This window comes from Blennius ocellaris (genome assembly GCF_963422515.1).
Source record: "Blennius ocellaris genome assembly, chromosome: 10".
Taxonomy (NCBI): domain Eukaryota; kingdom Metazoa; phylum Chordata; class Actinopteri; order Blenniiformes; family Blenniidae; genus Blennius; species Blennius ocellaris.
This window is the reverse complement of record NC_137659.1, coordinates 19,856,902-19,928,990: the sequence shown is the minus strand read 5'-3', so window position 1 is coordinate 19,928,990 and position 72,089 is coordinate 19,856,902. Positions and strand designations below refer to the sequence as shown.

Here is a 72,089-nt window from a genome sequence, read left to right as displayed (position 1 = left end):
GTACTTGGAATATCTTAAATTCAATTATCAGAAGGAAAAAAACCAAGTACTGGATTTCCAAATGAATGTATTGACAATGGTAAAATAATTAAAAACAGGGAGGAAGTCGTGGCAGGCTTCAATGGATTCTTTGTGAATGTGGGGCCTAATCTGGTTGATGAGATATTTCCGCCACCAGGGGGCGATGTCTCACAATTCTTTGAAGAAAGAAATCCAGCAACTATTTTTTTGAGAAACACAGATAAAACCGAAGTACTTGATATTGTCAACAACTTTAAGAATAAAACATCAAGAGACTGTGATGATATTGATATGTTTTTAATTGAACAAGTAATTGTAGCTATCGTAGATCCCATAGTATATATCTCCAGCCTCTCTCTGAAACTGGGCTCCTTTCCCACAAAGATGAAAATAGCCAAAGTCGTTCCCATCTTTAAAGCTGGAGAACAGAATCATTACACACAGTGGAGGTTTAAACCTCCAACTCAAAAGAAGGTTTAAAATGTTTACATTAGAAAAGTACATAAATTAGGTGGACATGGGACAAATGTCTCATTTCCTCTTCAAGAGGTTGATTTGAATCGCCATACAGTCTGATTTTTTGCCATTTTGCATATATTTAAAAAAATATATATTTATTACATATATGTTGTTTTTTATTATTATTATTTTCAGACTAATGTACCTCAAATGATTAAGTTTTTCTCAATAAAGAGAAATGATCACATCTTGACCGAGTAAACAGCCGTTTCAAAGTTAGATGTGTAAAAGGGGAAGGCAAACATAAGTTAGCGTCTTCCATCTCCTTTTTTTTGAACATGCTGAGACTTTTAATTTTATTATTTTCTGCGAAAATATGTCTTGTTACTAATAATCATGTTCATGTAAAAAAATAAAATACATAAATAAAATAAATAAATAAACCTTCCATTGGCTTGATCAGTCCATACAGAGATTCATTTATCTAAAATGAACACTTGAAGGACAATAACGGCTGTTGTCATATTAATTTATATCAATTTGTTAACATATTAATTTACATTAATTTGAACAAATCTAACAAAGACATATTATAATGCTACATTTATGTGATGACCCAAGATGTATGTCATTTATGTCTATACGCCCATAAATGACCAGAAAGCTTTTATAACTAGCAATCAAAGCCATAGTGATATTGTTTATGGATTTTCTTCAAAGTCCATACAGTCAGGAAATGTTTAAATTGATAAACAGTGTTTCCTAAATCCTGATATTTTGTGTAGAGATTTGGGAACTGCAGAAAAGTTGGTAATGAGTAATTTTACTTGTTTTCATTAGTGTGTCTTCTTCCTCTTTTGGCCTTCTGCTGCAGGTTTTGATCCGTGTCCACGCCTGTGGAGTGAACCCTGTGGAGACCTACATCCGGACCGGGACGTTTGCAGTGAAGCCCCCCCTGCCCTTCATACTGGGCACTGATGTAGCTGGAGTGGTGGAGGCTGTTGGAGAAGGAGTCACTGCAGTCAAGGTCAGAGTGGCAGGACGGCCACAACCTTTCAAAGATTTACTCCATAAAGCTTTGAGAATATTATTTGAAAATACAGATTTTGTTTGAATTTTTATTTAATTTTTACTCCACACGGATTTTCAGAAGTTTCTTCGTCTGGGCTAAATGACAGGTTTTACTTCAGGGAGGATTGGGAAATCGTCTCTTCTGGTCATAAGGGCTGCAGAGTCCCGACCCAGGGAGAACATGCAGTAACACAGCGTGGCTTCCATGGTTAGGCTCCATCATCAAGGCGGCGACAGGAGAACAATCATCTTCATTTAGCATCTGGATCTTCAGCGGTTTAAAAAAAAAAACATTTTCTCACTGAAGGTGAACCTGACGCAGCAAAGTCATCGTTATGTGTGAGTTTCACCACATGCACTCTCGTGCTGTGCACGTGGAAACGTGAATATTTCCTCATGGCAGGGCTACCGAGTACCGCACTCATATAGTACTCATATAGTACTCATATACTACTCATATAGTACTCATGTTGGAAAAAGGGTGGAAATGTACCTAAGATAGTTTCAAAAGGAGGAATAGCCAACAGTAAATTTTTATAGTTTTTTTATTTGAGCAGGAGATTCCATCATTGGTCCTGGCAGCTCGTCCAGATGTTCAATTATATCTGGAGGATTAAAAGCAGAGGGTGCAACATAAAGAACAATGCATATGTGTGTGTGAAGCAACATGTTGCACCTTATTTTGACTGAATTTGAATATTACAAGTTATTTACAAGTAGTTGAATGATCTGAAAACAAATTCTAACCTTTAACTTAACTTAACTGCCGCTAAACACAAAAGAAGAAGAAGAAGAACTGCCGCCCATCCAATAAGTCATTTATGTAAACAACACCTGGTGTGTTTACATACTGTAGCGTCCCGCAGGCCGCTGGAATAACCACGACGTTCTTGACAGCAAAGCCGCTTTATTGCTTCTCGAACCTGGTTACTGTAGGCCGTAACCACGCCAACACAGAACACAATCTTCAACGAACCTGGCTGCTCTCTCGCTCTTCACGTCACCTCTCGCTCTCCTCAGGCCGACCCACACAGCACACCTGACCCGCCCCTATTCTCCACCCGCAGCCACTCACAATCCAACGGCGCATTCACTGAACATTAAAACAATCGGAACCATCAGAACATCATTAAAAGACAATAAACTCACAACTATATTACAACTGCAGAATATTACAATACATTTCTACAGTATAGTTCACCCCTGGGTGAAATATACTTTGGACTCGACCACTGGGTGAAATGTACTGTAGAACAGGGGTGGGAAAACTACGGTTGACGGATTAGTATAGAACTGTTCAAATCGATTCATCATAATAATGACGGCGTTCTTTTGGCGTTGTCCCGTATTGCCTCGGCGCATTAGCCGATAGCTTGCCGATAGATAGTATAGCGAGCTACAACCAGCAGATGGCAGAATATCAGCGTCATGGATGTCAACTGCCGTTAAAAAAAAGAAGACGAAGAAGAAGAAGAACTTTTTTTTTTAATTGAACAAGAACATTTACAAACTTTAGTGGTGTAAATATGTCGTGTAAAAAGTGTACGTATGGTTATGTGTGAAAAGAGTTGCACGAGGGGAGGGAGAGATTTTAATATAATCATATTCAAGATGCTCACAGCTTTATGCAAAATATCTAATGATAACGTCATCAGATTGAGGTTCACTTTCAGAGGAAGGCTGAGAAAGGTCCGCTGGTCGGCTTTCTTCAGCTTTTCTTTAAGTTTTTGTAAACTAAACACGGACAAAGTTACTCGTTCTGCCTGAACTCCCGTCGACTCTGGTGTTACCCGAGAGCGAGATGCCCCATCCAATATGGCGGCGACGCTGCATCACTCTGCAGTGCGGAACCAGGCAGCGATGTTGTAGAACGCAGGACTGCACTCTTGCTTCCTGTTGGAAGGAGGGCGCTAAAGCGACCAAAGCTGAATACAAGGCGCTGAGAAACACCGAGAAGAAGAAGGTGGTCGTGTATTAAAAAGGGAAATCCTGCTCGGAGGTGTGTGATCTGTGTGTGTTTTTAGTAGTTTCTGGTTGTGCAGACATGTCTGGCAGCAGGCTGATGAGAGCCGTCAGACTGACTGAGTTTGGAGCTCCGTCTGTCCTCAAAGTGAGCCGGGACGTGAGCGTCCCTCAGCCCGGCAGCAAACAGGTGAGGAAGCTCTGCAAGGACTCTACTGTCAAACAATCCCAGAGGACAAAGTTCACCTGTTATTGTGCAAATCACCGTGAAAGGGACGAGGTGCTTTGGATTACAGTCTGTCATAATTTACAAAGAAATCACTGGTCACACTTTATTCCTATATTTTATTTACAGATCAGATATGATAAAGGGGGGAATTTCATCAATAGTAGGGTCGATTTATAAACAAAAACTCCCCTTCATCATCAGGTATTGGAAAGGCTTGAGAACATACAACTCACAAACAACAATTTGGACGTGATTCTGAGAACAGTTATTAACTCCTCCATGTGAGCAGACATTTCAGTACACCTCTCCAAATCCAAAGAAGCTCCATCACCCAGGAATGGAGCGTTTATGTGATGGGTGTAGCTGGGTTGGTGGAACACTGAGCCACATGTTCTGGTTCTGTCCGAGCCCAGAGAGCTCCTGGAACAAACAAAAACTTCTTTGAAGCTCTTGTGAAAAAGCCATAATGAAATGATTATCTTTTTACTCCAAACGTTTTCCCAAAGCCTGATATTTTGATTAAGAGTCAAACAAATGCAGAGAGGTTTGTCTCAGACACACTGGGTTGGATCAGTAATCGGAATGCAAATACCATATTTGATATTTTCATTCTATAGTTTCAGTCTTTTTCATTATTGACTATTGCAATTAGGTTAATCTAACATCACAGGTTTTTCTGTTTTTACTGAAATATTGTTTTTAAGTCAGCTGTTCTTCATTCGACTCTCTTCTTCTTTGGTTGCAGGTTTTGATCCGTGTCCACGCCTGTGGAGTGAACCCTGTGGAAACCTACATCCGGGCCGGGACGTACGCTCGAAAACCCCCCCTGCCCTTCATACTGGGCACTGATGTAGCTGGAGTGGTGGAGACTGTTGGAGAAGGAGTCACTGCAGTCAAGGTCAGAGTGGCAGGACGACCACAACCTTTCAAAGATTTACATTACGATACAAGGGAAAGACGTCTGCTGCATTTCTTGATGGTTAAATGTTTGCAGGCAGGTGATCGTGTATTCACCACAGCCACACAGTCTGGAGGTTACGCAGAGTTCACCGTGGCGCCGGACGACAGCGTCCACAAGCTGCCCGATGCCTTTGACTTTACTCAGGGAGCGGCCATAGGGATCCCATACTTCACCGCCCACAGAGCCCTGGTTCACAAGTAAGAGTGGCTTTTCTGAATATATTTATTTTGGTGCCTTGTTTGATTTATTTGATCTCTGTGCCAGAGAATTTCTGAAAAACCACTTTCCAAAAAAAAGCCAAGCCATTGTTCTATTTTAGATTTGCATTGACTTCAGCTTGTGAGTGACTGAACTTCGTCACTCCAAATTTTAGATACATTCCTTTATGAAGTTATTAATTATCTTTATATTTGCACAGGTATGTAAATGATCATATGTTTTCAACAAAAAGTAAAACAAATAAAGGAAAATTTACTCCAGCAAGTTAATCTATCATCTTCAGTATGAATTCATAGTGGTAGTATAGAGATCAATGGAGCCGAGACGTCTTTGTCCCCTGGAACGTCCTTCAGCTCTTCTAAGGGGTTTCCAAGCTGCTCCAGTGGGTCCAGGACTGGCCTCGGGGACTCGGGAGGCGACCAGAGGGCTTCCTAATCAGAGGAACTCCCTCAACTGGATCCTCAGTGTGGAGGAGGACCTGCTCCACTTTGAGTCTCTGCTGAATGGCTGAACTCCTCACTCTATCATCAATAGTGACGCATGTCGATCAACTGGTTGAACAGCGTTGCTTTCCAGCTCAGCTCCTCTTCACAACTGTGACTGCATTCCTGCAGCCGCCTCTCATCCCATCACTCATGAATAACACCTGAAGAAAAACCTCCTCCCACCTGGGGAAGACATGCCAGCCAATCCACTTAGGTGTCATTCTTGTGTTCTACTGACCTTTTGAACCTAATGGTCATGTGATCTAACTTTTTTGCAGAGCCCATGTCAAAGCTGGGGAGACCATCCTCATCCATGGAGCGAGTGGAGGGGTGAGACTCATTGTCTTCAGTTATAGACATTAAGGACAGTTGGTTTTATTGCAAACAAAAATGTTAAAGAAGGAATTATGACTAATTGGTGATTAGGTGGGAGTAGGTTATCGTTCTAGGTAAACTCCTGCAGACCCCCACTAAAGATGCTACAATTCCCCATGAGTCACAAACATTGAGACAATAAAATATTATAAAGGGCTTCAAAATCAAGCGTTTCTTTTTCCCTCCATCCATTAGGTGGGAGTGGCGGCGTGCCAGCTGGCCCGGGCTATGGGCCTCACAGTTCTGGGGACTGCAGGGACTCCAGGCGGGATGGAGCTCGTCCTCAAGAACGGAGCTCACCAGGCTTTTAACCACCGAGAAGACGGCTACACTGATCAAATCATGGTAGTCACACTCGGGGGACAACAAACTGGAAGAAAGACTTGGACAACACAACTGAATACACCTGTTTCTGTCCTTTAGGAAGCCACAGAGGGAAAAGGTGTGGATGTGATAGTGGAGATGCTGTCAAATGTCAATTTGAGTAAAGACCTTCAGATGGTGGCCCAGGGAGGACGCATCACGGTCAGTAGCCCTGCAGCCTGGAGCTCGGTCCTGCAGCCTCGTCCCTCCACTGGTTTCTGCTTTGGTTTCAGATGATGGACGACCTGCACATACAGTGGGGAGAACAAGTATTTGATACACCGCTGATTTTTGAAGTTTTCCCACTTACAAAGCATGTAGAGGTCTGTAATTTGTATCAAAGTTACTCTTCAACTGTGAGGGACAGAATCTAAAACAAAAATGCAGAAAATCACAATGGATGATTTAAAAAAAATTAATTTCCGTTGTATTGCATGACATAAGTATTTGATACATCAGACAAACAGAACTCAATATTTGGTACAGAAACCTTTGTTTGTAATCACAGATCAGACGTTTTCTGTAGTTCCTCACCAGGTTTGCACTGCAGCAGGGATTCTGGCCACTCCTCCATACAGATATTCTCCAGAGCGTTCAGGTTTCGGGGCTGTCACTGGGCAACACGGACTTTCAGCTCTCTCCAAAGATTTTCTATTGGATTCAGGTCTGGAGACTGGCCAGGCCACTCCAGGACCTTGAGACGCTTCCTACGGAGCCACTCCTCAGTGGCGCTGGCTGGGTATTTCGGGTCATCGTCCTGCTGGAAGACCAGCCACGACCCATCTTAAATGCTCTTACTGAGGGAAGGAGATTGTTGGCCCAGATCTCACCATACATGGCCCCATCCATCCTCCCCTCAACACGGGGCAGTCGTCCCATCCCCTTTGCAGAAAAGCATCCCCAAACAATGATGTTTCCACCTCCATGCTTCACAGTTGGAGGTTGCACTCATCCTTCTACTTTCTCCAAATACGGCGAGTGGAGTTTAGACCAATAAGCTCCACTTTTGTCTCATCACACCACATGACCTTCTCCCATTCCTCCTCTGGATCATCCACATGGTCGTTGGCAAACTTCAGACGGGCCTTGAAATGTGCTGGCCTGAGCAGGGGGAGCTTGCGTGCAGTGCAGGATTTTACTCCATGACGGCGGAGTGTGTTACTGATGGTTTTCTTTGAGACTGTGGTCCAGCTCTATTCAGGACATTGACCAGGTCGTGCCGGGTCGTTCTGGGCTCATCCCTCACTGTCCTCATGATCATTGATGCCCCACAAGGAGAGATCTTGCATGGCGCTCCAGACCGAGGGCGATCGACCGTCGTCTTGAACTTCTTCCATTTTCTGATAATTGCACCAACAGTTGTTGCCTTCTCACCAAGCTGCTTGCCTCTTGTCCTGTAGCCCAGCCTTGTGCAGGTCTACAAGTTTATCCCTGATGTCCTTGCACAGCTCTCTGGTCTTGGCCATCGTGGAGAGGTTGGAGTTTGTGGACAGGTGTCTTTTATACAGGTAACGAGTTCAAACAGGTGCAGTTAATACAGGAGTGGAGAACAGGAGGGCTTCTTAAAGAAGAACTAACTGGTCTGTGGGAGCCTCAATTGTTACTGGTTGATAGGCGACCAAATACTTATGTCATGCAATACAATGGAAATTAATTATTTAAAAATCATCCACCGTGATTTTCTCCATTTTTGTTTTAGATTCTGTCCCTCACAGTTGAAGAGAACCTCTGATACAAATCACAGACCCCTACATGCTTTGTAAGTGGGAAAACTTCAAAAATCAGCAGAGTATCAAATACTTGTTCTCCCCACTGTATGCAAGAAAGCAAAGTCTGAATACACACTCATTCAGAAGTCCTCTCTTGTGGTTCTGCTGTGCCTTTCTTCTCCAGGTCGTCGGTTCCAGAGGCCCCATCGAGGTCAACCCCAGAGACACCATGTCCAAAGAGAGCAGCATCATTGGAGTGATGCTTTTCTTTGCTACACTGGTACAATGAAGTCACATCACAAAAACCTACACACTTGAAGAGCGACTATCACTGTTTGATCAAAAACCATCTGCCTGTACCAACCAATCAAAGTTTAAAGCGGATGATTGCTTAATGACACAAATGACAATGCTCCTCCTGACTCCTCCTCCCTCTGTGCTCCTCTCACAGGAGGAGAAGAAGGAGACTGCAGCGCTGCTCTACTCAGGCATGGAAGCTGGTTGGTTGCGTCCAGTCGTTGGTTCCAGGTATCCGCTGGACAAGGCGGCGCAGGCTCACCACGACATCATGGAGTCCCCTGGGGCTGCTGGGAAAATCGTCCTGACCATGTGAGGACATGTCAAAGGTCAAAGGTCACCGACTGTGGTTGGAAGAGTCAGTCCAGCCTTCAAAGATGTTGAATTATGGTTAAACTGATCACAGAAATAAACCTGAGAGTGATTTAATGTTTCACTTTTCATTTGTTTGTGCAGAATCTTCTACAATGTGCAGTGTCTGTAATCAAAGGATGTCAGATGAATTTATAGCATTTTTATAATTAAACATCACATTAATAAAGAGTAATGATTTAAAATTCCTGTTGTTGATCCTTTCACTGGCAGTTCTATTGGACAAAATGAGAATTAGTGCTAAAGAGGAACACATCTGATGCAGGAAACTGCTCCAGAATGATCCAGACCAAACGTTCTCCAGACGACCTGTCTTTCCTTTTATTCTCACATTTGTTTCAGAGTTTGGTTTGAGATCATCTCATTCATTCATTCATTCTCAGTGCATGAGCCAGTCTATAGTCAGATTGCTTGTTTGAGCTTCACATGGCTGCTGATTTCAAAGAAAACTATGTAAAGTGACAGCAGCAGATTGACCTCAGGCATTACTCTGTTTATTCAGTGTGATATGTGAACGTATCCTGCGTGTTTCACTGCAGTTGATGATGTAATCCAAGCATGTGTTTGTTGTGGGGAGGGCGCTAGAAGACGTGGGTTGGGTTTGTCTATAAAAGTAGGAAATCCTGAGTTGAGTAGACGTAGAAGCAGAGAGCAGACATGTCTGGCAGCAGGACGATGAGAGCCGTCAGACTGACTGAGTTTGGAGCTCCGTCTGTCCTCAAAGTGAGCCGGGACGTGAGCGTCCCTCAGCCCGGCAGCAAACAGGTGAGGAAGCTCTGCAAGTCCTGCAACTTTCTTTCTTTCCATACAGATCAGAAGCTGTAATTACATAGAAAATACTGTTGTGCATTCTGTTAATGATAAAACACAAACTTCATTACTGATTCAACTTATTACATTAAAAAAAAAAAAAGTCCTGAAATGTACTTGAAGAAAGTAAATGTAGTTTTATGACATTTGTATCATTGTAATTGCACTGACTGCATAGTATACATTTGTCTTTTATGGAGAAGCCCATAAAAGACCAGGAAGCTTTTATAACTAGCAATCAAGCGATTAAGAGATTAATGAACTGCAGAAAAGTTGGTAATGAGTCATTTTACTAGTTTTCATTAGTGTGTCTTCGTCCTCTTTTGGCCTTCTGCTGCAGGTTTTGATCCGTGTCCACGCCTGTGGAGTGAACCCTGTGGAGACCTACATCCGGACCGGGACGTTTGCAGTGAAGCCCCCCCTGCCCTTCATACTGGGCACTGATGTAGCTGGAGTGGTGGAGACTGTTGGAGAAGGAGTCACTGCAGTCAAGGTCAGTGTGGCAGGACAACCACAACCTTTCAAAGATTTACATTACGATACAAGGGAAAGACGTCTGCTGCATTTCTTGATGGTTAAATGTTTGCAGGCAGGTGATCGTGTATTCACCACAGCCACACAGTCTGGAGGTTACGCAGAGTTCACCGTGGCGCCGGACGACAGCGTCCACAAGCTGCCCGATGCCTTAGACTTTACTCAGGGAGCGGCCATAGGGATCCCATACTTCACCGCCCACAGAGCCCTGGTTCACAAGTAAGAGGGGCTGCAGCAGTCCAGGGAGTTGGTGGATTAAAGGATTACTCTGTTTTGGTTGCTTTGATTTTCTGAATAACAGTTGTTTTGGTGATTAATGAGAACCTGTTGAGGGAGAGATTGCTTTGTGTGAATTATTTGATCTCTGTGCTGGAGAATTGCTGAATCACCGTCTCCCAAAATAAAGCCCAGTCATTGTTACAAGTTACATTTTATATTGGCATTGACTGCAGCTTGAAAGTAGCCAAGCTATGCTACTTAAAATGTATGATACATATTGTTAACGTACTGAAGTTGATAATGACCTTTCTTCTAGGACAGGCACTGTAAGTTAGCTAATAGTGTGTTAATCATCAAACAGTCTGAAATCTGACCTACTTAACTCTGTACAAGTTCTGCATGGAGCACATGAATGAATTCAAATAATGTTAATATTACTGAGGTATATTTATGGACGGTTAAGTTCAATATCCAATTTAATTATTAAGTTGTCTCAGTCATCTGTCGCAAACTTAAGATGAGTCTGTTTTAGTTGATGAGACACACTGCCGACTTGTGATCATATAATCACACCTGAACTTTACTACAGTCAAGTAGGAGAAACATCACTGGAAAACATATTTTAGTGTCAGTGAATCTATAAACCATGTATGGTTGAACCTAATGTCCATTTGATACTTGCTGTGTTGTTTTGCAGAGCCCGTGTCAAAGCTAGGGAGACTGTCCTCATTCATGGAGCTAGTGGAGGGGTGAGACTATATTTGAGACATTAGAGACAAAGTTTCTGTTGTGGAAAATGTCAGATAAAAGACAAATTATTATCTACAAGGTATGGTACCAGTAAAGTTCTTAGTAATCACCTGCTGACCCCTACTAACGCTTCCTTGACAGCGCTACAATTTTCTAACTAATGTTGATGCAATAAGGGTAAAACATTTTTTTTACTTACAATGGAGATTAAATTATGCTCCAAAATGTATTTCCTCCATCCATTAGGTGGGAGTGGCGGCGTGCCAGCTGGCCCGGGCTATGGGCCTCACAGTTCTGGGGACTGCAGGGACTCCAGACGGGATGGAGCTCGTCCTCAAGAACGGAGCTCACCAGGCTTTTAACCACCGAGAAGACGGCTACACTGATCAAATCATGGTAGTCACACTCGGGGGGACAACAAACTGGAAGAAAGACTTGGACAACACAACTGAATACACCTGTTTCTGTCCTTTAGGAAGCCACAGAGGGAAAAGGTCTGGATGTGATAGTGGAGATGCTGGCAAAAGTCAATTTGAGTAAAGACATTCAGATGTTGGTCCAGGGAGGACGCATCACGGTCAGTAGCCCTGTAGCCTGGACCTCTGTCCTGCGGCCTGGAGCTCTGTCCTGTGGCCTGGAGCTCTGTCCTGCGGCCTGGAGCTCTGTCCTGCAGCCTCGTCCCTCCACTGGTTTCAAAGTCTGAATACACACTCATTCAAAAGTCCTCTCTTGTGGTTCTGCTGTGCCTTTCTTCTCCAGGTCATCGGTTCCAGAGGCCCCATCGAGGTCAACCCCCAAGACATGATGTCGAAAGAGAGCAGCATCATTGGAGTGATGCTTTATTTTGCTACACCGGTACAATGAAGTCACATCACAAAAACCTACACACACTTGAAGAGCGACTATCACTGTTTGATCAAAAACCATCTGCCTGTACCAACCAATCAAAGTTTAAAGCGGATGATTGCATAATGACACAAATGACAATGCTCCTCCTGACTCCTCCTCCCTCTGTGCTCCTCTCACAGGAGGAGAAGAAGGAGACAGCAGCACTGCTCTACTCAGGCATGGAAGCTGGTTGGTTGCGTCCAGTCGTTGGTTCCAGGTATCCGCTGGACAAGGCGGCGCAGGCTCACCACGACATCATGGAGTCCCCCGGGGCTGCTGGGAAAATCGTCCTGACCATGTGAGGACATGTCAAAGGTCAAAGGTCACTTTTTATAAACCGAACATCACATGAATAAAAACTAAATGAATAGCCTTGCCGTTGTTGATCCTTTTCAGTGGTAACCTGATGTGACAAAATGACAGTCAGAGTGTAAATTAGCACTAAAGAAAAACATAAAGGCTTGTTTCTGAGGAAACCAAGTCAGACGTGATGTCTGTGCCTCTCAGGTGACAGTCCGATCAACTGAGCATGCTCCACACACAGCCAGGTAACCTGAGCTAGACCCACTTCTACACGCTGCACACGCCACAGCTCTGTGGCAACCAGTGACTAACATTCAGGGTTTAGATCCTCATCGAGAATCAACATTCCAACGTATTTTTATGAAGGAGTATGTGAGAGGAGAAGGGCATGTCACCAGGAGGGGCAGATCTTTGGGCTCTGTTCAACAGGTAAGGAGTCTTAAATGTTTTGAAGTGATGTCTGATGAGGACATGAGCTCTTTAAACTCTTCGCTTGATTTGGTCAAATTATTCTCGAAGCTGATCCAAACCAAGAGATGTAAACAAACTGAAAGACAGTGTAACAACATCTGTACTACAAGTCTCACCTTTTTTCTTTGGCATTTAGTCACAATGACTGGCTGCTGGAAAAGCTGTTGGGATCTTTGCTTTGTACTTCAGACATATTATGACTTCTCGGTCTTAGTAATGAGTGTCGTGGTCGTTCATTCATATGTGGCCCTGAGTCAGTCCAGTAAGTAGAATTGTTCAGATGCACAGGATGGCAGTCGTTTTCCAATCGGCTAAAGAAAAAACTGCAATAAATATGCCACTAATGCAGGAGAATCAGTTAAATTAGAGCAGATTATTGATCCTCCAGGTCTGTGTAATTATTTGATTTAATTTTATGTAGTACAGCAGAAGGACAAATCATAATTAAGTACCGCATTTTTGAAATTAGAACATTTTCAATATTTCTTTAAGGTATTTTGTTAATAATGTTAATTCTGATATAATTTTAAGTGGAATGAAAACTCCCCAGTTTGTGTTGTTAACTCGTGAGAAAGTCAGACACAAAAACGTGCCTTTAGTAAACTTAATAACAACCCCCCCCCAAAACAAACACTGCCAGCTTATATGGTGGAAAGACACACAGTGAACATAGCACTGTATTAAAATCACACTGATGTTGAAATAAGACGCTCATCATAAAAATTGATTGAAATGGAGACACAAAACTACTTCAAAGGATGTAAAACTGAAAAAAAGACATACAAACATGCTCAGGAGAGGATTAAGGGCAGCTAAAAATAAAGCGTCTTCAAAGAAATTTATAGATTTGTTTTCCTCATTTTTCTCACTGAGATACTGAATGACAACGGACAGAATCGGAGGACGACACAAAGCCAAACAATGACCATAAAGCAGGGCTGTCCTCAACGTTATAGTCCCTCCCTGCTTCAGCAGACCTGAGCCTAATGATGATGTCATCACCAAGGTTGTGAAAAAGGCCAGTAACGAGCCCCTCATTGCAATCAGCTGTGCTGCAACTGGGAGAGAGCTGAACCCTGCAGGACGCCGGCCCTCCAGGACCGAGGCTGGACACTCATAAAGTGACAATGGCAGCCAAACGAAACACAAAGCAACAGACTGTCAAGATTTGAGGCCTCAAGATGCTTCATTGTATTTATACAATGTGTTGCGAGATATGTTTTACCGAGACCCGTAAATGTGTCGGTCTCCTGTGAGGACAGCAGCTGGACTCAGTCCTAAATTCAACAATTTATTAATACCATTCATTATGCTACTTTTTTCAAAAACTTTTTTAACACAATTTTAATTACTGAAAAAAGAAAAAACTAATTAAAATGTAAAAAAAAAAAAAAAAAAAGCTTTGGTCCTATACTACAAGTAAAATAACAAAAATAAATGTGTCTGGTTGGACCCTAACAGTTATTAACAAATACACGAGAATGACACAGGGAGAACATGCAACTCCCACACAGGAAGGCCTCATCTTTAACAACTGCAACATAGCAACCACTGTCACGCGCGGCCATTTTCTCAAACGTCTGAAGTTGTTCTTCTCTGGTGCTGCTCTGGTTTGTGGATGTTGAGCAGTGACTCACACTCACGGTTGTCTCACCAGAAGAAAGTCCATTAGCACAAGAGCTTGTGTAGAAACTCGAGAGGCGTCATTCAGCCACAATGTGGCTGTCATCCATCAGTCAGCATCCTCTGGGGACAACCTCCCCCTCCACCTCCACCTCCACCTCCCCCGACGCCGTCTCTCACACACACACACACACACACACACACGCACACACAGGAGAGCGTTGCCAACACGTTTAGCACTGTTTGTCTGCCTAGCAACTGACAGATCACTGATAAGCCGACTGAGGATTATTCATTAACACAAAAAACTCACAAGGGAGCATTATATTCAGCTTTCAATAAACGTCTCTGTGCCACTGTAGATATGCATTATTATGAAAGGCACTATTTGCACTTCGTATACATTGAAAAGCCTTAAGAAAATAAGTTGTTTGAAATCCTGAGTAAACATATCAGTGCATGTTTTTTGTTAACAGGATGATGAATGAGTGAAACCTATTTTCTGTTGCAACACAATAGATAGATGCTATGGGATGATAACATTATTTAAAAGATGAAATCACGTGCTTCATAGGCCAAACAGGTGACGATGGCGATAATAAAGAAGCCATATCAGGTTACAGTCCTGGAGAAGAGATGCTGCCTCAATGCCATGTTGCTCCCTCAGTAACACAACATGACCTGTGAGTAATAGAATTATGGTTATCATCAATGTTTAATATTACTGCACATGAAAAAATCAATACTTCTGTGTTACTTTTAAATGTGTTTCCAAATTTGGCTTGTCCCAATAGTCCAGTTACTAATTTGTTATTGCCAAAAGTTTTCCACAACACTGGTTGTCATCAAAAAAAAAAAAAAAAAGGATGCTTGAAATGTTCTGCCAACCATCAGTTACGAGAGAGGGAAGATAAAGGAGACGGACGTCTGTCTGCCAAAGATAGACAGTGAGAACGTTTTTGTGATTGTGTTTCCAGATATTTTGTTGATGTTGCTGCTGACAGCCATCAAAGTCCAGCATTTGTCTCCTTTCCCATCATGCCCTGCTTCATGTGCAGTTTGCTCAGAGGATGCCGTCATCTGTCAAAGACTGGCTCACATTATAGGTAAGACATTACGATCTGGTAGTAACTAGTAGCATTTGTATTAGTATTGATGGCCTAAACGTGCTGAACTGTGCAACTCTACTCTACATACTGCAATCTGCCTGAAACATTACATGTGTCATCCTATGTCACAGGCCTGGTCTGAAGACCTCCACACTTATTAGTTTCAAAATAGTAATAACTCTTTGGCAACAGGAAGTTGAAGGCAATGTATTTTCAAGTAACTTGGCCACAAACTTTGAGATATAATCCTTGAGATAGGTCGTCATGTGAGGCACAGCGAGATACACAAGAATGTCACAATACCTACACCCTAAACCCAACAGGAAGTCCACCATCTGGCATACCGCTGACATTTTTGAAACAACCTTCTCCTGGTGCTCCATTCCTTCTGAAACTTTACATGTATGATCACAGTCGGCCTTCATCACATCCATAGGCCAGAATACACTGTAAAGTCGCAGCGCCATCTGGGGGGCACGCCTCCAATCGCTGGCCAGCCAGGAATGGGAGGACCCGTTCAACCGTTTGATTATCAGTGTTTATTATTGTGCTTTCTGTAGATGCTCCAGACTCGACCCAGGCTCTGCTGCTCACAGACGGCTCCATCTCCACAGTCCAGCCTGCTTCACTGTCCGACCTCAGCAACATCACAGTCATAGGTCACAACTCATCCTGAGACACACACACACACACACACACACACACACACACACACACACACACACACACACACACACACACACACACACACACACACACACACACACACACACACACACACACACACACACACACACACACACACACCATTGCATGTTTTGTCTTTGCGAAGGCATCATGGTAAAATGGACCCAGTGTGAAGTGAAAGTAGTGATATTTTGTTGAAACACACTTTCGTTACTAAATTGGTCGCAAGTATAATGGAGATTAATCAAACTTTATATTTTGTGCAAAACCTATTTGCAAACTAGATATACAGTCTCACCTACTAGATTTAAAGACATTAACATGGATCTCAACAAACTTTAATATTTTGTATTACATTGTGGATAAAAGAGGGAATCTTGCATACAAATAGATATTACTCCTTTGTGTGGTTCTGATTTGAGAACTCTTGTTTTAAAGGAGAAAAGTGCATTTTATTTTATTTAGGCCCGTCTTTCAATACTATCAATATTAATGGGACCTTTCAGTTCTGATATATTTTGGTTTGGTTTTCTTAGGCTTGAGTCATAATCACATCTCAGAGCTCAACAGAGAAGCCTTCAGAAACCTGCTGTTCCTCCACACTTTACTACTGGACCACAACCTCCTGACCAGTCAGGCTCTACAAGGTGGAGCTCTGACCAATCTGACCCAGCTACAAGTGCTTGCCCTGGGCCATAACCTCATCAGTATGGTGTGTATATCTGCAGGGCTATATCGTATTTGTCACAATGAAATCATTGTGATTGTTTTTAATATTGATTTATGGATTGTTGGATAATTAGTTGGTTCAAGCATTTCTATTTTAATTCAATCAGTGATTTGTTGTACAGAGTTCCCACAGAGTTCCCACAGTATTAATTTAATTTAATTTAATTTAATTTAATTTAATTTAATTTAATTTAATTTAATTTAATTTAATTTAATTTAATTTAATTTAATTTAATTTAATTTAATTTAATTTTGTTTTGTTTTATTTTATTTTATTTTATTTTATTTTATTTTATTTTATTTTATTTTATTTTATTTTATTTTATTTTATTTTATTTTATTTTATTTCATTTCATTTCATTTCATTTCATTTCATTTTATTTTATTTTTTCATTTCATTTCATTTCATTGTATTGTATTGTATTGTATTGTATTGTATTGTATTGTATTGTATTTTTTTTTTTTTTTTAGACTGAGGCTGACTGGTTTACGGGCACAAAAGCTCTGCGGAGCCTGAAACTGGAAGGAAACCTGCTCACCAGTTTGGACTCTGGGTCCTTCCCTCTGAATGACCTCAGGGATCTGGAGAGTCTGGATCTATCAGATAATCTGATCCATCATCTGGACACGAACAGGTGACCTTACGTGAAGCGCTCACTTATTAACTTTTTGGCGTCACCTCACATGTTTGTCTATAACAATGCCCTCACGTGTTTTCAGTTTCCGTGGTTTGGTGAGCCTGAAGAGTCTGGATCTTTCTAGAAACCGTTTGACCTCTGCTTCAGCTGAAACGTTTTCCTACCTGAACTGGCTAACAAACCTCAACCTGGACCTGAACTCCTGGAACTGCTCCTGCCAGCTGCTGGATCTGGCCGCCTTCCTGTCCACCTTCATTCAACATCCTGACAAGGTGCAGCAAACCAATGACACAATTACACCTCTTTAAAAACAATTGTAGTTCCAGCTCACAGCATTTCCTTCCTGCTTCTTTCAGACACCGTATAATGGCCGCAGGATGGTGTGTGTGAGCGCAGACAACCCGGCTGTGACGACTGTACTGGAGCTGACTGAGGCCAATTGTGTGCCATCCAATCAGAACATCACAGTGCAGATTGAGACGCGGGGCAGTGTGACTCCTCAGCTGTATGCTCGGGATGTGGCCATCACTGCAGTCATCTGTTTTATTGGTGAGAAGGATGGATAATTTGAAACACTGTGGAGTAATAGACATGTTGGTAATATGTGTATATGTGTGTGTGTGTGTGTGTGTGTGCAGTCAGGCACAACAGATGTGCCCTTGTTTCAACATCTGGGTGTCAATCTCCTTTTAGTGCAGTTAGAGCAGGAACGACATACAGCCACATTTGATTCAAGCATAATCTCCTCAAAACACAACAAGAATACGTTTTGGACACATGAAAATGTTTTAGGTTGTTTTACTGCAAAGTAGTAAATGATGAAAAAGTTGACCTTTCATTTAATATCTTCTTGCAAAACAACAAATCTTAGGAGTGCTGTAAGTTTTTGAGGAATTGGATACATTTGGAGGCAAATTGACTCCATTATTGGGAGAATTGTCTCTTTCTTAACAATGAACACCTCTGTTGTGTTATTTGAAATGAAGATTGACTTTATAACAAGACTGGTGATTTGAAGCGGATCAAGTCATCCTCCAGTGGATAATTGAGAAATGAATCTTAAATTCTCTGAAACTTGGTTTGTCGTGTTTCAGGTGGTATTTTTCTGACCCTGCTGGCTGTCCTCATCTACTATAAAGTGCATCAAAAAAAGAAAATCAAAGAAGGCCCAAAGCTCAATGAGGAGGCAGACGAGAGCGGAGGAGTGGCGAACCACCAAGTCAACCACGTCAGCGGGACTCAGCGAAGGAGGGACATCTTCTTTCAAGACGATGGCAGTCAGCCATGGAACAAGGAAGGATTGACAATAGATGGGAGGACAGATGGTTATGGCATCCCTCAGTTCAGGTCAAGAGCGGAAGACAACGGCAGACATTATCGGTGTGCAAACTGCAGCGCTGACGGCCCACGATCGAACGCCATGAGAAGGATGAATGGAGGGGTGGAGACAGAAGAGAGCAGGGAGAGAAGGAGGATGAAGACGATGATGATGATGATGGAGGAGGAGAGGAGGAGGACGGGGCCTCAGCAGGGAGTCTTTTCCAGCGACGCTCCAAACAAGTTCATTGCGCAAAGCAACACGAACTCCTTTTGTCTTCCGCAGAGGGACACGCCGCCCTATAAGCCAGGCAGAGACGTGGACAACCCTCGGCCTGATGTCGAGGCGAAGAGCAGGGGGAGCGAGACTTTGCACTGTGAGAGCTGTCACAGGACATACAGACCCCCGGACCTCCACATGAGGCCTGCGAGATTTCACAGTGGTCCAAGAGATGCAGCTCATTTTGATGGCGTCAGTTCTCAACACGGGCTGAACGACAGAGGGAGGAACGGTAAACACCACTCCGACATGGTGAAGAACACAGACTTGAGAAGAGAAACGAGGAATGTAACATTTGATGTGGAGAGTCTGCGAACAAAAGAGAGAGCAAACAGTCAGGATGAGGAGAGACAGGGGAAACAAGCTTCGACCCACAGGGCCAAGGACAAAGCTAAAGAAAAGAGACACAAAGTCCAATCCAGTGGGCGACTGAAGGTTAAACTCAATTCAAACCCAATACGGAAAACTAAAGTCCACCCGAAAAAGAAAAGTGAGCAGGGCAACACAGAGAAAAGCAGCCCCAGGAAAAGCAAAGAAAAGAGACGAGCTGTGAAAGAAACGGGAGAGAAGGAAAGAAAAGGAGAGAAATCAAAGCACAGCAGTGATAAAGCAAAGAAATGTGACAGATGGACTGAGGAGGGCGTGGGGGAGAATGAAGAAGAGGACGGAGACCAGGGAGAACAAGAGAGCAAAACTTTGGCCAAGAAAAAACACCTCTCCAAAGGTGAGCAAGGACTTCAAGAAAATACAGCAGGAAACAAGACTGACAGCATACAACCAGAAAGCTCCCAGCCTGCTGCTGTTGTCTCTGGACAAGGACAAACCTCGCGGGACGTTCAGTATCAAGCAGCCGGAGTCGCTCTGACTGGTGCACCGCTTTCTTCACAGCATCCTTTCTCACTCCTTTCCGTTGACGGGAATCGCACTGCCAACCCGTCCCTTCTTGCCTCCACTGGCAGTAGCCTTTCTCTTCAGGGAGGAAACCTCCAGCTCAACGCCGTCACTTCAGCACCCAGCATGCTTCCACTCGGTGCGGCGGCTCAGTCGATTGCTCCAGGTTTAGCAGCCAGCGGGCCCAACGTGGCTCCAAGTGGAATCCCAGACAGCCTCGGCAGACAAGCTGCTATCGGGGCAACATCTTTCCCTTCTCTTCTCACTGGATCTGTGTACGCCAATCCTTCGCAAGCAGCAGTGGTCCAAGCAACGCCTCTCCAAGCCTCCCAACCTGTGGGACTTCCACTAAATCCAGCAGCAAACACAGTCGTTAATCCTCAGTCCATTCAGTCCTACTCTCAGAGCCAGTTTCCTCCTGATGGCTCTGCTGTTGTCGCCAAACTAAAGGCCGATCCGGGGCAGGGATCAGGTCTTCCCATCGGAGAAGGAGTACGTCTACTGCCTGGCGAATCTAAACCAGCCACAGATGGATTTGCTGATCAGGGTCAAGATAACTTGAGTGAGGTGATCCCTCTGAATCTTGAACCAGGGGAGAATATCTCCAACAACAACAGTCAGACCGAGACAGGGAACATTCCAGGTGTCTCCACGCTCAATATGGCAGCTGTAGCGCCTGCAGTGGTTGGATCCAGGGACAGCGTGCAGGCAGCAGGCGTGTCTGCAGCAGGGGCTGCAGCCGACGTGTCGTCACACAGCGGAGCCTCTGCAGGAGCTGCTCTGCTGCAGCAGGAGTACCTGTCAGAGGAGGGAGGGTCGTCCCCGAGGAGAAAACTGAGGCTGGTGCTTCCAGAGAAGACATCAGGCCGCGCTCCTACTGCATTGGAAAGGAAAATCCGCTAGTCACTCACGTCACAACTTTAGTTTGGGGTTTTGGAGATTTACTGTAATTGAATGAATTATTGTATTAATCTTTGTACATTCGTATTGTATTATATAACTGATGTTTTATTTTTTATAAAATACTCCAAGAGTGAAACGTCTACATTTCCTTAAAGTTGTTTATAATTGTCAAAACAGCATTTGACAAAACCAGATGGTCTTTAGCCATAGATACACATGAAGACATGATTCATGACTTATTCCTAAAGATGCTTGTGCTGCAGTTTGATACAATGGGATGCCATAGAATATAGTGCAACACAATCTAACATGATATGATATGATATGATATGATATGATATGATATGATATGATATGATATGATATGATATGATATGATATGATATGATATGACATGATATGATATGATATGATACGATACAAGACAACATTGCATGAGATAATACAGGGTATATTTCTACCAGACAAGCTCTGTGGCACCAATAAAGTACTGCTTTCCGTACAGTAACTCCTTGAACTGAAGCATTGTGGTCAAAGAAGAGCGTTTAGAATGAAATAAATAGCAGTAATGACATCAAATCATTCCTTAAGGAGACACAGAATATTTCAGAGAGCTGAACAATAAACAAACTGAAGCAGCCATGACTCTAAACTGTGCATGTTGCAGCGGGTCCATGAGGTTTTGATGTGTCCCTTCTGCATTGGGTTTCTGTTCTGGCACCAGGGCGACTGTTTGCAGTGTGTTGGGTTCCACTCCTCACACCCCAGATCTCTAGACATACGGTTACATTTACCAGGCTTACATGCATGTCCATGCCCTCCTTCACTACATTCATGGATCTTCTCTGTGATCTTTTAATTTTCATTTCAACCCATTTTCAACATTATTTGTCAAATATGTCCTTGATCTTCCTCGAGCTTTATCTATTTCCAAAAACCTACAACATAGCAGGCCTCACTTCTGTCCTGTAAATTGAAAAAAATCAGGGCTGCAGTTTTCTCTGCGATCTTCAGGGGGCGCTGTGTACCTGCTGACACAAAGAGAGAGGGAGTATACTTCCTCATTGCAACCTTGTTTTTGATGTATGACTGGGATGAAACTGAAATGGCACTTTGGACACAAAATGTAATTACAGCAAGGGAGAAAAAAAACAACAACCTAATCTGCTTAACACAGTTAGGCAGCTTTGTGAACAGTGTGAACTCATTATTTTACAAAAAAAAATAAAAAATTAATGAATTCAAGAAAGACTGACAGAACAGAATCAGTCCAGTTTATGACATTTTGACACTTCTTCTAAAACAGCAAAATGTCAAATATACAAAGCGAGGAAGCATAAATCCTTCATAATGTGTGAGGCCGGATAAACAATATAAGGTGGTTTTGCACTGAGAACAAGCCGACTGATGAAAAGCACCAATGTGGTGAGAAACATGAGCAATGTGAACCAGTGAGAAATAGAGAACAGGACTGACTAATACCGGGCTGTCGTACTAAGGGCACCTCCACACCTCTGAAACCGTGCATTGTTAATACTAATGTAACTTGGTGCTCATCTGCGTGAGACCTGGCATTTTTTTTTCTGCTGTGTTGAAGCTCTGACTCACCCTCACACCCATCATGTTTCCTTTCTGCTGGAGACGTATATAAAACGGTTTGTCGAAGGGAGCTGCAGTTTGTGCAAAGTCTCTTCTTACTTTACATCGTGCACAGATGGAGTTGGATTGATTATTCATCATTGGAGGTGATTGTGTTGACGAGGAGCAGCAGCTCCTCTGGGTCAAATCACGGGCAGCAATGCTTGACAAACGCTTTATTTAAAAGGTGTATTATTGTGACATTTTGTTCATAATCTCAACAAGAGATTCAGCGTCCCCGAATAGTACAAACTTGATGAGGTCATACAGTATATTTATTTACACTTCAACCCTACAATAAGAGACATTATCCATTTTAGGGAGTTGTAATTTTGGCCTGAAGATAAATTTAAGTTTTATTGATGTGATCTCCTCTTTGATTCAAGGTTTCGCCTTTGTGTAAAATTTAATTAACATTCAAAGACTTGCTCAACCTTCTACATTCATTCTCAATAGTTTAGCATTTTTTCCAAATACATTCTGCAAGTTGTTTGGACTTCATTCTCAACAACTTTAGTCTCCATTGTTCAACGGTGATCTTGACATTGTTACTTTTTATTCAACATTTTCAACTTTTATTGATACATCAGGATTTTAATCCATTCAAAAAGGATTTTTTTTCTTCTAACTTGCTTAGTACTCCTGTATAGTCATCAGCTACCAACTGGCATAGTTTATCATTGCGAGAGGTTCATTAGAGGTTTCCTTTGGATCCCTTCAAGATCCCCTCTAATAGAGCATGCAGCGTTCAATCTCTGATATCCTCCTGAAAAGCAATCAGAGGAATCAGGCGCTTTCAAAATGAAAACAATGAGCAGTTTTCCAGGTCCACATTCTTGAAAGTCTTGCATCATGACAAAATCTAAGTTTGACCACCTCAGACTAAGGTTGAGAGCTACTGTTGTAGTTGCAGTAATTAAAAGAAATAGTAACCAACATTTTCATTTCCAGTACAACCAAATGGGTCTGATGTGTTTTGTGACTTGGAAAGATGAAGCCCACTGAATTAATATTTCCTATTTAAGCCGGCGGAGGTTAAAAATACATATTTTCTGATACTTCAAAGCCTTTTAATTTGCACTTTGCTAACTACTTTGCATACATGCAAGGGGTGAAATACAGGCGTCAGGTGTACCGTGTCACAGGAGTGGTAAAGGTGTACGTTATGATGTGCAGCTAATTACAGCAGCTGTCACAACTTGTTCAGAAATAAACAACATGAAAGAGGCAGGATTTGGAGTAATCACTGCACATCAATGCAGCGCTGACTTTATTCTCAAACACATTAGAATCTAAAAATAAGAAAATCTTCGTGGTTGCTGTTCAGAGTCCTTTCATCTGCCAAAAAACACATTAATACAAAGAGATACAGAGTGAGAGAGATATGTCTCTTATCATTATCATTAACACTAAAACAAAACTTGATTTGATTAAAAAAACAAAAAAAACAACATTAAGATACAGCAACCCAGCAACAGTTATAGTTTCTTAAATAGCCTCTGTGCACAGAGAAATAGAGATGACAAAAGAGACCATGCAACCCAATCAACCACTCCGCTTCCTCATTAACACTTCACACACTCGCACACAGTTTGGATCCAAATCAATATTATCAACAGACATATGCCAGGAGGAGGAGCCGTCACCATACAAAGGACTGCTTTTGTTTCTTTTTCTCCAACAAGCAATTTGACATTTCATTATTCGGAGGACTAAAATACATTGGGTTTGTTACAGAGAACAATGACAGTTCCTTAATGGTACACAGTTATTCACACTGGGTGCCCGGCTAAACAGGCGACAACAAAACAGCTTCAGGTGCTGTGCCAGATCGTTCTCGTGTACGTCTTTAGCTTGAAGAAAGCAGCGTGAATTCAGGCATTATCGCTGTGTCTCACCATACGTTTCCCGTCTCTGCGGACTGTGTGTGACTTCAGTCCATACTGCATCAAATCAAAGGCTTGTGTTCTTGTAATTAAAGACCGAGAGGGTGGAAACAATGGGACTGGTATTTGGTTATTAACAATTCCTTCTTTTTGTGCCCTGTCCTTTTGGCTTCGGTTGCACAAAGAAATAGCAACTATGACGTCAAAATAAAGGGGGGGGGGGGGCAATTTCTTAAATTGAGAACTCAAACAATTATGTTACAGCAATTTACACATGCTCTTCAGAGCTTTTTGAACTGATGGAGAACACCATCCTTACAAAATGAGAAAGAAGATATGAAATTTCAGAGCAGACATGAAATTAGACATGGGTGGGAGTATATACACACGCGCACGCACACACACACACACACACACACACACACACACACACACACACACACACACACACACACACACACACACACACACACACACACACACACACACACACACACACACCTATCAGCATGGCCTGGAGCCAGCCCACTTCTCCTCCACACAATTCCGATTTAAAAGGTAGCACTGAGCAGTAGATGGTTGGTCAAAAAGACACAGACGATTACAGACGCTCTTGTCAGTTCTTAACACTGATGTACCTTAAGAAAATGGTAGTAATACACGAAATGCTTCCTAATTCTACTGCTGGGACTTTTAAGTGCTCAACTGGAGTTTGGCTCGGACTCAGGTGTTCTCTAAGTCCAGCGCCGGTCTACTTCTCGGTGGCAGTCGATGGCTCTCTCACTGGGTTGAAGGTTGGACCGGGCGGGCCGGAGCTGATGGAGACGGGGGGTGGAGGTTGGAGGGTGGAGGGTCTCTGGCGTGGCAGTGGAAGGGCTCAGCATACATTTGGTGTCAGGTTGTCCTGAGATTAGCTCAGATACAGAGGTTTGTCTCTCTGAAGGCTGCTGGAGACAAAATGAAGAAACACATGAACAAAATGGCCGGTACAGAGTACAGAGTACAGAGTACAGAGTACAGAGTACAGAGTACAGAGTAGAGTACAGAGTACAGAGCACAGAGTAGAGTACAGAGTACAGAGTAGAGTACAGAGTACAGAGACGAGTCGTGTAATGAAAGCATGTTCTCCCTACATGCCAGAATATTTTAAGTTTTTGTGTGGCGAGTGCATGTTTGATTTCCCCAAAAAATCAATGTTCTGTAGCTCTGCCTGAATTTACAGCTGCACCTGCCGTCGGTTCCCACCAGCAATGCTCCAGAAGTGGAGCAGCTTTTTGTGCTTCTGACTTTTGAAATATGGCCACCAGGTATGACATACTCAGGCAGTGAATCCTCTATTTTATTTTATTTTTTCCAGTTAGTTGAAAACACAATTGTTTTGTGAATTAATTGTGATCAATCACATTCTTTGGACTTATTTAAACTACTGACATTTTCAATTTTCAAAGTGTGAATGCACGGTGCATGGAAGATCTTCACTTTGCAAGTTGAGATCGCATGAGAAATGAATCTGCTAAACACACACCCTTAACGTAACAGGTCAAGCAACTTTGTGCATTAGTTAAAAATGGTTTTGAGGCATTTTGATTAAGGGGGGAATTTGTGATTTCATTACTTTTGCCTGAATTGTCGACTGGCTGTTTTTTTCTTTATGATTTATTTGGATTTTATTAATTTATTTTATTAATTTGTCATAAAATGTGCATTGAGTATCTGTATTTCTGATGTTTGACATGTTCCACTGTTTCCTAGCAGTTTTTAAATGTTCTAGATATCATAAACAGTGAACTGTGGTTATGAAACCACCCAGGCCAAGTGCTGCCAGCAGAGACAGGAGAGCAGCAAATGCGTTAGAACCCCACTTTTGTAAACTGTGTCAACACCCACCCGTTGCCATGGTAATCGGTGCTCCAGTCCAGAGAGGGGTGGTGGTGGTTCGGTGTGTGTCGACCCAGCTGGTGGTAGTCCACTGATGATGACATCACTGCGCCATTATTCAACATGCCTCCTCCGATTGACTGGTAGTCAGACTGAAGGGAGGAATGGTAGCCCTGCAATCAAAAACAATCATTCGTTTAAAAAAAAAAGAGGAGAAACTAGATCATAAGCCACACTCACGTGTGTACGAGCCAAATACCTGTGAACGTTTGTGTTCTCAAAATACAAGCAGAGCTCGATATTGATGACATTTAGTCTCCAACACATAAATACGAAAATCCAAGATTGCTTGATGTGAAAATCAGCAGTTAAAACAGCGGTAATGTGACACGAGGTGAAGATGAGAATAGGAGATATATGGATATATATATATATATATATAATATTCATGAAAAAAAGAAAAACACAACTGAAAGCTAATTATTGTATCCTGGCCTGTTGATTTGACCTGCTTATCAGCAGGCAAACTCAATTAGCTGCAGCAGAAAAACCCCTGGAAACACTTAAGATACTTCAAAAGCAATGCTCTTTTTTCTTTTTTGAAATCATTGTGAAAATATGGAACTTCAAAGGCATTTGGGAAAAAAATCCTTACATCTAACTGTTGAACTTGTTTCAGAATCATAAAGTTTTCTTAAGCTCCATTATTAGAGAAGCTATATTTTGATTTACAAAAGAGGACACTTGACCTCAAACTGCGGTACTTGATTCTCCAAGTTTACCCAATTTACATCAAATCCAATCAAGTCAAATAAAAGTGGACATTCTTATTAATATATCAAAACAAGGACAGGAATAAAATGACATGTCTGGGTAAAAGAGAAAGTTTGCTCACTCTTAATTATTATGCATTAAGAAATTAATCCAACAAGCATCATATAGTGTGGAAAGATAAAGTGCGAAGTTTCCCAGAATGTTTTAAGGATCTGCAGGAAACTTGTCACTGTTGGAACCAAAGTTAATCTAAAATGACAGACTGAACAAATGTGACGTGCTTGAGAAGTGTGATGGAAAATGGTCAAACTGTAGGTTTCCTGTGAGGATTCCTACTTCATGAATAGTGTGGGTGCAGTCAGATGTACTGAAGAAGTGGCATTGTGACCCAATCGTGACAAGTGCATCATACCAAGTACAGCATCACAACTTAAAATCCTCATATGGATCCTTGAACAATGTAATAATGAGAAACAATCCAATGCTGGCTCGAGAAGTTGAGCCTTGTGAATTGTTCCAGTAGAAGAAGAAACTTGCTTCTCGTGCAGAAGCGACCCAGTGTGTGATTGAAAACACACATTTAGCCCGACAAGTGTGTTTGAGTCAAGCAGCATGTTTTTGGACTGCAGGAGTAAAGAACATACAAACAGCAGACAGAGTGTCACTGACAACCACCACGCCGCCATGCGGCCACAGTATTCAGCGTCTTGGAGCTCAACGACATTTGCAGGATGGACCCGTTAGATTTTTGACTTTAAACTTGTGAACTGAATGGCGTTAAGAGATTTAATTTCCTAAGTAGGGCAATACTAACTTCTGAAGCAATGGCTGCATGCTCACACAAAACACAAGACACCTATCAATATTTAACAAAACCCAAGATGAAAGTCCTTTCCTGCATGACTTAAGGATGTAAAGTTTTTCATCCCAACTGAGCCCACATTTACCATGGGATGCACTTCCAGTTTACATGAGTGGATCAAATCAAAGCTTTTAGAAAGGGGGCTGTCTGATTTTCTTCAATGAGGATGTCTGGCAGTTTTAGAAATAACTTCTGGTTCAATGGAGTTGCATCGACTATTCTTGACATGTACCAGGTCATTACTTGGCAAAAGTCATTAAGAAGGTAAAAATCCTTTACAGGCATTTAAAGCTTCTTTTGAGCAGGTTTGAAAGGTGGCCTGTTCACTTCCTCCTTTAACCTGAATGCGTCCATAGACAGTTGGCGCAAACCAGCCATTAGCACCTCTTTGGCAAAATGGCTCCTGATGAATGGGGAAGTGAAAGAAGACCTGCATCGCACTGGAGTGAAAGGGAGACAGATCAGTTGCAGGTTCATCAGCAGTAATTACAGAGTTTTGAGTATCTTTCTGATTCTATCCTCCGCCATGAGGAGGAAGAGGAGGAAGAGGAGAAGCATGGGGGACAAGTGAAGATGAAAAGGTAAGAGGAGAGGGGAGAAGGAGGTGAGCGTGTCTTAAAACCATAGGACATGTTTGGGAGGAGAGGGAGATGGAAAAATGAGTGTAGGCGATGACAAGTGCAGAGGAGTATGTGTGTGTGTGGGGGGGGGGGATGAAGAGAGGGAGAGGGGGACTGAAAGGGAAGTTAATCTGAGTGTTGTGAGTGAAAGAGGAGAAAGAGGAGGACAGCAGGTGGTTGGGTTCTCCCTCGCTCTCCTCCCCCTCTCCTCCTCTACCTCACCTATTCATCTATTGTTGAGCAAATTCTTCTCCTTCACTCCTTCACAAAGACCCCATCTGCCTCTTTTGTCTCTCTCTCTCTCTCTCTCTCTCTCTCTCCTCTCCCTTTTCCTCTCTCTCTTCCTCCCTTCCCCCAGCAGTTCTCACTCCTCACCCAGCAAAATAAAATAAAAAATAAAAAACTTTGGAGCTCTGTCACTGTGTCCTCTCCTTTTCTTCACTTTTTCTTCTTTTTTGTTTGGTCTCTTTTCTTAAAAAAAAAAAAAAAAAGGCAAAATGGAAGGGAGGAAAAAAAAAAGGGATTACGGGAGTGTGGGATTTAGAAGTGCATTATAAAAAGAGGGATAAAATGGAAAGTGAGACTCAGTGGTGATCTCGTCCTGCATATTTTAGCAAGTCTGGAGGGTATTTGCTTCAGAGTGTCTTATACAAGACAAAACATACATTCGTGTCACAGGCATCCTGCACTCACTGCCCTCTGAGGAAAGTCACTTTAAAACAAATGATGGGCTGAATGACACGCTGATTGATTGACTGTGTTGCATTTAACTTAGTTCAACTAATAAAAACCCCCCAAAAACGATAACACAAACCATCACTTTATCCAACAAAACCTCATATTTTGGGTAGATTGTTTCATCAGGACGTCCACAAGTTCAAGTAAAAATCTTTTTTTTTACGGTGTTTTGACTCATTCAGGCAGCAAGGGGAAGGTTAGAATATAATTCAATCCAAATTAGTGAAATTTCTCTTTAACTTTTTGTATTTACATTGTAGACGGTCACAATAAGATACACACACACGTGTGTGTGTGTGCATCTTTGCTGTGTTATTGTCTTTCTTGATAAATTACTTGACTGTATTCCAGGGGAATACATCTGAGGTGTGGCAGATCCAGACAATATAAACATTTATCGTCTTTCCTTTAGTGCGTCTGATCACACCGCCTCGGCCACAGTAGTTTTACTGGACTGATTGTTTCACGAATGTCAAAGTTTTTGTTTCGCTCATTCGTATTTTCTCTTCGGAGTGTCTCCCTTTGTTTGCTTTCACATGTGAAGCACTTTTAGTTGCACGTCTGCATGCCACCAGCCTCCTGAAATGAAAAATGCAGATCTGGAAATGTGTCCCCTTTTTCACATTTCTGGCTCAAATGATTATTTGAGAATTTGCTAATCAAATTGAGTTTATCGGCCCCGTTGCCCTTTTCTCGCAAATCACATGTGCAACAGAGCAGAATGGCATGACAATCTGCACTTTGCAAACAGAATCTTATCTCACAGTGACTTAATTAACCAACTGAGATGAAAACAAGGCTCACTGATGAAGACGGAGGGCAGAGTGACTCTAAGCAATGAATCACACTTTCACAAATGTTTGACCTGATGTTGATACAACTTCATCAGATTTCCCTGGTGAGGAGTCACACAGCAGAAACATCCTCTGTGGTGGGATCTTTTTTTTTTTTTTCAAAACTACTGCATCTGTGTTCTTGCTGCAATGACATGGTTTTATGATTATGTTTGTTGGTTCCTATTCTTTTGCGTCACCTGAACGCACCATTAGAGCGAGCTGGTCTGAGAGATCACCTCCTTCCATGACACCCTGTCTTCTATATTCATCACCTTCCTTCCCTCCACCCATGAACCTCCTCACCTCGACTCCCGACACCTGGCACCTCCAGCCCCAACATCCTTTTCCCCTTACTTCACCACCATCCCCTCTACATACATGACCAATTCACCCTCATCTTTTTTCCCCCACCAAACTGTCAAACTGTATGACTTCATTACATAAATGTGAGACTTGTGCGGGGTGGCAATTCAATTTGATACGACCAAAAATATGACCTTATCCAGTTTAAGTGTCTGGGGAAACCAGCAGATGTGTGTGCACAGACTAAAGTCCTGAGTTCAAGCAATCTGTGAAATAATAGCTATAATATTATTTTTCTTCATGAAATTATAGCGTAGCTTAACGAAGTACTGTGTCAAATTGTATTTCTAATGAGGGTTTTTGCACTTACAGTTGCTAACTTGGTGTCTAAGTGAATGAAAGTCGTAACCTTCTGTGTTTCCCGTCAATAATGAAGTGTTAGCGGCAGACATGGCCATTGGATTTAACCTAACACACACTGACGGTGGCAGCTGCCATGTAAGGTGCTCAACACTCATCGGGTGAGCTTCAGTGTCTTGCTCAAGGACACAAGCTGGAGGATTGAACCATAACCAATGCGACTGGTAAACGAACCCCTCTATGAGTCAAGAGACGAAGCAAAGTGAATGCTATGAATGAGAACTGATACGAAGCGCGTTCGCAAAGTCAGTCTTTAGAAAGGACGAGGATCAGCCTGCACGTCACTCATGGTGTTAATTAAGAAAAGTGAGGTTGTGAGATTACGGACTGAATGCAGCTGACCTGCGTGATGCCGGGGGAGTGCGTCATCCCCAGTGAGTGTCCACTGAGCTGTTGGTGCTGTTGGCGTGGGCTGTGCAGGCCTCCCAGGTGTGCCTGACTGTGGAGGGGTGGGCTGATCTGGAGCGGAGGGGTGGAGGCGGCCGCCACGTTGCCCAGGGACAGGGCTCCCTGGTGGGGGACGCTGGGCCTGGGTACGGTTCCCCTGGAGGACAGGGCCTGGAGCTGGGGATGGATCTGAGTGTGCGGGTGTGTTAGGTGGGGGCCGAGGCCGGGGCTCGAGGCGTGGGAAGGGTGTGATGGGTGAGGGTACGACATGTACATGCCGGGGTGCTGGGGGTGGGGGAGAGGGTGGGGGTGGGCGAGCGAGCCAGAGGAAGGGTGCTGCCCCGGGTGGCCCGGGTACAGTGGAGACTTGGGGGGAAACATTGAGGTAGAAGAGGAGGATGAAGAGTGAGGCGGCTTCATGTCACATGGCTCATTGTAGCTCTGGGAAAAAAGAAAAAGCAGTACTTAGTTTTGCACGTTTCACATTTATCGTTTAAAGTAATTTGTGTGTCATTTAAAGTGTCAGAGTGCGGCGCACCTGTGACACCAGGCTGGCTCTGTAGGCAGCCAGTTGTTTCAGATACTCCTTCTTCGCCGTCTCCGTCTTCTTCTTGTACACCTGCAACACAAAAACAAAACCACAAGTCTTTAAGTGAGCAACATAATCAGGCGCTTTTCAATCTGAATAATATTGTTTCCTGATAAAATCACCCTGGGAGCTGATACTTTTTTTCCCCCTCTCAGCTGACACATTTCGCTAATAACCAAAATAATGAATTCCCAGTGTTCTGACGGCAGACTCTTCTCTCCTCTTGGATGTGAACGCTGTAGAAATCAATTGACAGGCCATTTGTAGAAACGTTCACAGTGCAACAACTGGTAATCTCAGTGGTATTAGTGGAGCAGATGCAGTTGATTCCTGTCACAAAGATGATCAGTCTCACTCAGGGTACATTTACTTCCTTTATGGTTTCTCTGATCATCATATACATGCTTATTCTCACGGGGTGCGATTCAGCGGTTGGGTTTGTGGTTTTATGTACAAAGAGATGATAGAAGCAAAAAGTAATGTAAACATTCTCCTTTTGTTGAGATTGGTTTGCAGTTTTTTTATTAGACCGAATGTTTTTTTGTTTGTTTTGTTTTGTTTTTTTATGTCTCTTTTCAAAAACATTCAATTGGGAACACATGAATACATAAAGAGCTTGTTGTTGTTAATGTAAACAGAGAGAATCATCCGTATGAGAACCGACCTGTTTCTGCTCCTCACCGAGGCCGTCCCACATGGAGGCCACGATCTTTGACACTTCTCCGAAGGTGGCGTTGGGGTTCTGGGCCTTGATGTTGGCTTGAGTGTCCCTGAAGAACAGAGCGTAGGCCGACACTGGCTTCACTGGCTCGTTGGGGTCCTTTCGCTTCTTCTTCTTTGGTGTTTTGGGCTTCTTTGAGATGTCCACTGTTGCTGGTCGTTTCTCTCCCTGCGGAGAACAAGACTGCATGACGTACTCTCACTGGCCACCAGAACCAACACTTCTGCGATAGATCTTACGAAAAAAAAAAACATTAATGCAAAGAGAGACTTTATGTCACGTCTGCTGTTCTGGATCTCCACAGATTGTAGATATGATCTAATAAGCAAGGAGAAATCTGCAGCAATAATCCAACAAAAAGATCTACTGTTGATAATAACGCAAAACAACAGTGAATTATGTTGCCTACATTATTATCAGGCTGCATTTGAACAATTCACACTTCTTTATGAGTCACAGGACAAAGCTGTAACCACAGCTTTTGTTTTCTGAAAATATGCAGGAGACCGACAATAGAGCTGAAGGGAAACTCCCCACCAGTCCCTCAAACGAGTCGTTGAAAACCAATCACGCAATGAGGAGAGCGTGTTTCCATGATACCACAGAAAAAACAAAATATAGAAACATTCATCTATTATTCAAAAGTTTAGCCAAGCTGCTCCAGTTGGACTGCTTGGAGGACACACAAATCTGCAAAACGGGATTTTAAATGGGTTAAAATTTCGAACAAAAAGCAAAGTGCAGGAGTGCTGCTTGGGTGTAGAAATAAGAGTTCCTCTTGTGTTTTTCAGTTTAGTGATCCAAGTGAAACTTAGAAGAAGAAATCTGAGGCACTCAAGAGGGGAGTGATTAAAACGGTTATAAAATGGTTACAACTTTGAACTGATTGCAATAAGCCAGTTTCTAGTTATTGAGCTAAACTCAAGTACAAATACCAAAATGAATGTATTAATTCAATAACAACCGTTTCTTTGTTTGGGCTCAGTTTACAGTATTTTCTACTCAATATGTCCCTTAAAATTCAGTTCCTATTTGGCCTCCTGAAATCACTGATGGATGAGCCTGTTTAATTTTTCCATGCCAGCCCAAGTCTAGTTTATAGTATGAAGTGAACGACATGGTCATGTGCACACATGTCACTTAATAAAACAGCAGCAGCTCCAAAACATGCAGCTTTAATCAGACTCAGTTTATGGCCTTTTACCCTCTTGAAGTCGGTCGTACCTGTCCGCTGTCTCATAATACTGAGCTACAATCAGTGTGTGTGTGTGTGTGTGTGTGTGTGTGTGTGTGTGTGTGTGTGTGTGTGTGTGTGTGTGTGTGTGTGTGTGTGTTTCCCCTTTACCCTGAGTCCGTCATCGTTGTCGTCCTCGTGTGCAGAGCTGGATGGAGACGGAGTGGCAGATTTGCTCCCAGGAGGAGAGGGGGAGTGGTGGGAAATGGAGTTCCCACTCAGACTCAGCTGGGATTGGTTGATGGTGGACAACTGGCCCTGATGGCTCATTCCTGATTGGCTCCTGGGACCGAGCGCTGCTTCAATAGGCTGTTGGCTGCTGGTGAACCGCGAGTCCGAGTTCACCATCTGCTGCATCTGTGCAAAGTAACAAGGAACGTGAATCACCGGAGTCACTGGGAATGTGTTATATGCTTGTAAACATGTATTCATGATTGAATTACTTTCTTTACATCAGTGTGAATCATAACTTTACTTTCCCAGACACACTGTCAGCTCATTGACCTTTAAAAAAACCCATTTACTTCAATTTACTATTGCACATAAACCCGGCCAAACCCTTAAATTGAAATAATTTCAGCAGGTTTGCCTTCAAAAAGCACTTTTTACCAGTTGGGGCTCTCAGACATTAAGAAGAACAGCACGTGCCAATACATTTAAATCGAGAGTCAAATACTGTATTTGTTACACCTTCTGAAGAAACGTGTCATTTCAAAACAGCAGCCAGTCAAAACCTAAATGACACATTCAAAACTACCAAAGCAGCGCTGAGTCTCTGATTCTAGTCACTATTACGTTGCTCCACTTTCACAGTGAGAAGTTGTCAACCTGTTTCAGTTCAGCCGAGATAATCAAGTGTCTTTTTTCGGGATGTTTAAGCGGTTCGCAAATAACCTTTAAAATTACAACATGATGAGAAATCCATTATTTCATCACATGTTAAGATGCTATATGCATCTATATGCTAATACTGTATGTATGAGTTCAAAGAATATTTCTTGCTTATTTTTCTTGGCTGCACAGTTAACACTATATTAATACTATTTATGTTGAAATCATGTTCTGTGCTGTCATGTGCAATGTTGTTACTTTCGCCAGGTGTGTTAAACAACAGAACACACACTTGAATTAAACATTTTTTTTTTTTTACCACTTCCAAACAACCTAAAAGACATGAAAATATTCCATTGCTTATTGGATTTGAGTCAGACTCGTCGGAAATGTTTAAAGCCAACTCTGAATGTTCAACAATGCACGAGGCTGCACATGTGCATATGGGAAAAATGCTTAAAAAGCATTGGCACAGATATGCGTTCCTTCTCACGATGAAGAAAAGGCTTTTACTTTACATTCTTACATCTATAAATACGGCATTTTAATTCAAATTAAAGCCATTTTCTAAACTGTTGCTAAAAACCTTTATAAATTTGGCACCTCTGTAATTGAATCCCATCCACAGTTGGAAGAGGTGCATTCATTTATAATAAATTACCGGTGATAATAATGAAGGTTTGTGCAGACAAAAAGGAAGAGAATGAATAATGGACGAATATCAGTCTAATCATTTTTGAATTATTCTGGTGAAATATATTATTTGCTTCGCATTTAAAATCTGACTATATGTCAGTGTTGTGTGCCTCCTATCATCCTGCTAACAAATAATGATTAAAAAAAAGACAAGTTAGTGAGAGGGAATATTAAAGAAACTAACTAAAATGGCATTAGAGGTATGCAGCACGCTTATGTGACAGACAAAGCCTCCAGACTCGGTCTGCCTTCACTTGGCAGGGCTCCTGCAGTGTGCAGCAGTCCAGGATTCAACAATAATGAAATCTGATAGTAACTGTGGCAACAGGCAATACAGGAGAGAAGACGGGATCAGAAGTCATTTAAAAGCATCAATTCCTCCTCACGTGTAAGTAACATCAGTGGCGATTTGAAACTCAATTTGCAGCAACTCCCGAGAAGTTGCAGCAGCAGCGTGTGTGCATGAGAAGAAGCCCAGTCCCCGGGTGGCGCCGGAGCCGATACCATCACTCATCCAGTCGTTCCATGGGCCTCAATAACTTTACACAAAATGTTTACTACAAGATATAAAAGTGACCAGACAGCCTGGTCCGTGCCTCTGCGGCCACACGCCATGGACGCATAAAGCACCATCGCCGTTTATTTCCTTCACAACTTTTTTTTCTGATGACATCTCAGCAATGAGTCAGTCGTCGGTTTATATTCTATCCATTTCTTAGGAAAACAAAACTTAGCATTTCAAACTCCCTCCGCATGAGAACTTTGACACATATCGTCAGAAATACCTACACGGATGGTGATGTGTGTGTGTGTGAGTGTGTGTGTGCAGACTTTCCCCCTTACGAAGCACCGAAAGATAACGGATGTGGTCTGGAGCGACGTGGCCCTCCTGGGAACGCATTACCTGAACTCAGTTACTGGCAGCAGCATCTGAATACTGCTGCGGTATTTAGATGGAACAATAAGTGACATTTCTGTGACATGGGAAGAGGCTTCAAACTGATGTCATGTGCTGGTGGAAACGCTGAAAAATAGTCGCTGTGGTTTGGTGGAAGCAGCGATGGGACTCCCATCAGGTGTCATATCAGTAAACGGTCACAATTGTTCACATTTTCCAGAAACGTCCCTAATTCACAAGGCAAAAAGAAGCACAATTATTTAAACCAATCAATGCTTAGCTATTTCACAAATGTAGCCGGAATTCAGATTCGTTATACTGGAGTGTGCCAAAGCAAGTAGAATAAGAGAATCAGACATCTCTGACACAGGGAAATGATCGACTGCCTTTGGTCATTTATGTAGTTTGGTAATAATTTGAAAGACCACAAGATGAGACAATATGAAATGAAAATTTCCAACTGTAACAATGATTTTGATCTGAATCACCAACCGAATGTAATAGGTTCTTCCTTTGGTCAAAATGCACCTGTGCACCAATTTTCACGAAGCACCGCAGATGAGTGTTTGAGATATTTTGTTAACAGACAGACAGACAGACAGACAGGAGGGTGATTTTATAACCTCTTGGCAGAGGCAATAAGCATCTCGCACCATCCTTGAGCTCAAAGATCAAGACGTCACCAAATGACCCTGAACGAGAATATTACAGATTTTAATCTTTCTGGCTGAATGTGACGGGTTCAAAATGATGAAGCTGATAATAAAGTGATAATGGATCACAGAAACCTGTTTAAATAGTTTGGCAGCACAAGCAGCAGTATTTGACTGACAAAAGGGAGGTTGAAAGGTCACAGAGAAAAGATTTAACCGAGATCCTCGCAGTGAAAAGAAACTGGGTTCCGAACTAAGAGCAGAGCCACAGATAAAGTTTCCTTGACTGTGGGTGGGAGGTCACTTCTGATGATGTCCTGAGAGAAGAGCAGAGGGGGAACCCCAGACACCTGAGTGATGACTAATACATGACAATAAGAGGAGGAAAAGACAGCAGAGTCATATCTCCACATGAGTGTCGGTAACAATGAAGTCTGTTCTGTGTGAAAGTCTCACAATTCCATACATTTGTGCAGACTGGCACTTGATTCTTTTTTTTATTTTTTTTTTTATTTGGACAAACTGCTGGAAAATTAACGCAGATCCATTAATTGTGCGAAATTAGTAAACGATACACGAAAGTCTTGAAATGTAGAGTTGCAAAAGCACTTAATTATGGAGGATCTGGTTTCCTTGGGTCCGATCAGATGACATTAGGCTCCCGAGAAAACTGTTGTTTTTCTCAATTTGTATTTTTATTTCATTTTAAGTGTGACATTCAATTTGTATATTCATGTTGTTCAAAATCAGACAACTGAAATGAAAACGTCTAGAAAGAAGATATTAATTGCACATATCAATAGTAATTGCTCCCTAAATAGGATCAAACTAAATGCATTGCAAAGGAGAAAGATACCAAACGCATGCATCTTGAGTTAGTGCACATTTCTTACACGCTTTACTTTGCATAAATGTCACATATTTGCATGCTGAAGGTGCTTGAGAAGACCCTGTTAATCATTTCATGTGCTGCTGCCAGGCTTCGTTTAATATGAGCAAACCGGAGATTTCGGATTTAAAAATGGTTTTCTCCTTTACAATGGGTGAAATAAAATGCTTACAAAAATCAGAGATTCAGAGATATAATATAATTTCTAATGGAGAAGGGCGTCAAAGTCCTGGATAATCGTTTAACAGAGTCCATCTTCAATTTCAGATGGCAAAACAACCAGAAGAGTCCACTTTGCAATACCAATTGCAACTGAGTAGTCTTGCCTCCTGGAGGAATAATGTGCGCACACACACACGCGCGCACACACACACGCGCGCACACACACACGCACACACACACACAAACACACACTTGAGAGTCTTTTTAGCCCCCCTCACCCAACCCGATTAGACTGAGCCAGGCATGGTTGCTAGGCAACCATAAATTCATGGACTGGCAGTAAATGTATGTTAGTATGAAAATATAAAAGTGAGAGAGCGAGAGAGAGAGAGAGAGAGAGAGAGAGAGAGAGCGAGAGAGAGAAATAAGACCTTCCCTTCAAGCCACCAAAAATAATTATCTCTATTGTTGTACAGTTAATGGGTTAATCACAACCAAAGACAAGATGGGAAGAATGTGAATTTAATTAAAAGTTGTGAAAAAAAAACCAAACACAAAAAAACCCAATCTAAGTTGTGGTGTTTAACAGCCACTTTAATTCCGCTGAAGTCAGGGTCTCGCGCCTCTCATGTTGCTTCAAAATGACACTTAATATTAAGAGTAGGTACGTTCAATTTGGAGATTGAGACAACAGACGCAAAAAATAAAAGATGACGAGTGGGAGGTGAGACCGTTTCATTCTTAATAATAAAAAAAAGAAAAGAAAGAAATGGGAGCAATCTTTATTACAGATACTGACACTTACACCCCCCCTCCCCCCACCCCCCCTCCCCTCCTCTGAGCAGACGGTTTCTACGACAGTTGAGGTAAGACCGAATCTGGAGTCAAGCTTTCATTTCTTTCCTATTTGACACAGTGAATGTCACAGCTAAAAGCAAGATTTTCACTTTACTGTGAAATGAAGACTTGAAAAATACGAAGCAAATGTCAGATCCAGCAGCTGCCGCGACTGGCCTTCAAATAACACAGCTGCCGGCGATATCACATTTCACACAGTTTAAGTGAGTAAAATGTGGAGATATACAGAGAGAATGCACCTGAGGGCCATTAATGCTGATCTGAAGACGCACGCCGATTGTTAATTTACTAACTATGAGTGATCTGAAGTCTCCAACACATATGTGAAGAGTTTCAAAATAATTAATTTGAATAAAACAGATTATCAGTTGCTCGAAACAGTATGAAGTTGTGAAGTACATAATATTCAATGTGATGAATGATAACTGTCGTTACTATGCAGGGAGGTCGGGGTGAGAGATCGGAGGCCACCGACACTATGCATGTATACAATATTTTAAATAAGTTATACCAGTTCAACACAGACAAAAAAAACCTCAATCTTTCACCCCCCATAGAATGGCCTGATGTAAAATGTTTAAAATGACTGTCAAAAGGTTTAAAAATGAATAAAGATGGGACATGCAAATGAAATAAACTAAATTGAAAAAGATTAACTAGCAGGAACTATTTCAGAGAGTCATTAGATTAAACAGCTGTAACTCTCCTCCGGAGTTCGATGAACAACTGAAGTGAAACAAAAGTAGTTTTAAGTAGTCAATCATTTTATGGCGCAAATCTAAAAAGTCCAAAACAAATTGGTAATTAATGAAGCACTCGCTGCACCTCTGGCGAAAGAAAAGATTTCATACTTTGTTTTTAGAAAAAAACACAAAGAGAAATGTAACCAACACAGAAGAACACTTTTTAAAAAAATCTTTTAATATCTTATGCTCGAGGTGCTCTTAGCCCTGATTATTTCCTTCTTTTATTAAAAACTGAATGAAATCCAACATGATAAAAAAAAAAAAAAAAAAATCATATCTATCCAGCAAAAAAAGAAAAGGTCTAACATACTGAAAATATGAAACGTCACTTTGTTGGGGTGAACAGATTTGATTGAGACTCTCATGTTCTTAACTTCAACCACCCGCAACGCCTCCGACCTCAGGACGAGTCGACTCGGATGAAAAGTTTCCATGGTTTCAACAAGTGACGTGGCAGACTGCCTGCAAGCTGTGGCTTCTCCCTGCTCATTGTCCACACATTGTTTTTTTTTTTTATACGCCATTGAGTAATTCTGAGTCTGCACCCTCTCAAATGTCCCCACAGCCAGGATGGGTGACAGTTTGAAGCTCCAGCTATTTGACGAGCTGATGAAGTTCAGACTGGCTTCACCTGGAGGAGGGACGCGCCAGGCGCTACGCATCTGCTATAATAAGAAAAGGTTGTGTGTTTATTGAAGCGCTGCTCAGTTTGCCATGAGGAATTGCTCTTTGTTACAGTGAACTGCTGAACGCAATCTTGTTTTCTTCAAAACCATCAAGAAAACAAGCGGTGGACTCGGGGGGGGGGGGGGGGGGGGGGGGGGGGGGGGGATATAACCAAGGATGTCTGCTCAACCTGATTCCTCAATGTTTATGTAAAAAAATGATGACTTTGGGGTTTTTTAGGGTTTTTTTCAGACTCGGGATTACTCACCACCGACAGAGTGCTGGTCATCGGGCCACTGTCCGGGCTGAACGTGCCCCCGTCTTGGTTCAGCATGGCCGCCCCGTCCTGACCGGCGGCCATGCCGGGCAGATCCATGCCCTGCAGCTGGTAGGGGTGGTGAGAGGCAGAGCCGGACGGCGGGTCCAGGGGGTGGTACGGTCCGGAGGAGGAGTCGTGGGGGAGGTGGGGGGGCAGCATGTGGTCTGGCAAGGTGGGGGGGGTGATGGGCGGGATGTTGAAGTCGTCGTCGCCCAAACCGCCCACCGGGTATGACTACAGACAAAACACACAATAAAAAAAAAAACATTTTAAAAATGGAAGAAATGCAGTGAAAGCCATCGTTGAACTGTATTGTTCACACGTGAAATGAGCCAGTGGCCAAAGAGAACACAAATGATTTGTCTCGCAGGTAGACGGGTGTAGGAAGTGTTATTATGGGGCTGTATCGGCGGCTTGATTGTCATCTGGCATGTTTCAAAAAGTCTTTGAGCAAGGCACTGGAGCCCAACATTGCTCTTGATAGTGTGTGATCAACTGGTGTGTTCTGGTGTGCATAAAGAGTGGGTCACTGATCACCACTGTAATTACCTAGTGCATGAAAGATTTTTTTTTTTATTCAAATGCATGTCGATTGATGCATTCTTTTAAGAGACCTAATTACAGAGGCCATGACGTTCTTATATTCTTGCCATGTTCGTGATCCCCCCACAACGATCACATTCGCTCCTACGAGACACTGTTATATCCTACTATATATTCTATCACATTGACGAAGCCGAGCACACAATCTTTCTCTCCCCGTTCGACAATTGATGCAGGGGAGAAACAAGTTGAGGAAGCTGTCACACGATGATCTAGGGAACATGTAAAAACTTGGGCGGATGAGCAATGTTGTTATCAGCACTGTGACAACTTGTGGAAAATCAATAAGAATTGTATAGGGAGACTATAGGAGCCCAAAGTGTCAGGAGACATTAGTGTCACAGCTAATAGATGGGTGAGATTAGAAAAAGTGCCCATTATAGTTACCTCGGAGAGCAGAATTCAGTCTGGACTACAGCTCTGTGTTGTCATGTAGTCATTCTTTCTCAGCGAGAGCTCCGATCACAGACTAATTATCACTAATGATATTCCCAGTCTTGAAAGAAAGCCTTCAGAACAAATGCTCGCTCATTCAGCAGCAGAACAATACAGTAATTTATATGTACAAGCCCATTTCGCCTGAGAGAATAGACACAGGCAGATCTTTGTATGTAAAAATACATCAGTGCTAATCTGACATGCAAAAAAAAAAGAGAAGAGCCAGCCGCAGTCCCTGTATACCATAACAAATCATTCTGAGAGTAAAGACACATAAAAGAAAGACACGAAGAGGGAAATGGAGTGAGAGAATCATGCGAGAGAGGAGTGAGAGACACGAGAGTGAAAAGGCAGAGTTAGAGAAGCCCTCTCATACTAATCTGACAGAGGAGATCTTTTATAGAGACTGACAGCCTTTTCTGCTTGGCTAGCCACACCAGTCTCTCCATCTCGCACTCCTTTGCTCTTCATCTCTCTCCGTCCTTCTTCCTACCCTCTTTTGCTCTCTCATTCTCCTAATCTCCTCCTCCATTTCTCTTTCATCCCTCACTCTTTCGCTCCCGTTTACTCTTTGCCGCCCTATCAGAGGCCTGCGTGCGGCGGCGAGTTATAACTTGCATGACTTGTGAGCTAAGCGATGAGTTCGGGGCTGCGTTATATATTTAAATTCCCCATATAATGCCGAGCCACTGTGACAAAACCACGACTCTGGCTCGCAGATTTACTATTTTAAAATAGGATGTGGGGAACTGACACATGTAGTGTACAATCAGGAATATGCATATATTCTTTAACTGAGGAGAAACACTGCAATTACCCTCTTTCCTTTTGTTTCATTTTTTTTTTATGGACGCAAATTAAATCAGAAGCAAACTGTAATTTTGCGGGTCACCCAAACGCTGACAGAAAGACCACGAGGGACCAAAGTCTTTGTAATGATTTTCTAATTTAAGCGTGGGCAACTTTTTAAGCAAAGATAACAGCGTACGCTTTTTTTTTTTTTTTTTAATTTAGCCAATGATGCCTTGAAGACTAAACAGCTCGTCCAAACAACTACTGTATAAATATTGTGACGCCGACTTATCTTCTTTGGACCTTGTGGTCAGCTCTGCAGCCTCTTCGGCAAGTCCCCTGCATTCTGCCCACTGCAAGCTGGGTTGTTTGTGTGGTTCCTTTTGCCATCTGGCTCCAAAGTTGCAATAAAACTATTAAAAGGCATGACAGTGAAGCACATGCTGCACTGGATGACGTGTTTTCATCGCCATGCGTCGTGGTGCGTCGCTCTCTTTCTCGCTCACACATTTCAATGCACATCTCAATGATTTCTAACGAGCATTATGCCGGGTAATTATTGGATTCAGTGAACTTGAGTCTCAGATGTCCAAACAGACATCTTTTGAAGTTTACTTTTTCCCCCCCAATGACCCTGTTAAGTAAGCTCCACATGGTCCCATTCAGTGCAAAGTAGCAGGTCTTCCTTTGACTTGAAGTTACGAAAAAGGTACTTCTGGTAACCTCCTCACACAAACATGTACCAGTGTTTAAAATGAATCCAGGAAATGTTATATGGAGTCAAATGGAATCTGTCACAATGCTGTACATTCAAACGTGTTTGCTGCCTTTCCACAATGTGCATGTGCCCATAATCTGTGGCTTCTACAGTTTGTATGATAACAAATTGCACCAACATCAGCGGGAGAAAACTGGAGCCCACACATATGGTGTCCGTTCATCCATCGTCTGTGTTGCTTTATCCAATTGAGAGATGCGGTGCTGGAGCAGATCCCAGCGGACTGTGGTCAAAAGTAAGGTGCCAAACCTCACACACTCATATCCACACCAAGGGGCCACCCGTTAACCCCCAAACACATGTTTTCTGGACTGTGGGACGAGTCTCCACACGGAAAGGCTCCCAAGTAGTCTGGGAACAACTAAACGAATCCAAGGAATCACCGCGCTACATGCGAGGCGACACCAGAACGTCGATCGCCCGTCATGAGGTGAGGGCGCACCCTCAATGTGGAGCCACTTACAGCACTGTGTTTATCAGGTGCTGATTAACCAACTGGTCCTCCCGTCTTTCTCATGCTCTGGCGAGTGGTAGAGCCGTGTTGGAGCTCAGAGGTCTGCATAAATTATACTGTGTCTGTTGTCTGTCTGTCTGTAGTTCTGTTTCCCTCTCTCTCCCTCTCTCTCTCTCTCTCTGTCTCCCATCATTTCTTCAACTTCTGCATAAATTACGTCTCTCTCCCTCTCTCTGCTCTTCCATTCATGCCGGTACAATAGTCTGTCTCGGAGCTTCCAGTGCACAAGGAGCAGGCTAATGTAGTCAGGATTAAGTCCTTTCACACATGTGTTCACATTACAAAGGCATTTTTCACAAACTCTGTGTTCATTTCAAAGCGAATGGAAAAAATCGCATTTGGATCTGAGAACTGTGTGACCTCTGGCAACTTTTACTAAACAAAAAAAAGTATGTAAAAATGTACAGCTGGATCATATGTAAAGTGGTATTAAAAAAACATTCACAGTCGAAGCGCTTCTGTTTTGTAGAGTTAGAATAAAGTTTTCACATCCAAAATCTGAGACAGTAACATTGATCTACTTTGACACTTCAGCTGCAAGTGAATGACCAAGTAAATCTTGCCGCTTTCATTTTAAGTACAGTCCTCTCAAGAAACCGACATTTAAAATTGATTCTAAGTATTATTACCCCCAAGAGATTGACAGACAGACAGACAGACATAAATGACTGCAAAAGCATCCTTTGAGAGCTACATTCAAACACACAAGGTACAGAGTGTATGTGATGACTACTCAGCTGACATTTCTCCCACTTTATTTTCATAATGCTGATTGTGAAACTGAATCTTTTCACTTGCTAGAGAGGCAAAGATATGTAAAACCAGCGCATTAATTCTATTCTCGCAGCATAACCATGTGAAAGTAGCATTCATGTCTGGGAACTACATGTATGTAGAGTTCAAATATTCCATGCATCCAACTCTGAAGCAACTCTATTCACCGATATGTTGCAATTGTCTAAATGTACTATACGTACTGGAAGATGTGCAATATGCCGTTAAGATGAATAGCATGGGCTGTACAGTTTTTTCTAGGCTTCACGTGGAATTCAAATCCTAAAATAAAATTTAATAAAGAGTAAACCGATGCTGAGATGACTCTGGGTGGAAAAACAAAGCTCCTCCTGCTCTTTGATTGGAGTGTTTGCTGTGCACACATGAAAAAGAGGTAAAACCTTAGGTCAAGGTCAACGCATCTAATAATAAACAACAAACCTCTTTCATATGATGCGGGGCTCAATTATGAAGGGACATGAAAGCAAAATGGCATTTAGAGGAGAAGCATTCAGGGGGGTTTTAATACTGATTGTTTTCTTGTGATCCAGCAGCAAAATATATTTAAAGTGAGAGATTGCAGTGGTTTCTGCTCATGCCAGGTAGAAGGTGCATAATGCAAAGAGCAGAAAGCTCTTTAAAAAAAAAACCAAGGCAACAAGCTTGTTACACATTATGTGCACACACTTGTACTTTGCAAATAACTTGATTATCATGCATTTTTCAGGCACAGACAACCTTTAGGCAGCACAACAACAGCAACATATATTATTGTAGGGCAGTAGCACTCAATAATGTGCAGGATGTGAAAACAGAGGATGTTCAGAACCTTTACAGAAAAAACACCCATTTAAAACATTTTTCAGTTATCAATGGTTTGTTTGGAAACATCACATATTGGTGTTTATGCCCATCATATATTCTTACATCGTTGCACTCAAACACATTCCGTACAAATGGTTGATTGCTACAGTTCCAGTAATTACAGCAAAATATGACTTTTATTTATTATTAAACATCTTTTTCTAGTAAACCACTCATTAAAATAACACTAGAACACTGGTGGATTAAAAATAAAGTCCACAACAATACATTTTGACACCAAATATTAGCTACCTATGATTAAACATTCTTTAAATAACAGCTTTTACTGCTGCTGAAGTCTCAACATGGTCAACAACCGGCGGAAAAGCAATCCTTCATACGCATACACACCTACAGGGGCCGCTGTCACGCAAAGTGTTGAACCTTCATTGGGAGAAAATTATGGGTTAGCGTCGTGTTGACTCACCTATGCATGAATTGGAAGTCAACCAGCTTTACCAGGGAAGCCTAATATTACAAAATCACTTCAACTTGATGTCTTGAATCTCTCTTTACATGCAGTTTAAAAATCTGATCCTTATCTGAGATCATGGCAGCATAATAACATTTTTCAAAACCTCCAGCTTAATATTCATGCTGGGATACCTTCCATCACTGTTTTTTCTGTTCTGCACTCAACACCCACCCACAAACAGCATCTTCTTTAATCTGAATTAATCTATAACATCCTAGATTTACCGTCCTCGTGGCCCGGCTTGGGGCCACTAGATGACAGTACTGGCCAGAAGCTCCAACCAAGCCGACTCATCAGTCTGGGAGGGATATAGAAAGACTTCTGGGTGTCCAGATAATCTGATAAATGTCCAGCTGATGTGAGTAAAGCCGTAGAGCTTAATTGAAAGGAAGAAGAATGTATGAAAAGTAAAGACATATCTCTGGTTTTTCTGTGATAATAATAATTTTAAGATGATTTTTACACTGTGTTCTATGACTGAGGAGAGATTCTACAGGAAAAGTAATGCATAAGTATTAGTCTTTGTCAGCAGTGAGCACAGTTTCACCCCTGAGAGGATTACATATTCTCTGCTTGTACACGCTGTACATAAATAAGTCGGCATCTGCCGGTTTTAACCATCACTGTGGTTAAAGTCTTTTCCTATAAGTGGTGCAGTTGTAGGTGAATTTGCCATTGACAGCCTGAAAAGCTTCCCGACAGTCCTGTGGTCAGTTTTCATACCAATTTCAAACATAGTAAGCCAGTAAATACATGCACTTTTCCGATATGAGCCACATTAAATATTTAATCTTTGTTAATCTACACAGGTTTAATGGATTTCAGTCTTAATGCATTTTAAATCCAAATACAACTTTTATCCTTTGTGGTAAACAGTTTCTCATGCCATTGAAGACTTGGCAAAATCAGCTCGAAACATCAACATCGACTTCGCATCATTTAATAAGGTGTTGATTCTCATTATCTTTAACTACTGACAATATAGATCTGTCAAGTATAAGTCTATGACAAATGAATACGTAGTAAAGAGCAGGCATGTGTTTAGTCATCTCCTTGGGCTGGAGCGTTCACTCTGTGATCAATTCAATTACTCCATGGCCCCATGTTTGATTGGCCAGGAAATGAACCGAGCGCTCACTGCTCGCTGAGACGGACATGTGTGGTTAACGTACATTACTGATCGGGGGCCGCTGCACGGCGGGGATTCATGTCACCACGAGGACCAAAATTTAGAACCCCGAAAGGAGAACTGCCACTGATGAGAGTCGGTCTACAGGTAATTCACAATGCAGCGTCGCCCAAAACAAAGTGGAAACACAAACGTGTGAGCTCACCCAAGGCAGGCGGTGAGCGTCGGCCATTGACGTGTCCCTCCTCCAGTGCTGTGAGGCCGGGTTGGGGGGCGTCACCTTGCTGAGGGGGTGAGGGGGCTGCGGCACACGAAACTGTGGGAAGAATCACAAAGACAAACAAAGATTCAAATGGGCCCGGAGGGCAGGAAGAGGTCAGAGGTCCAACGGAGAGGTCGTCAAGAAGAGCAAGGACAAAGGAAGAGGGAGGAAGGGAAAGAGAAAGAAAAGGAGAGGGAGATTCTCCATAATCAGTCACACATGCACAGTCTTCCACATGGGTCCAAGTGAACTTTTATCTTCATGCAACGGGTAATATTTCTTTTACTTTTACACCAATGAGTAGCTGTGAGGTGAGAAAAAAAAATGAGAGAGAGAGAGAGAGAAAAAAAAACCCGTCGGAGTGCAGAAAGAGAAGGATTCAGAAAGAGAGGCTGTAAATAAATAGCTTGTTTGTTTCCTTCACAACTCGACCCTGATAAGAAAAGGTTACATTGAGTGGTGTACAGCTGCAATGAGCGAAGGAACACAAACATGAAAACATCATTGACACAACTGTCACAAGCAGACGAGTCGCTGTGAGTAAGAGTAATGAGTCTGTGTGCCAGTCGCCATGCCACTTCTTTAAAGTCTGCACGTTCACTTATGTGGAACAACACCTGGAACAGCAACTCTCGTACAGTTTGATGATCAGGGGAGGATGCTCGCTGGCATTCGTGCCGACAGTTTAAAAGAGATGCACGTGTATGAAGACAGAGCCAGAGCCTGGAGGAAATCACCAAGAAAGCCAGAAATGTTCCGAGTGATGGAGGCAGAAATGAGCTGTTCAAATAAACATCTTGTCAGCAACTTCACTCCAAAACTTTGTAATTATTTATTTTATTCAAAAATCCAACACTTCACTTTGACCTAATCATTTGTAAAGTGATGTATTCTATATCCTACAATACATTATTACAACTGATATAATTCAGCCTTTGCTTTTAAAGAACTCACTCATTCATAGTCAATAAATTGAGAGAATTCAACTACTAATAAAAACCCGCAGGCTGGGGAATTGGGGAGATATTCACACACTAACATCTTGTCCACTTGGATATGAACTTGCACGGAGCAAAACTCACTACACTCCAGTCTGATATCATTTATCCTGAGACGCTGTGATTCCACAACGTCTGAAAAGAATGCAGCTCTAACGACCTGCTTCCACTTACATTTCAGGAAAAATAATGGGATATGTTGAGCCTGACAAAAATATTACTAGTTTTTGTTTTTATTTGTCTTCAGAATTTAGTCTTAAATCTGTTTGTCAGCAGCAGAATAAACACAGCTTGCGACCTGTGACGCCACCATGTATTAGCATTTATGTTAAGTTTTTGTTTCTCAGGCTTTATGAGAGCAGGATCTTTGTGTTTGCATGAGCATTTGTGCAAGTTTTTACGTTCGTGTTGAGAGTCGACTGAACCACAAAGTGTGAGCAGAGAAGTAGTTCGGCTAATGAGAGAAATACTACTGGCTATAACTTTTTTTTCTTTGTGAGTCAGTGACATGCAAGTGTTTATTTATTTATTTTTTGTCATTTGCACTGTTGGTAGTTTTCAACATTTCATCTATTGGCCCCATTTGTTATCCACCGAACAGCAAATATTCAGCTTTTAACGTCACTGCCTTACAAACTTTAACCATTTATAATTATGTGCTCAGTCCCACTTCAGTCTTTATGATACAATTGTACAGAATAGTACAGTTTTGTGTCACTGTTGCTTGGGCTTCTCTGTTATTGTTCACATTTATTGATCATTCTGAAAGAAGCAAAGTTTTTGAACCTCTTTGATTCATATATAATATTTCACTTTTTTTACCCAGAAGTCTTTTTAAAATTCGCAAACCTTTTCAGGTGAAACTTGGCCCACATAATAATGGAACCAAACAAAACACCATAACAGGATTACACACAGAGACGGTTATGTTTCTCTTAAACAAACTGCTTTTCAATGACGCAAATAAACAATTTGTCAGAGCTGATACGGGTTTACTCCGGAAAACTGTTATTATGAGCCGAAGGGTGTGAAACCACGTCTCTGGGCTTATAAACTCCAACGCCACATAGGTGTTGTTCCACTGAAGCCTTCAATGCGGTGGGTTTCCTCTCTCTGTGTTTCTGCTTCGACAGCGCCTCGTCTCCGCCGTGCCATTAACAATTCAAAAATGACAAAGATGAGGGTCAGACCGGACAGATATTGGTCACATTCATCACAACAACCTCTGACTTTATGGACACAACGGTGCTTCCATAATAAAGCCATAAATTCTCATTCTACTCACCACTTCCCATATTCTGTTGGAGCCACACTATGAATAAAACATCAAATCATACATTTCTTTACCACACAATATTCTGTATATTGTACTCCATGAATAATGTATCTGTTATAGTGCCTCTTATTAATATGAACTTGGCTTGGCGGTGAGGTAATTCTGTGCTAACAAACACATCTCGTTCTCTGGAGGATTTACCAGGCCTCTGGAAACTCGTTCTGGATGTAGTTACACCCACAGCCATATAAAAACAGTGTTTACTGCTGCGCGCTGTTGCTAAGTAATGTAATAACAGCTGATCTTTACTATGTTGGCCATTGCACCGGGGTGACATAACAGGACAGCTGTACATACACGTCAGCTATACTCTTCAAGTTAGATCTCACTTTATGCAGAGGATGACAATGTTCCAATAAGGAACACTGCATTGCTCCTCCACCAGTGGAGGATCTTCACACGGAGCCTCAGACAGCCGACGAAGCCAGTCAGTATTACGGCAGCATATCCTAAGTGGAAATGCGTTTTTCTACTCTTTTCAAACGCATGTTGTTCACGCAGCTGTCTGCAGAGTGGAGCGCAGGCTCGACTGTGGCTGCGTCCGAGGCGTTTAAGGGACACCTGCTCGAATCGCAGCTGCACAATATCATCTCTGAAAGCATATCAGTTACATGACAAATGCATTCTTAACCTGTAGATAACATTGAGTGCTGCAGATTTTCCATTCAACTGCAGGGCGGACGGAGGTAGCCCATCAAGAATATTACTGATGAGATACAGAAATGTGTTTCTTTAGACAATCAGTTGACTTTTCTTTTCTTTTTCTTTTGTTTTTTCTCGCGTGTGGGACTTTAAAAATACATCCTTATCACCGTTTGTGTTGAAAACTACACTCGTGCGAGGTTACTCTCAAGGAAATGAAAATCAATCAGCGAATCCTCTCTTAATTCAACATATTTTCATGAGATGAATGAAGAATAATTTGCTGCCAATTGATTAATCAGGTTATTTCTATGCAACTGCAGTGTGAGGCCTCTTAAACTATCAGATCAGCAAATACAAAAACTTAAGCCCTCAAAATGTGTACACAGAGATGGATTTGACATTAAAAAAACACTATTTATGAAGATTAAAGAATCAGTACTAATATATTAGTCACTGGCTTTTACTCATGTAACATTGTTTGTTATTTATACTTTCTCGTTTGTTGCTGCGAAGCTGCTTGTTGACGTTAATTGACAAAATATCTGAAGTCGAACAAGTCAACAAAGAAGTGAAACTGACTCATAGTTTCTTAATTTATTTGATGACTAATTCAAATTGATATAATCATAAAAGCTTCATTAGAGAAAAAATTAAAGAAAACACCACCAACAAAAAAACAAAAAACCCCAGAGTAAATGTTTACTCTGTCCAATGTAAACCAAATATATTTGGACTGTTTGCAGCTGCATAGCAGACATTTCCTCTTTAGAGCAAGTGTTTTTTTTTCAGCTCAGAGCTAATTCATTTTAAATCATTTCAAATCACAGTAGGCTGACTCATGAAGCATCGCCGACATAAAGAAGTTCTCAAAAGTCATTAGTAAGTTTACAGCCGCTTTTGATAAAAGAGGAAGCTCATCGGTAGAAATCCCTTGGAATGCTTCAGGGGAGCAGTAAGTGCTATCGATTTGCTCAACGGGAAGAGCAAAAGTTGGTTTGATGTGAGTGGAAATAACTGAAAAGCCTCAAATAGCTCAAACGTGAGCGTCAGGATGAAAGTTTGGCATCAGTGTGAAGCTGATCCGAAATGTAAACCAATTCTAACATGAAGTATGGAAATATTTGACTGCTAAAAAAATCACACGCTGCTATCAAATCAGAGCAGAGGAGTGGTGAGCACTCTCAGCTCACATCAAGAAGGAAAACGGTTCAAATCCTGTTTTAGAGACCTTTTTTTTTTTTTTTTTCACTGTAGAGTTTACATTTTCTCTCTGTGTTTAGCCCCGTGACCTTCAGTTGTACGAAGTAGCACAGAAGATGCACACACGGAGATTTGAGAAGGAGTTGAAACACAAGCACAACGTCAATCTGTTTTTTTTTGGTAGCTTTTTGTTTTCCCAGTTGACAGTTCCATATCAGGCTTTTACAACATTATCCGTTTTGACAACATAGAGAATGTCTTTAGAAAAATCGCACAATGCAATTTAAAACGAAGAAACTTCACGCCGCACACACACACACACTCTGTCTCCAGCACACACACACAGAGATAAAGCAACACAACTTTATAAACACGAACCTGATTGGCCGAAGCGAAGTCGAGGCCTGCTTCTGGCATACCCAGGAACATGGTGTCCCCGTCCAGCTGGAGGGAACAAAAAGCACAAGAGCAACAATGTCAACACACTATAATCAAACACAGCAAACACACTACAGCCAGCGAGGAGACAATAAGTGGAGATGGAGGTAACAGATTACTGGCAAAGCAGCCTGTCCGCTATCTGTCTGCCATCTTCCTCAGACATTGAAAATCCTGATAGTGGCCTGAGAGAGGGTCGTAAACAGACTTCAGCTGTCTCCTTGTCCGCGTCAGTCACACAGAGGCAGAGATAAGAATATTTTACACTAATTTTCAAGGAGCTTAATAAAAGTTTACAATATTTATGGAAGCGCGGAGGCATCAAGAGGCGAGTTAATATTTACAGCAACTGTATTGACAAATCAGTTGTTGACAATAGTACATATGAAGAATAAACAACAGACATGCCGAATACAGGAAATGTGCTGTGCTTATTTGTTGCACGCAGAGAAAATATGACAATACCACACACGCTACAATTAATATAACCCCACTCTCAACGTGTGCATTGGTGTGTGTGATTTCTATTTTGTCGCCACCATGTTTAATGAAGGAAATAAAAAATACGAAGTGTTTACATGAGGCTGAACATGTCTTTCCTTGCATGACGTGCATCCACCGAGTGCCACATGCTCAAATGGCTAAAATACGACCAGAACAATAAAGTGGTGCATGAAGTGAAGACCACTTTACCAACACTCTCACTTAGCAGGTTGATGTAAGTTGTTGTCAAGCTTTTGTAAGTGCCGTGTCGGGTTTGACACTAATAATGCTACTGGTGCAAATCCCTGTAAAAACAATACCACATAAATAAAATACAATGGGAAACAATTCAATAGCAAATGCATATTATTTTTGAAAATGTGAAACTGAGGTTCTAGATTAAAATAATCAACTTGAGGCTTTGGTTATATGGGAAACATAAAAAAACCCAAAAAAAAACAGTTTATCAGTTTGATTCATCAAAGTTTCGTGTTCAGAGAGAAATGTTTAGAAAACTATAACTGGCAGAGACACAGAAACCCTAAAAATACTGTAGTTTACATAATATTATTTTATTAATATTATTTAATACAACCACATATGTGCCGTGTTTATTCACTGTGCCAATTTATTCAAAACAATGAATGAACCTGAGGGAACTATCCTATAGTGTAGCTGTAACACAGAGTACACAGAGCATATGTTCACTAGTTTGACTTTTGATATCCTTTTTGAACAGCAAAGGCTGTTTTGATGCCTTTTTTCCCCGTTGCCTCCAATGCAGCTTAAACTTGTGCGGTTTTAATGTGATTGCTGGCCCAAATTTCATAAGGGACACTTGTGAGCTTTGACACGTAGGGCAGAAGCGCACTCTGCACTTTGTGTCATAAACCTGCGATTGATTAGCAGACACTGAGATAAATGTCAAAACAAACCAAAAGCAAAGCATGAACTGTCCTCTAGGTTGTGATTGTGGTTGTTTTAAATCACGGAGTCAGTGAAATCTGTCAGTGGAAATTACACACCTTTCAATTAGTCCCTAACAGGAAACATTCTCCTGTGTAATAAACTAAACAGTGAGTCGGTATGTTGAGGCCACATGTTGACACTAAACCTTTATATTATACCGTGATGTCAGGCTATGTGACGGACTTTGATTCTGTCCAAAGTGGACTTGGAATGAATGAAGGAAGAGAGGATGACCGTGACTGAAAAATGTAACATGAGACCAAACATTACAAACCCATGAGCACACTGGAACGCTGCAGTGTCATATTTTTAAATATTGAGCGTGTTAAGAGTGCCAGCTGGTTGGTAGATGTAACGACGCATGGCGACAGAAAGACCTGAGCCTTTCTTTGTTGCATTTCAGTTATTGAACTGGAGCAAGAACCTAAAAAAAACCCAAAAAACCACTTGGTTATCTATACTAAGCTACAGATATCAAGTACCGTTTAGACTTCCTAATAGTGCACAATGCATTCTATTAGTGTGAAATATGGTCATCTACTTCCTAATTCTTCCCTCTTATCTGCACCACACTTCCTCCCGAGACCCTCTCTTTCTCATTAGCTTGTATTTGTCCCACAACAGACAGTGAAGACTTTAATTCTCCCGAAGTCACAGGTAAACAGCAGGCGGCTGCTCGTACCGCCAAATCATACAAACCTTATTCACTTGAAGTCACTGCAGAGCAGCTTTTGATACCACAAAGGTCAGTTTTAGTCCACTCTTATATTATGTATGAGCACTTATTAATTTTTGAACGCAGCATCGCAGAGCATTTTCAATGTGCTTCCACTGATGATAAACCAAGTGCCTCTTTCAAATTCTCAAGATTTGTTCTTAAATAAAATACAAACAATATGAGCAGCTCGATTTGTTTAAAACTGCCATTTTTATTACATACAGGTTGAAAGACACAAGAATATTTATGAGAATTAGGAAGTAAATCCAGCAGTGGTACCTGGAATAAACCTCCACGTGTCTCTTTATGGTCATTTCTCCTAATTGTGTACTTTCACCTTCAGCCACGTGTTTTTCTCTCACATTTTATCATTAACAGAGCTTCAAAACAAAAGCATCCGTGTGAGTTTGTTCAAGTTTGAGTCTTAAGAAATACCTGTGAATTAGACAGAAGAAATAGAAGAATTGCACGTCTAGAGTTGTCAGTTACCTGTCATGATTTCAATTAGAAATTATATGAACTGTTTCACCTATAAATGCCACGAGCATGCCAGACCTGCGTCGGCTTCAAAAACATTACAACCGTCCCAGTGACTATTCTCATAAAACACAAGACCAAACAAATCCATATTTGAATCTGCAGGACATATGCAAATAACTCATCCAATCCTCGGCACATAATCATTGTCTAAGCTGACAAACACAAATGCAAGGAAGACGTTTGAGCAGGTGGACAGAAGCACTGCCTTGTGAACACACACACACACACACACACACACACACACACACACACACACACACACACACACACACACACACACACACACACACACACACACACACACACACACACAGTTGTGTCTCTGTGACTTTGTCTCACGGTGACGCATCATTGGCTTCAATTCATTTCCTGGAGAGTTACTTAACGTTTACCTGCCTTAAATCTACAATATGGAAACGTACGTGCATCTTAGGCCACATAATGCCTCCGTGTAAACAAATACTGCTAACACCCCCCCCCCCCCCCCCCCACCCCCACACACACACACAGGTGGACAGACAGGTGTAGCTGCCCTGTCCATTTGCCAGCTGTTGGATATTATGCAAATGAGGTGTAGGTTTACAGAGTCAACAGGAGAGGGAAAAAAGAAGGGGAAAAAAAAAAACGCTTGTGTGGAAAACTGTTTGTTGACTTGTAGAATTAACAGTTAATTCTTGATGCTTTTTGTGGAGTGAAGAAAGGCGATGTTATAATCTCCAACAGATCCTCGGTCTTCCTTTCAATTGCATGTCGGAGTTAAATGAACAAAGCCTGATATCTACCTGCCAGACTGTAAATTAAACAAAAGGAAAACAAACACACCTGAATGCAATATAACGTTTAGAAAAGTAACCACATAGGTTTATCATCAAAACCATTTCTGACACCAGAAGTGGAAGAAAAACGTTTCATATTACAGCAAAATATAAATATTTTATGACTGCTATATATTGTATTATACTGCTCGTACACAACTATGAACTGTATATGGCTGGACCATGAATGAATCAATGCATCTAAATGATGATTAAAGTCATGCTATTTCATTAGTCTAAGTCTGTTTTTGTTTTATATACAAAGCTTCAAGTTGAAAATCTGATGAGTTTACATTTTAAAACATTCAACTGTAACAGACGTGGATTTATTGGGTTTACATTAGAGACTTAATAAAATGTATATATTAGTCAAATGTAAACAGGCTCAGAGATTGTACAATTATTATTTTTTTTTATCGTTTTTACAACTACATTTTACATTTATTTATTTTATTTCAAATTTGATGCACCAGATACTCAAGCTACTTGTGGAGATCGTTGTAGTATTTTCAATCAGCAGCAGCAACAACATTTGGGTTTAGCCTGGTTTTCTTGAGACGTTAACATGTTTCAGTACAATTTCAGCAAAGTGGGAGGTTCATTTCATCTTCATTTCACGTTGCTGCAGTTGGGCCACACATGGACACTTGTGGTTGATCACATCCCAGCAGAGAGCACGACCACGCCAAGTTTGATATCCTTCAGTCGATTTAACATCATGTTACTTTCCACTGACTGGTGATTGGCTGATGGTTTGGATTCAGGGCTTCATGTGCCGTACGCTTTTGTTCAAGTAGCCCCCCCCCCCCCCCCCCCTTATCTCAAAAATCACATGCACACACTGCAACCTTTACTGGGCTCCGTGCTTCCAAACTGCAGTTATTCCAAGTCCTCGTCAAACCTTCACTGCTCTGGAAAGGACACAAAACAAATCCTAAACGAGACATGAAAACATCCCGGCAGTGATTTGTAGGTGGTAAGCTAAGTGGCTAATGCAGTGGTGTGATGCAAAAAGGACAAATGCAGCTCTCAACTTACTGTAAGTACCCGGAGAGGAGAAGAGAGGAGATGAGAAAGAATGAGGACAGAGGAGGGGGGGGGGGAGGGAGGAGGCAAGAGGAGAGAAATAGTGATGATTTCTTTTCAGCCGGCGTTCAGTCTGAGAGGCAGAGTGGAACCTATTATGCTCTTCATTAACTCAAAAGGACGGACAGACACAGATACTCTACGAGCAGAATTCAGCAGCTGCCAGTGACTTTAATTCACCATTCCTCAAGTTCTGTTTAAATGATGCAGAATCTACTAAAACTGTCTAAACGTGTCCTGACATGTTAAGAGCAACACTCAGGAACGCAGATGTTTATTTGCCTTGTGTCTCAATTAGCTGCGCCGACTCATTCACTCCCTCTGGTATCTTCACTGACTGTCACTCATATGAAAGCAGGACGCATTCATTTCTGTCAAGAGGAAAAACTGCTATTTTACGATGAGCAAAACTTGATAATTACAGCAAATACAACAATGATGCTGGTTTTGCAGCTGTGCGGTGCTGCGCCGTAGACTCAGTGAGGGGAAACAGTGTTTGGCTTGTTTGTGTAGCGATTATAAAATGAGTCATTGCCGCCTTTCCAACACGGGGTTCAAAAGAATTTTCACGGCAATTTTATGCCTCCGTCGAACAGTTGGATTCGTTTCCACTGGCGGACAGCAAAAAAAATTAGGAGCTGTCAGTCTTCGGTATGGAAATAGGAGGCAAGAACCGATTCAGCCACGTTAACGTCGAGGCAAAACCTCCCATACATGTTCCATACATGCTAATTTTGATGATCAATCTGAGGGTGGAAAAAAATATTCAATTCGAGTGAGTCTGTGTGGTTTTCTCTCTCTCTCTCTGTGTGTGTTCAGGTGACCTGCCCCCGGTCTGTTCTACATTTGTACATGCAGCGCTGGACTCGGGGCCCCGGCCTAAAACACAACCCTTGATCTGGATGAAGTAATAATGATGCTATTGTGGAATTACATCAGCACTTGTCCTCAGACTTTATATATGTTGGATTAGCCATGTAAGATGTATAAAGGATCAATCTGTGTGTCTACTCTTTGATTTAAATGGGACACTTTATAGGCAAAGTTGATTAATAAAAAACGAAGGTTTTTTATTAATCAACTTAACAGGGATTTCTATAAAAACCAACACTTGTTCCCAAACTACGAAACATGTGATCATTGGCCGCCACCTGTATCCTCAGTTAATGCAACACCGACAAGCGAACCACAGTACAGTCGGATATGGGACGCATGTTCTGGGAGAATATGAAACACTTTGTAAAGCAAGTATGAGCAGTTTGCAGACTAGCTGCTGGCTTTGGGCCAAGAAAAATGGACATGTGCGGCGCAACAGATGGTGCAATAGCTGCCGGGCGCCGCTGCGATGCATACCTGTTTGGAAATCCTGTGATCTTCCCGGAGAAAATGGTGTAATACAATAGCAGGGAAATTAACCCAATAAAATCATTAGATTTTTCGATCACAGAGTTATAATAGTGTTCTTGTCGGCACACAAGGTGGCTGAGTACGTCGACTTATTAGTGGCCATGCTGAATTTTATATAGCATTTTAAAGTAATTGGATGGTTCAGCAGGTGACGGCTGAGGCAGAACCAGGAAAACCCCGCTTATTAGAACCACGCAGTGTCAACATGTTTTGGGAGATTTTGTCTCTCGCCTTCATTATCCTGGTGAAGACAATCTCACATTTTAACATTCGCTATCAACATGAGGCTGCATAAAAATCTGTATCAGTCTAAAACCTCTCAGGCAGGAAACTGGAGAGGATGGCAAGGTCTGTAGTCAAACCAAATTACTCTCTCTCTCTCTCTCGCTCTCTCTCTCTCTCTCTCTTTCGCTCTCTCTCCCCCTCTCTCTCTCTCTCTCATCTTCGCTGCTCGCTCTCCTTGCTTCCTTACGTGTGTGTGTGTGTGTGTGTGTGTGTGTGTGTGTGTGTGTGTGTGTGTGTGTGTGTGTGTGTGTGTGTGTGTGTGTGTGTGTGGGTAAAGCAAAGGTTTGAATAACAAGCAGCCAGCTAAGTGGGTCAGGGTCGGAGGAAGGGGGTAGAAAGGGGGGAGAGAGAGAGAGAGAGAGAGAGAGAGAGAGAGAGAGAGAGAGAGAGAGAGAGAGAGAGAGAGAGAGAGACTATTAGGATGACAGACAAGGACAAAGCGAAAAGAGAGAAAATACAGTATATCAAGGAAAAAGCAGAGCTGGGAAAATGAGGGAGAGGTGGAGACATGAAATGTGTGGTGAATGAGAGATGGAGAAAGATAGAAACATGGAGGGAGAGGGAGTGATAAAGAGTGAATTCAGAGGATGAAAATGGGCGGAGCGTGATTTTACACCATTTCCCAGATAACTGATTGTCTTCTCTGTAACTCAACTGAATGGATTTATTGAGGCCCTAAAACATGTGCAAAGAGTGACGTGATTCAGGTCAATAAAAATCGAGGGAAGTGTTACATAGAAAAATATACATTCAATCACGATAAATGTTCACATAATGTGGGATAATTGCATGTGCTTCAGTGGTTGCAGTTAATACTGTAGTGTGCAGTTGAAAAGGTTCTGTAGTCAGCATGTTTGCACACTTGGGTCTGACTTCCCTTCAGATAAAGTCCGAGCTGGAAACATGACATCTCTTCTGAAGTTGTCTTTCAGTAAATGTGTCAAAAAAAAAGAGACTGGTTACCACTTTTATCACCCATGGCGTGTGAAAGTATTTGGTTTTGCTGGACTTGACGTATTTTGTTCAACTGAACTGTATCAGGCATCATAAATCAACCTCCACACAGTGTGTGTGTGTGTGTGTGTGTGTGTGTGTGTGTGTGTGTGTGTGTGTGTGTGTGTGTGTGTGTGTGTGTGTGTGTGTGTGTGTGTGTGTGTGTGTGTGCTAGTTGCAGCTGTGCTAGTTCAGCTCAACGATTGTTTATCAGTTTTATCTCTGTCACCCTGACAACAATATAAACCAAGTTTTATTGGCTCCACGTATCCACCCTGACTGTAAATCTCCACGGCGTGTACCCAGGCCATCACGCTGGTGTCTACTTTGCTCTGTATATGTGGAGGGACATCTTTCACTTTCTTCTAAACATAATCACATTTTGTATGTGTGTGTTTGGTGAGGATTTTTTTTTTTTTTCCCCCAAAGGGAAATGGAGCCAAAGCATCATTAACACATTTATCAAGAAAAGTTGTAGTTTTGGCTCCTCTGCCTTAATTATGTCTTTGGGCGTGCTTAACCATTAAAGACTCAGTGCAGCTCAGTGATTACGACGAGACAATCGTCTTGAAGCCTTTACCCCTGAGCAAGTCCACGACGTCTCATGAAATCAACATTCATTAAGTTATATGATACATTTCTGATCCAATAGTCGCTTTGCAGCTCTGCTTTGAGGTTTCACTAACGCTTCAGTGAAACTGATCTCTGAGCTCACACTGTTTATTCAATAGTTCAACGTATCCGACACCATTATCCGATTGTGTGTTTGTCCCACAAATTCTTTCTTAAGTGGCACATCATTGACTCCACAATGATGACAAAGAGTCAAAGCAATGTCACTGTCAGCCATTTCTAAAGTTAAAAGCTGTTCAGATTTTACACTCTTGGCACGAGATAAAAACACTAATCAAAATATTCCACCAACACAGCACCGTATTCTACATGAAGTCCATTTTAGATACAAACACCAAAAACAGCATCAAATGACATTTTTACTTGTTACAAAAAATAAAAAAAAATAAAAAAAACCCACAAACAATTCAACACTGGCTGTGTGAAGGTTATCGTCAGAATTATAGCCAACTGAAGACTTTTGACTACTTTCCTTTATTTGACGCATTTTTGTTTGTCTGTTTGTTTGTTTGTTTGCTTTCCTCCGTTGCACTGAAACTGTGACTCCAACACGGGAGACCCTGGAAGAAAGTGTTTGCCGGCTGCTTTGCAGCAGAGTGTGCACAGTCTTCTGAGTGAAAATAGCAGCACCTGAGAGCAACATGAAGGAGGCGCGGAGCGTGAATCCAAACAGCGGCCGGCAAAGCACCGAGCCGAGACGCACCAGAAAAGCGCATAAAGCCGAGGGAAGCAGATTTCAACGTGAGTTTCCTGTAGGTTCATCACATCAGTTACGCCTCTCACACTGTCACGTTGTTTTCACTTCGCCAGTTGATAAACTGTGACAATGTTATTACAGCTCCTTTTAGTTTCGTCTACCAATTATCTCCTGTTCTGATTTTATTTATTTATTTATTTATTTTTCCCCCTCCAGCAATTTACAAATGTTCCAGATCCGTGCATTGACTCACGTACAAAGTATGTTTTGTTTTTAGGGGTGGAAAAGCAGTCGTTGACGTAGGAAATATAATAGCATAATGTAATTAGGAGCTTGACATGTCAAGTACAGACGCTTTTTACAAACATTTTTTTTAAACAAATTTAATAAATATATGTATATTTTTCTTAAAGTTCAGGTAAAAACAGAAAAACGTTGCTTTGGTGTGTATTTTTTCTTACTTTATAAGAGCGAAACCTGAGTTAAAGAGCCCAAGATTTCCATTGTACGCGCTGAATAAAAGCGGCACATAAATCAGAGAGGAGCACAAAAGTTTGTTTGAAATCGCAGACAGTTTGAGGGAACAGAAGGAAACAAGGTCACAACAGGCACAAGTTTACAAATTTCCAATGTGATAAAAGTTATTTCAATCTATCCACAGTAATTAGCACTTCACTACGACAGCTATGATTGTCTGATTGGGAACAAAAGCCGAGTGCGAAGGAAAGGAAAAAAAAAAAAAAAAAAAAATGGGCCGCAATAGTTTCTGGATAATGCCTCGGGCACAGATCCAATCTCTTCTACCAGAAGTTAATTGATCCAAGTCATTGTCACTTAGACACACACACACACACACACACACACACACACACACACACACACACACACACACACACACACACACACACACACACACACACACACACACACACACACACGCGCAGAACAATGCAGCAATGATTTCAATATGCGATTTGATTGCAATATGTTTGTTTTGGAAACCAAATCCTGATAATTAGTCTCTCCTGGCAGCGCTCTGTCTCCGCCCATCTGTTCCATTTGGCATCCCTCCACCAACCAGGAGTCCCTCATCGCTCCGTCCCGGCGACTCCACCAACTGAAGCGCTTTCAGACGCGCCGGCACGCGAGCAACAGTGCCGAACAGTCACCCAATCGCCGGCGAGCGAGGGGAGGGACGGGAGGGGGCGGGGGGGTCTGGCGAGATGTTCTGTCGCGCACAGCGACGGCCAAGGTGGACAGACGGACAGACAGATTGACTGGTTGTGTTCTGATAGATAATTAGATGAAATGCCGACACTTTGGCTGCTTGGTAAAGCCGGAGGAGGGACAATGGAAGTACGTCACACACAAATCTACTGGGAAAGACCCTGCGAGACAAGATAACTGTGGAGGTGAACTGTGAACTAGCAAAATGCTAATGCAATCTATATATGTATATAATGTAATATGAATGGAATTTAAGTGCAACCTTTTGTGTAAAAAAAAAAAAAAAAATGTATATAACATGAACGTAAACTGGAGATTTTAAGATTCTTGACCAAAGTTGAATTAGTACTGTAAAGTGTTCCGCTTTGGGTAACACATACTTATAACTAATAACATTAAGTTACCTTATTAAGTACCGGTAACCTTTGTTGGACTTTATTAGGATGTTGGCATTTGGTTTAATGTCACAGGAATAAACCGAGTAGCTCATAAATTAGAAGACTGAAGTTGGCTTGACTCTTTGAAAAGTACTTTATAGGATCAGGTTCAGAAGGGGGAGGCTTGTGTAACCTGTGGGTGTCCGTACTCAGACAAGTACTCCAGAACGTCGCATCCGATACCCCAAGCCTGACATCAACTGACATGGTAATTGGTGATACAATCACATATTAGTGAAGGAAGGGATGAGGAATTGTTGTGAAGATCCTCTTCTAATTGATTTCATGGTTTTATTCTGCTGCGCCAAAATAAAGGAAGTTAGAGAATCGTGACGGAGGTGATAAGTTGTGATCATTACGACAACGTGCAATTAAAACGGAAAAAAACTGTAAGTCGCGCTTTATGAAAACATTTCATTAAAGCTTGCCGTTTGCACATCCTCCCTCCCCTCATTCGTCGCTGCAAAGCAGCAACAACAACAACAACAACATTCAAGCCAGTTGACAACCTCCAGCAGCAGGTCGTGTTCCCGCCGCGCGTCGCCATGAAAACTCAAATTACCACAACACATTTGCATTTGGCTTCCTTCTACATGACGCGTCATTCTAAATTCACCAACAAATCCACAGAAATTCTTTTTCTTTTTTGTAATCCTGACTGACAAAATGTGTTCTTTCAAAATGGTAAACCGCCATCGGGGTTTGGTGAAGTGCGTGTTAATTTTTTTTTTTTACTTACAGCCGAGAGGATCATCCTGTTTATGCCGTGGCGACTTGCCAGTAATCACAATATACAGTGAGTAAAGTCAGCCAACTCACGTGGAGCACATTCATTATGACACGACAAAGGCAGCGTACCCTGCAGCTGTACAGTGAGCTTAAGGAAAAGGTGTGATATTATTATTCTGCTTGCCAAGGTGACTTACGGGGGCTTTAACGCACCAACCTGCCTGGTTCGGTGAGGAAACACCTCAGTGAGCTCCTGGTTCAGTCCACGTTCACATGCTTGACTATAGTTTATGGGCAGAAAGCCAGAAATTAATGTAGTGACTGTCGCGCTGTGAAGGATTGTGCGTCTGCAAGAGAAGTTCTTCCTGATGGATCAATGAGCTCAACGCTACGGCTGCACAATTGCTATAATGATTCAATTTGCAATGCATACAAAAATCTATGTTTTCTTTAACTTTAAGATTTTTTTTTTCTCTCTTCCAAATCACAGTGTTCTTTCTCTTGCCCCTAACTTCTATCAGCTGTGTTTAAAAAAACAAATGTTCAAAAGGAGGCATGTCTGGCTAACGTCTACGTTTAAGCGTTAAGCGCCCCATTTACACTACAACCTCTTCGCAAGAATAAACTCTGATTAAACCTTTGACTGTTTGTTTACGCAACAACAGCTTTGAGTGTCCTATCCAGGTTGTTTACACAACAACGACTCAAGTGAAAGTATTGTTTTGACACTTTAGTTTCAGAAAAGTTTCACATTTACACACCAATATTTATGGCTGAAACACTGAAAACGATGAAGACCAAGAGTTGGTGCTGTCAGATGTTAATGCAATGAAACGTTTCTGAAAAGAGTGTTTTTGGAAAAGTTCCGCCATGGGAGCCGCTTTAAAAAAAAGTTGCATTTTCAGTGCCTCCGACCTCCGTTTGTCACGCAAACTGGGCTTTGGAGCATCTTCCAGAGTGCAACGTTCACAAAACACTCCAGTCTCTGTGAAAACAGGGAAAGAAAAAGGTGTTTTTTTTTTCTACACGTGTACAAGTAGAACTTCAACAATACCAACGTACGACTTGTGCAACTCACCCTGTTAAATTTGAACAGTATTATACAAGAAAGTGTACATTGACGACAGCGTCCTCTGGATTTTGTCAGAGCAGATCCTGCCTGGGCCCAGACCAACACCAAAGACCGTTTAAACCGACTCTCGTCGGATTTAAAAAATAGCTCCTGCTAGTGGCCGGGCATGCAAACTGCAGTGTTCTCAGCTTTTCTGTGAAGCGTCTCAAACTGCACTCCTCGCTTTGTGCTGACAGTTCGTAATGGACGGCGGCTTTTATGTGTGCAGATGTGAAGGAACTACCAGCCGCTGCGCCGCAGTACAGATGTTAATAACGCACGGCTCCATTGCATGGTCATTACTGAACAAAGCAAAAAAAAAAAAAAAAGTAAATTAATTTTTGTATGGCGGTGAGGAGTAAAGACTCTAAATGTATATTTCAGTTTGCTGCTCTTTTTGTTCACGCTGCCTTTTCACTAAAATCATATTTCCTCGCTGTGGCGCCTCGATCTAAACTCCCCTGTTCTTTTCTGTGCCCTCCATGTTCTCTCTTCTTCTTTATTTGCTTTAGAAATACCTCACCCAGCTTTCACAATGATTATGTTTACATTAGGCCCTCTCTTTCTGTCCCTCTTTCCTTCCTCTTTTACTCTCCCTCATTTACCCCCATCTAACTTTTTGCCAGAGCTGCTCTTGCACTTGTGTGATATTGTTTGAAAACTGAACTATTCATTGAGACCGCTCCACCCAAACAAAGACACGTTTCACAGCTTCGCAAATGTGGAATTTATTCACTTCCCACCAAACTACGGCTTCTACTGCGATCTGCCGAGACCCATTGCGAGCGCCGCCATCCAGTCGGCGCTCAACGCCACTTCATCCATTAAAATGCTACTGGCTGCACCGACGACAACGCTGCTGACACTTTATGTCAAACTGACCCACTGAGGAAGCAGCGAAATCTGACCTCAAGCACACATTGTTGTTGCAATAAAAATACATGCAGCCATCTGTCTCACTGCGAACCACGTGACGTCCATCATAACTCGCTGCTCCGCAAACTCTCCAAAGGTCGCAGCGAAGATCCGAGCCGTTTCAGACGTCGCTGGTAACAAGTTGTACATGTGGCAACCCGGCATAACTGCAGTTTTCCGCTCATACTCAACTTTTTCTTTTTCAAGACCGATCTTGTCTGGTTACTCTGGTATGTCAAACATCAACCACGTCCCTCCACAACTGTAAATGTATAGTTAGACTTTAAACTGAAGCATCTGACTGGCGACACATAATGCAACAACTATGTAGGTTATTAAAGGATATTTTGGCTTTTGTGTGGGGCAAAATCAAGCCTTTCATTGTGTCTGTGGCTTTTATTTTGACACAGCTCAAACAATGAAGAGAAAACCTAACATCTGGAGCAGAGATAGACAAATAGCGGCGATTGGTAAAATAATCTATAAATCATTTTGTAGTCGTGAAAAATACAATACCTTCATGTTGAAGATAGATACGCAGTTAGCTAATTACACGCCATGATTCTGATATATGTTCGATGTAAAAGCGTGGAAGTCATAATTCTGCCATCTGGTCAAGACGATAAAGTCAAATGCAGAACAATTCTAAAAGTTGTCCATCCCTGATTATGACATTTCACATTTTTGAAACCAACATCTGTGTTTGTGCACCACAAAGTAAGTTATGAGAGGAGAAGGGAGGGTGGAGGATGGAGAGGAGTTTAACACCAGAGTCCAAGGCCTCCATCCGGTGTCGTTTAGTAACTGAAGCACATCTTTGAGAGAAAACAAAATACATAATTTTCATGGGATGATGCAGTCGTGTCCTCCTCAGCCAAGGCTGCTTTACCTAAGTGCTGCGAGTGGATAAATATAAGCATTAAACTTTTAATGACACATCGAGAGCAGGAATACAAATGATATATGTTGCAGTGAAAACATTTTCTTGACGCAACCAGATGCTGCCGTCAATAAGGTTTTCCTCATTATGCTGAAAGTCCTTGTAATCAAGAGTCATACAAAACATATCCCACGTTGCTTTTTTGAACATGTCAAAAAAAAAGGGCCAAAGCATCGTTTCCACTAAACCTTTTCATTTATTTTTTCCCTCAAACTTCCACAATTATTTCAAGTTTATACAGTGAATTCAATCGCTGACGTCATGATCAACCTTCAAGTGGTTTATATATTTGCCTGTTCTGCGCAAAAAAAACGACAGTGAAATGCTCATTTTCCGGTGAACACAATTCAACAGTGCTTTGGGTTTGACGGTACGTCATCGCCACACAAACATCTCACTTTGACTTCTGATTCCATAAACCATCCAACAGGCTCACGTATGCCACCAAAGACAATTAAATCCACGTCAGACTCGTCCTCATGACTCTCAATTGTGGGAATAACATGTAGGTGGACGGTCGCTCTTCAGGACCGAACTGGGCAGAGATCATCTATTTAATTGAAATGAAAAATGCAGATCACCACTGTTATAACATCTTCGGTTCAACGCGTCTGCAGGACACACCTCTGCTCGCTCGCTATAACGCACCCCTCCTTCTCTCCCTCCTTCTTTTCTCTTCCTCTTACATTACTTCTTTCTTTTTTCTTTTTTTTTTTCCGAATCCCACTTCCTGCCTCTCTCACTTCTTACTCCTCCGTTTTTTTCCTCCCCCTCCTTCCCTCCCTCTGCTCCCCCACACCAGTAATATGATCTCGTCGATCAGGCCGACGGAGCCGTGAATCAAAAGACACACAGAGAAATATAGTACAAACCTTGGTGGCCCCACCCCCACTACACACTCTCTCTTCTACTACATCCCTACCCCCAACATCTCTCTCTCTCTCTCCCTCTCTCTCTCTCTCTCCCTCTCACTCTCCCTCTCTCTCGTCCCTACCCCCAACCACACAACTCCACATCACCAGCCTCTATCTTGTATCTCTCCTTCCCTCTTACTGAAACAAATACGCTGGCTGGCAGCACTGCAACACAATGCTGCACCTTCCTCCAGTATCTGAGCCCGGGAACTGCAGCTTTGTTGACAGAGCTCCGACGCTTCAGACAATAAACTTGTCAGCGGAAAATAGCAATAACAATAAAACAGCAAAACACACAAAATGTATATCCTGGCTCGTGAAGTCTTGAGTGCAAAAAAAAAAAAAAAAGAAATCCTAGTGATGCCCGGTCAGCATGTATGAAGGGAAGAGGTCACAGTCAGACACAGAACTCGGGGCCATCAATCACTCATAATCCCAATTAACTACACATGAACCGCATATTGAATATTAATTATCACACTTTACATGTCTTTGCTCTGAGGGCACAGAGTTCCACTTATGCAGGCAGAAACCATGTTCAGGAAAAGTCGAGTTTCCAAAACCGCAGAGTTCACGGTCCTTGTCGTCATTCAGCCGATGAGAAGTACAAACTACTGGTGAGAATGATCGTCAATGACCCCCTTTTCAAATAACTGAAAGATGAGAGGAGAATTAGGAGAAGTTACTGGAGTTTATTCATGAGGGAACTGGAAATGGGAAAAGGTCAGTTTGTGACAGATATAAAAAAAAACAATCCAAAACACCTGAATATCTGCAAAAACTGAAGGATTCATCACCACTCAATGTGTACGGCTATTACAATAAGGTGCAAGACAATATAAAGGGTGGGAACGTTGTCATTTCCCTTTCAAACCAGTTATCACTGAAGGGAAGAGGATCCAGAGAAACATTTCCAATTAGATTGGCAGCTTGGTTTATGACGTTTATGAAAAACACCAGTAAAAGGAAATGTGTTGAGATGTAGTGTGAGAGCCTCTGCTCCTCGTATGGGGTGATGGCGTTTTTCATTTTCACTTTTCTACAAGCTTCAGAGGGATACCCATGTTGCTCACTTACTTTGGTCTGTAAGCAAAAAAAAAAAAAAACGGGTTTATTCTCAAATGGAAATGTTCTCACTTCCGTATGTGTATTCTGCCACATAGCAGTAGACCAAAGTTAGAAGAGTGCAACACGAGGCGCTCAATCATCAACCAATACCCTGAACCTGAGGCAGTCGCCCACCACGGACTGCATGTACAGATCTGAAGAGTTCTTCCTTAAAATTGTATAAAAGTACAGCTAAAATACATGCAATGGCTGCTGAGTAGTAAAGATCACAGTGGATTGTCAGACTTGCATCGGAGCCCCGCCCTGAAACCATCCCAACCAATCAGGTGTGAGGAGTTGACAGCTGTCAATCACCATGCCATTTACTTTCTCTAACCACAAATCAATTATTTATTAACTAACTGGTAGAAACAGAAAGACGAATAATCATGTTGTTTTTGACATTAGTGCAAGAAACATGTACCGGGTAATCTTATAAACCTTTCATAGTTCAGGACAGTCATTCTGTACGATGTCAAAACAGCTCTTTATATACATTAAAAAACAAGAAAAACTTGTAATGTGACTAAGGTGGGTGGATGCAGGAGGGCGTGGGCTGGATATTAGACAAATGCTGCTAAACAAGGTGTAATGAGGAGAACAAACTATTGTATTGGAGTCAATGCACATTAATAGTTTGAGATAACAAGCAACAGCAGCTGTCTGCTGATATTAATGGTGCTACTACTTCTCTGACACATGAGATGAGTTTAAGACTGGAAAAAAACAGCGATTAAAAATGAAGTTATGTGAAAAACAGGTCAGAATTATGTTGTTTGGTGTTTGGTTCGGCTGCTGCCCTGAGTTCCACATATTTTAGTGACCCTTCCCCCTCAAAAGTGAAAACTACAACACATCTGAGGTGAGTGAAGCTCATTACATGGATGTTACTGGATCCTTTTTCAGTTTACCTTGCTGCTTCTGCCCTGCTGTGTGAATATTATCCTTGCTTAGCTTTGTATGCTTTCCCAAAACAAATATTTACATTTCATTTAATTGAGAGTTAAAGGGAGCAGCCAATCACAGGTTTTCTAGCATGACTTCAGCTTAAAGATATATATATATATATATATATATATTTTTATTATTATTATTGTTATTTAAAACACAGTATGCATAGATGTAGGTCTGCTGTTATACAGTGCAAAGCTTGAGGAGAGGTTAATTAGTTGTTAACTCTGCTGGATGCACTCAGTTGAAGCTAATTAAATAATCAAGTAATTTATCATTGTCAAATGAGCCTTGTGGCTGGGTATGTGTGTCTCTACTTTATTTAGACATATTACTCAGGGAGATTCTCCTCTCTGCATGGATTGATAGAGAGAGAGTCTTCCATTTCCAAGAATGGAAGACTCAAAATCAAAAAAATCAAAACAGGTCCAGGTTTCTGTTGTGAATCTGACTCTGACCTTTGGCTTTTTTTTGGGGGGGGGGGGGGGTTAGCTTCCCAGACAGATTTTGAAATGAGAATCACTGCTGTGAATTCTAGTAAAGTGCAATAAGGAGTCTCTCTGTTTCACCTGTATCCACTTCGAACAACCCTTCCTCTGTTTGCGCCTAAAATGAAGAGCTTGATTGCTTTTTTTTTTCTTCTTTTTCTTTTAACCTGAAGTGAAGTTTTAATTATAGGTGTCATTTCCCCTGCTTGAAGACAAAAAAAAAAAAAAAAAAACCTGCAATGAAATTACAGGCTGTGCATCAGCTCGTGGGTGAATATGTTGAAAGGAAACGAGTAACAATGAGACGTAGTTACCGTCAATAGCTGCGGTAATTAACTGCAGCCTAATAAGGCAATTAATTAGCCCTTAATTGGCAGGGCCAAGACAGAGGAACACACAGGAGAGGGGAGGCAGCGGAGACAGGCCAACACAGGCTGGTTTGTCTCTCCCTTTGCAAGAAGCAGACAGAAGCAGCTTCTCTGCGCTGTTTTTTGTTTGTTTTTAATTCTTTCCATCCTTTCTTACCTTGTTGGTCCCAAAGGCCGGGTCGGGGTAGGAGAGCTGCCCCAGCCTGGTGTGGTCTGAAGCGGCCAGCGGCTGGGGAGGAGGCGGGTAAACTGTTACATCCATGGCTGAAAATACATCCACTTCTCCGTCTGTCTTGTGTCTTTTCTTCCTTTCTTCCTTTTTTTTTTCTTTTTGTCCCTTTGTATGTCAAACGCTACTAGAAAATAAAGTTAAGCAGATTAAAAAAAATAAAAAAAAATAAAAAGAAAGAAAGGGAAAATTAAAATAAATAAAAGCTACACGGAGAACCCTGAGAGTCAGTGAAGTTTAGGTGGATGCTCTTCTGTACGGACCGGTTCTCATGCCGCTCATTGGAACAGCAAAGTTCCCGGTAAAAAAAAAAAAAAAAAAAGCGCGTCTGGTGAGGAGGGGGGGGGGACAAAAACAACTGAAAGCGCACTTTTGAAGCACTTCTTCGTCTCCGATCCCGGTGTGAGGTTTTTGGACAGGCGCTGTGGATCCTGTCTGTCCCTGCTCGGGACTGCGTGAGGCTGCGTGCGGCTGCGTGTGACTGCTGCTGCTGCTGCTGGCGCGCGTGTGCTTCTCTGCTGTCCGTCCGTGGCGCGTCGCGGAGAGGAGGTGATACAAAGAGCCTCGGCGTCAAGTCACCGAGAGGCAGCGCGAACTACCCCCCGGAAGCTCCCCTCGTCACAAAATAACAGCCTGCTCACGATCCAGAGGAAAAACAACGTGACGACAAAAGAAAGACGCGCTCCTGCGGATCCTGCGCGCGATGCGTCAAATTGACATCAGCGCTCGATTCGAGCGACTGTTTGAGAAATTGCCAGGTAAAAAAAATGTTAAATTCCACTTATAAGGGATTTATTTTGGAGAATGGCTGACACTACTTCATTCTTTCAGGGATACATTGACAGATGTGCGGGGCTGATGGCACCGTGCGCTCCATCTAGAGGGGAGAGCGCGTCCAGCGCGTCCTGCCGCTCCTGGAGCGCACAACACCGAGCATAAGGTCAAAGGAGGAGCGGGGCACTCTTATCAACTCTCTCCTGTCTTTCAATTGAATATTGTTTTCTGTTTTGTGTCAGGGAAGAACATCCCCCCCCCACCACTGCTTAATAAAGCTTACATTCTTTGAAAATGATTAGTAACAAATGAAAACACATCAATATTGTTGAAACTCCTGTCCTCTCAGCCCTGACGTCATCTCAGACACATAACATAGATTGCAAGTTATATTACTATTGCAACAACATATCATCAGCGATCTAATATATTATACATACATACATACATACATACATACATACATACATACATACATACATACATTTTTTGGGGGGCCATTTTTGGTGAATGTTTTGTCAGTTTTCAATGTTTATTATTCTATTAGGTTTGGCTGTTTTTAGCTATTTTATAGTATTTTTGACAGTTTGGTAATTTTATCTTTTCAGCAACTGTAGCTAAATTCATTTGATCTTTTATTTGAGCTATTTTCCCATTTAATGTTTGACCTTTGTTGTTTTTTGCAGATTTACTTTTTATCAATGTAACTATCTGTTTTGTATGATTTTAGATGCTTTATGTGTTTCAGTCCAACTCTTTATTATTTCTTCTTCCATATCAAACACACAGGTGAACACGTGTATCCAGAATCCATCCATCCATCCATCCATCCATCCATCCATCCATCCATCCATCCATCCATCCATCTATCCGAACTGCCCATAGGAAATGACACACTCACAAGGTAGAACATACAGACACCACACAGAAAGGCCCGGCTTTCCATGATGAAGGAAACTCTTTTTTCCCCACATCACCTGAATAGAAAGTGAGAATTTAAATGTCACATGTGTCACGTTTTGAGAGACATACCCAGGCGTAAAAATAATAAATATTAGATTAAAAAAATTTGCATTCACTTATAGTTTTGTGAGGCTTTCAATGAGCCACTAGAGAGGGGTTAAATGTGACTCCAGACCTGCAAGCTGCAGACAAAAACTTCCAGAAGGCAGAGAAATTGAATTTTCTGCATTTATGCTATTCATCACAGTGCCACAGATGACTTCCGAAGTATGACAGTCCAAACACAAGATTCACCATCATATCACATGTATAACACAACCTTCTCATTAAAAAACAAAAAAACAAAAAAACAATAACAGGAAAGAATTGTCAGATAAAAGTTTAAGTTATCTTGGGAAACTGGGCAGAAGCAGTCTGCAGCCATAACACCTCAATAGATTTAAAAAAAAAATCTATATAAAAGTCAAAAGAGTAATGGCACAGAACCAAATCCTCAAAAATAAGATTGATGAGATATTAAACTAGTGATGAGGATTGAAAAGACGAGTGACAGAGCTGAAGACCTCACACCAATCACATTCATTGACGTCGTTGAGAACAATGCTTTGTAACCATGATCACTGGATTGACTGATGGTCTCGTTTGTCACTCAATGTCTGCTTATGTCTCGTCTTCTTCTTGCTGTAGTACAGATTAAACCCTCATCGTGTTGGTCAACAGCAACTTCATTTTCCTTCATATAAAACTTTCAGAGGTAGATATTTTGATAGGTGAAAAAGGAAAAC

At 41.9% G+C, this 72,089-nt stretch overlaps 3 protein-coding genes across 3 annotated transcripts; 2 read left to right on the top strand and 1 right to left on the bottom strand.

Moving 5' to 3' along the window:
* The first annotated feature begins 3,515 nt into the window (after positions 1-3,515).
* Positions 3,516-8,672, top strand: LOC308135227 (quinone oxidoreductase-like). Its single transcript, XM_080503115.1, has 8 exons — positions 3,516-3,703; positions 4,488-4,640; positions 4,737-4,900; positions 5,686-5,737; positions 5,978-6,127; positions 6,206-6,307; positions 8,039-8,134; positions 8,306-8,672. Exons 1-8 carry the CDS (start codon positions 3,596-3,598, stop codon positions 8,465-8,467), a joined length of 987 nt encoding a protein of 328 aa, XP_080359241.1. The 5' UTR covers positions 3,516-3,595; the 3' UTR covers positions 8,468-8,672.
* Positions 8,673-9,180: 508 nt separating this feature from the next.
* LOC308135931 (quinone oxidoreductase-like) lies at positions 9,181-12,026 on the top strand (the record flags this gene model as incomplete). Its single annotated transcript, XM_080504095.1, has 8 exons — positions 9,181-9,288; positions 9,674-9,826; positions 9,923-10,086; positions 10,784-10,835; positions 11,083-11,232; positions 11,312-11,413; positions 11,596-11,691; positions 11,865-12,026. The coding sequence occupies 8 exons, from the start codon at positions 9,181-9,183 to the stop codon at positions 12,024-12,026; spliced, it is 987 nt and encodes a 328-aa protein (XP_080360221.1).
* Positions 12,027-25,109: 13,083 nt separating this feature from the next.
* tox (thymocyte selection-associated high mobility group box) lies at positions 25,110-69,600 on the bottom strand (the record flags this gene model as incomplete). Its single annotated transcript, XM_080503713.1, has 10 exons — positions 25,110-25,146; positions 26,087-26,250; positions 30,973-31,458; positions 31,556-31,636; positions 32,271-32,495; positions 33,673-33,918; positions 40,229-40,513; positions 46,852-46,962; positions 51,466-51,531; positions 69,496-69,600. The coding sequence occupies 10 exons, from the start codon at positions 69,598-69,600 to the stop codon at positions 25,110-25,112; spliced, it is 1,806 nt and encodes a 601-aa protein (XP_080359839.1).
* Positions 69,601-72,089: the final 2,489 nt, after the last annotated feature.

Coding starts and splice junctions, on each gene's coding strand:
- LOC308135227 (XM_080503115.1), top strand. CDS start 3,596: ATGTCTGGCAGCAGGCTGATGAGAGCCGTCAGACTGACTGAGTTTGGA. Junction 4,641..4,736: donor AAGGAGTCACTGCAGTCAAG/GTCAGAGTGGCA, acceptor AAATGTTTGCAG/GCAGGTGATCGTGTATTCAC. Junction 6,128..6,205: donor GCTACACTGATCAAATCATG/GTAGTCACACTC, acceptor TCTGTCCTTTAG/GAAGCCACAGAGGGAAAAGG.